The 72089-nt window shown below is 33.0% G+C and overlaps 1 long non-coding RNA gene across 1 annotated transcript; it reads right to left on the bottom strand.

Moving 5' to 3' along the window:
- Positions 1 to 24814: 24814 nt before the first annotated feature.
- LOC141551689 (uncharacterized) lies at positions 24815 to 46848 on the bottom strand. The gene is made up of 2 exons (XR_012484931.1): positions 46652 to 46848; positions 24815 to 25197 (listed from the first exon to the last, which is right to left on the bottom strand). It is a non-coding gene; the product is annotated as an uncharacterized LOC141551689 (long non-coding RNA).
- Positions 46849 to 72089: the final 25241 nt, after the last annotated feature.

Here is a 72089-nt window from a genome sequence, read left to right as displayed (position 1 = left end):
AAACTCTTTCCTTTATACAGAACACTACATTTTATCAAATCATATACTGTACCAAATGGAATAATATGATAGAGGACATTGCTGACTCCTTTTTAATAAAGAGATAAATTTGAAATACTTTCCCCAATACTGTTGATGGATTTGCATTAATTTGTTGATATTGTCTTTTTGTTTTGTTACAGAGGCTTAGGTAAGCTTAAAGATACAATCTTTGCTCAAGAAATCTACCAAAAAATGGAGATTGGATTCTTTATTTATGTACTGTGTATATGGAAATGTTCATTTTATTTGTTAATGATGTTGAAAACAATATTAATAAGCTATATATGCATATGATCTATACATGTATACATTAAAAACAAATGAAAACTGAATATAGGGGAAATTGTCTTTCTTTCAGTGGATGTGTGTTGGCTGATAAGACTCTTGTCTTTGTACTTTGTACTTTGTTACATTTGAAATTATTTTAATGGATTTTCTTCCTCTATCTTCTTTTTGAGTTTTGTTAGTAGTCTATAAAAATGCCATGGGGTTTATTTTTTTTATTCCACATTTTGCTGAAGTTATTCATTGAATCAATGAGCATTTTTATTGATTTTCTAGATTCTTCTATGTACACTATTATATTAGCTGCAAAGAGAAATAATCTTTCCTCATTGCCTGTTTTAATTTATTTTTTTTCTTATTCTTATCTTACTGTTATATGTAACAATTCTAGTACAGCATTGATTTATAATTTTGCTTATATCTATTTTTGATTTATATTTTTGTAATATTTTTATCTTAAACTTAAATACAAAATAAAAAAAAATATTGCCATGTGTAAAGAAAAAGATTAAATATAAAACAAATTTCCATTTTGGGAAAATCTACATAATAAAAACTATTCATCATTTTGAAATTTTTCCAACTTTTCTTTGCTTCCTTTTTGGTTTTCTTTTGTGTTGTGTAGTTTTGAATTTATCTCTCTTCTTTCCTCCCACCCAAAAGCAAGATATACTTAAATAGGCATATGCATTATATGCATTTATGAACACATATACAAATATACAAACTTATTTTTAAAAAAAAGCTTTTTATTTACAGAATAATGGGTAATTTTTTGCAACATTATTCCTTGTACTCATTTCTATCCTGACTTTTCCCTTCCCTTCCTCCACTCCCTTCCCTAGATGGGAGGCTGTCTTATACATGTTAAATATGTTATAGTATATCCTAGATACAATATTATATGTGCAGAAACGTACAGTTTTATCAATTTACCCAACCATTCTCCAATCAATGGGCATCCATTCATTTTCCAGTTTCCAGCCACTACAAAAAGGGCTGCCACAAATATTTTGGCACATACAGGTCCCTTTCCCTTTTTTCGTATCTCTTTGGGATATAAGCCTAGTAGTAACACTGATGGATCAAAGGTTATGCACAGTTTGATAACTTTTTGAACATAGTTCCAAATTATTCTCCAGAATCATTGGATCCATTCAAAACTCCACTAAGAATGCCTCAGTGTCCAAGTTTTCCCAGATCTCCTCCAACATTCATCAGTATTTTTTCCTGTCCTATTAGCCAATTTGACTGGTGTGTAATGATATCTCAGAGTTGTCTTAATTTGCATTTCTGTGATCAATTGTGATTTGGAACATTCTTTCATGTGAGTGGAAATAGTTTTAATTTCATCATCTGAAAATTGTCTGTTCATATCCTTTGACCATTTATCAATTGGAGAATGGCTTGATTTCTTATAAATTAAAGTCAATTCTCTGTATATTTGGAGATGAGGCCTTTATCAGAACCTTTAACTGTAAAAATGTTTTCCCAATTTGTTCTTTCCCTTCTAATCTTGTTTACATTAGTTTTGTTTGTGCAGAAACTTTTTAATTTGGTATAATCAAAATTTTCTATTTTGTGATCAATAATGGTCTCTAGTTCTCCCTTGGACACAAACTTCCTCCTCCACAAATCTGAGAGGTAAACCATCCCATGTTCCTCCAATTTATTTATGGTTTCCTTCTTTATGCCTAAATCTTGGACCCATTTTGATCTAATCTTAGTATGTGGTGTTAAATGTGGGTCCATGCCTAGTTTCTGTCATACTAATTTCCAGTTTTCCCAGCAGTTTTTGTCAAATAATGAATTCTTATCCCAAAATTTGGGATCTTTGTCAAACACTAGATTGCTATTTTTATTCACTATCTTGCCCTGTGAACCTAACCTATGACACTGATCAACTAGTCTATTTCTTAGCCAATACCAAATGGTTTTGGTGACTCTTGCTTTATAATACAGTTCTAGATCAGGTACAGCTAGACCACCTTCACTTAATTTTTTTTTCATTACTTCCCTTGAAATTCTCGACCTTTTGTTGTTCCATATGAATTCTGTTGTTATTTTTTCTAGGTTATTAAAATAGTTTCTTGGAATTCTGATTGGTATAGCACTAAATAAATAGATTAGTTTAGGGAGTATTGTAATCTTAATTATATTCACTCGGCCTATCCAAGAGCACTGAATGTCTTTCCAATTATTTAAATCTGACTAATTTTGTGGCCAGTGTTTTATAATTTTGCTCATATAATTCCTGACACTCCTTTGGTAGATATATAACCAAATATTTTATACTATCTACCGTTATTTTGAAAGGAATTTCTCTTTGTATCTCTTGCTGTTGGATTGTGTTGGTAATGTATAAAAATCCTGAGGATTTATGTGGATTTATTTTGTATCCTGTGACTTTGCTAAAATTCTGAATTATTTCTAATAGCTTTTTAGCAGAGTTTTGGGGTTCTCTAAGTATAACATCATGTCATCTGCTAAAAGTGATAATTTGATTTCCTGATTTACTACTCTAATTCCTTGAATCTCTTTCTTGACTTTTATTGCCCAGGCTAGAGTTTCTAGCACTATATTGAATAGTAATGGTGATAGTGGGCAATCTTGTTTCACTCCTGATCTTACAGGGAAAGGTTCTAGTTTATTGCCATTACACATGACGTTTACTGAAGGTTTTAAATATATGCTCCTTATTATTTTAAGGAATAGTCTATTAATTCCTATACTCTCAAGAGTTTTTAGTAGGAATGGATGTTGGATGTTATCAAATGCTTTTTCTGCATCTATTGAGATGATCATATGGTTTTTATTAATTTGATTATTAATAGGGTCAATTATACTAATAGTTTTCCTAATATTAAACCAGCCCTGCATTCCTGGTATAAATCCCACTTGGTCATAGTGTATTATCCTGGGGATGAATTTCTGAAGTCTATTTGCTAATATCTTATTTAAGATTTTAGCATCAATGTTCATTAAGGAAATTGGTCTATAGTTTTCTTTCTCAGTTTTCGATGTACTAGTTTAGGTATCAGTACCATGTCTGTGTCATAGAAGGAATTTGGTAGGATTCCTTCAATCCCTATTTTTTCAAATAGTTTACATAGCATTGGAGTTAGTTGTTCTTTAAATGTTTGGTAGAATTTACATGTAAATCCATCTAGTCCTGGGGATATTTTCTTAGGAAGTTGGTTACTAGCTTGTTCTATTTCTTTTTCTGAGATGGGACTATTTAGACTACTTACTTCTTCCTCTGTTAATCTGGGCAAGCTATATTTTTGAAGGTATTCTTCCATTTCATTTAAGTTATCGAATTTATTGGCATAAAGTTGAGCAAAGTAGCTCCTAACTATTGTTCTAATTTCCTCTACATTAGTGGTGAGTTCTCCCTTTTCATTTACAAGACTAACAATTTGCTTTTTCTCCTTCCTTTTTTTAATCAGGTTTACTAAGGGTTTGTCTATTTTGTTGGTTTTTTCATAGAACCAACTCTTAGTTTTATTAATTAATTCAATAGTTTTTTTTTACTTTCAATTTTATTAATCTCACCTTTTATTTTTTGAATTTCAAGTTTTGTGTTTGTCTGTTTTTTTTTTTTTTTAATTTGTTTCTTTTCTAGCAATTTTAGTTGTAAGCCCAATTCATTGGCCCCCTCTTTCTCTATTTTATGCAAGTAGGCCTGTAGAGAAATAAAAATTCCCCTTATTACTGATTTGGCTGTATCCCACACATTTTGGTATGATGTCTCATTATTGTCATTTTCTTGGGTGAAGTTATTAATTAATTATGTCTATGATTTGCTGTTTTACCCAATCATTCTTTAGTATAAGATTATTTAGTTTCCAATTATTTTTTGGTCTATTTTCCCCTGGCTTTTTATTAAATGTAATTTTGATTGCATTGTGGTCTGAAAAAGATGCATTTACTATTTCTGCCTTACTGCATTTGAGTTTGAGGTTTTTATGCCCTAGTATATAATCAATTTTTGTATAGGTTCCATGAACTGATAAGAAGAAAGTATACTCCTTTCTGTCTCCATTTAGCTTTCGCCAAAGATCCATCATATCAAACTTTTCTAGTATTCTATTTACCTCTTTGACTTCTATCTTATTTATTTTGTGGTTTGATTTATCTAATTCTGAGAGTGCAAAGTTGAGATCTCCCACTATTATAGTTTTGCTATCTATTTCTTCTTGCAGCTCTCTTAATTTCTCTTTTAAGAATTTAGATGCTGTACCACTTGGTACATATATGTTTAATATTGATACTGCTTCATTATTGATGCTACCCTTTAACAGGATATAATGCCCTTCCTTATCTCTTTTAATTAGATCAATTTTTGTTTTTGCTTGACCTGAGATGAGGATGGCTACCCCTGCTTTTTTGACTTGACCTGAGGCATAGTAGATTCTGCTCCACCCTTTTACTTTTAGTTTGAATGTCTCACCCTGTTTCAGGTGTTTCCTGTAAACAACATATAGTAGGATTCTGACTTTTAATCCAGTCTGCTAACTGCTTCCTCTTTATGAGGCAGTTTGCCCCATTCACATTTATGGTTAGAAGGACTAATTCTATATTGCTTGCCATCCTATTAACCCCTGCTTATGCTTTTCCCCTTTCCTTCCCTCTTACCACCCTACCCAATATTAAACTTGTGAACACCACTTGCTTTTCACAGCCTTCTCTTTTTAGGATCCTTCCCCCACCTTAAAGTTCCTCCCCTTATTTTACCCCTTTTCCTCACAATTTCTGTATTCCCTTCCCCTTAGCTTACTCCTTCCCTCTCACTTTTCAATGAAGTGGAAGAAGTTTCACCATAAATCGAATATGTCTATTGATACACACTATGTTCATCTCCCTCCTTTTTTTCTCTCAGATATAATAGGTTACCTTTGTCTCTTCATGAGATGTAGTACCACCATTTTACACTTTTTTATGATATAATTTCCTTTCCACCTCTAGTTTCTAGGACAAATTATACATATGTTCTTTACATATTTTTATGGCAGAAGTATAGTTCTCAAGATTTCTTTTTACCTTTTTAGAAATCTCTTGAGTTCTGTATTTGAAGATCAAACATTTTATATAGGTCTGGTTTTTTCATCAAAAATAGATGGAATTCATTTATTTCGTTAAATGTCCATCTTCTTCCCTGGAAAATGATGCTCATTCTTGGTAAGTTATTCTTGGCTGCATACCTAGTTCTTTAGCCTTTCGGAATATTATATTCCAGGCCCTTTGTTCTTTTAATGTAGATGCTGCTAGATCCTGAGTTATCCTTATTGTGGCTCCTCCATATATGAATTGATTTTTTCTAGCAGCTTCCAATATTTTTTTCCTTTGTCTGATGGTTCTTGATCTTGGCCACTATATATCTTGGCATTTTGATTTTAGGGTCCCTTTCAGTAGGTAATCGATGAATTTTTTCAATGTCTATTTTACCCTCTGTTTCCAAAACATCTGGGCAGTTCTCTTTGATAATTTCCTCTAAAATAGTGTCCAAGCTCTTTTTTTCCTCACATTTTTCAGGGAGTCTGATTATTCTCAAATTGTCTCTCCTGGATCTGTTTTCCAGATCTGTTGTCTTTCTAATAAGGTACTTAGCATTCTTTTCAATTGTTTCATTTCTCTGGTTTTGCTTGACTACCTCTTAGTTTCTCCTTGAGTCATTCATTTCTACTTGTTCGAGTCTAATTTTCAGTGATGTATTTTCTTCACTCACTTTTTTAATATCTTTTTGTAATTGTCCAATTGTGTTTTTACATGAGTTTTTTCTTCTATGGAATTTTTTTTCCATTTTATTTTTTAGAGAGCTGATTTCTTTATCCAGCTCATTAATCCTGTTTTCGTTGGAATTGTTTACCTTTTCCAGCTCACTAATCCTGTTTTCCTTGGAGTTGTTTGCCTTTTCTAATTCACTAATTTTATTTCTCAATGATTTGATCTCTTTATCCACTCTGGGTAACTTCTCCAGGCTCTCTTGGCAAGCTTCCCTTTCCTTTTCCAATTTCTCTTCTAGCTCTCTTGTGAGAGTCTTTTTGATTTCCTCTATGAGATTCTTTTGTATTGAGGAGCAGCTCATATCCCCCTTAGGGGATTCTTCTGGGGACAGTCTGTTTTTAGTCTCCTCAGTATTTGAAGTCTGCTCTCTCTCCATAAAGAATCTGTCAATGGTTAGAGCCCTTTTGAATTTTTTGTTCATTTTGTCAAGAAAACAAATTGACAAGAGAAACAATAGGTCTGTTTGGGGGGGGATGGGCCTGGATGTTGTTAATGGGCTTCCTCTAGAGACTGGGGGTAGGGCAGCAGAGAGCCACTAACAGGTCTGTGCTCTGAGGCTCTGAGAACATGCTGAGTCAGTCCAGGTGGGGGTTGAGGGTGGCCGGTCCCGAGAGAGGCTAGCTTTCCAGGGTTTTAATCTTCACCTCCCGTGTTTACACCCTCTCTGCTGCTCCTGGCTTGCTGTCAAGACAGAACATCCACACTGGGATAAAAGCCTTTTCACAGAAACGGCAGAGATGGTACCTCTCCCCCCTCCTGTGTGAGATGTGTGAGCTGTCTGTCTCACTCTGGCTGCCTGCCCTCAGTCTGCGCCCAGTCTGTTCGACCCTCCCCCGAGCAAATACAGACCTTCTCTGGCGAATTTCAAGGATGTCTTCTCTTGGTGATTATTTGTGGGTTTCTTTTCTGGTCAAGCATTAACTCTAAGGCTTGTCATGAAGTAAGTCTTGAGAGAAAGCGCTGAGCTCAAGCAGCTGTCTGCCTCCACGCTGCCATCTTCTGATTTTTTTTTTTTTAATTCCCTTGAAATTCTCGACCTTTTGTTCTTCCATATGAATTTTGTTGTTATTTTTTCTAGGTCATTAAAATAGTTATTTGGGAATCTGATTAGCATGACACTAAATAAATAGATTAGTTTAGGGAGTATTATCATCTTTATTATATTCGCTGGGACTATCCAATAGCACTTAATATTTTTCCAATTATTTAAATCTGACTTTATTTGTGTGGAAAGTGTTTTGTCGTTTTGCTCAAATAATTCCTGATTTTCCTTTGGTAGATAGATTCCCAAATATTTTATGCTATCAACAGTTATTTTGAATGGAATTTCTCTTTGTATCTCTTGCTGTTGGATTTTGTTGGTGATGTATAAAAATGCTGAGATGATTTAGGTGGGTTTATTTTGTATTATTGCAACTTTACTGAAGTTGTGAATTATTTCTAATAGCTCTTTTAGTGGAATCTCTGGGCTTCTCTAAGTATATCATCATATCATCTGCAAAGAATGATAATTTGGTTTCCTCATTACCTATTCAAATTCCTTTAATCTTCTTCTAGACTCTTACTGCTGAGGCTCACCTTTCTAATACAATGTTGAAAAGTAATGGTCATAATGGTGACCTTGTTTCACTCCTGATGTTACTGGAAATGGATCCAGTTAACCTCTATTACATATGATGCTTACTGACAGTTTTAAATATATGCTTCTGACTATTTTAAAGAAAAGTGAATTTATTTATCTACTTTCAAGTGTTTTTATTAGGAATGGATGTTGGATTTTATCAAATGAACTTTTTTTTTTTTAATTTGTTGAGATGATCACATGTTTTTTTTGTTAATTTGGTTATTGATATAGTCAATTATGCTTATAGTTTTCCTAGTACTGAACCACACCTGCATTCCTGGTATAAATCTTACTTGCTCATAGTGTATTATCCTGGGGATGAATTTCTGTAATCTTTTTGGTAATATTTTATTAAGATTTTAGAAATGTTCATTAGAGAGATTGGTCTATAATTTTCTTTCTATGTTTTCAACCTACTTGGTTTAGGTATCAATATCATGTCTGTATCATAAAAATAATTTGGTAGGACTCCTTCAATATTTATTTTTTCAAATAGATTGTATAGCATTGGAGTTAATTGTTCTTTAAATGTTTGGTAGAATTCACATATAAATCTATCTGGTACTGGGGATTTTCTCTGAGGAAGCTGATTAATAGCTTGTTCTATTTCTTTTTCTAAGATGGAACTGTTTAACCAATTTACTTCTGTTAATCTTGGAAAGCCATATTTTTGAAGGTATTCTTCCTTTTCATTTAAGTTATTGAATTTATTGGCATAACGTTGGCAAAGTAACTCTTAATTATTGCTCTAATTTCCTCTTCATTAGTGGCAATTTTTCCCTTTTCATTTTTAAGACTAACACTTTGATTTCCCCCTTTCTTTTATGAAAGTTTGTTTTTTGCAGATTTTCTGTTTTCATCCTATCCTTGGCTATAAAAATTTTATTTTTACAAGAAAAAAATTTAAAATAATTGAAATTATCCTTTTTACATTTCAACAATATAATAACTTGTAATAAAGTTCAACTTGTAATAAAGTTTAAGTTCTAATATCACTGAAATCTACTTCAATTACATTTCCCCCTAGTTTCCTTGAGATTTCTGATTTTTTTTCTTCCAGATGAACTTAGTTATTGCTTTTTTTTTTTTTTTAGCTCAGTAGGATGACATTTCAGTAATTTAATTGAGATGATGTTGACTAAATAAGTTAGGTAAAGTTTTTCATTAAAATTACATGAACAATAAATATTACATTAATTATTTAGATCTAAGTGTATTTCTATAAACAGCAATATATGTTTATATTCATATAATTCTTATGTCGGTTTTTACAGGTATACTCTCATTTGTTTTATGTTGTCTAGGTGTTTCAAGTGGTGTAAAATAATGACTAATATTACCGACATATTTTTGATATGCTATTCATTTCCATTTCATGAGTAAATTTGTCCAATTCACATTCTGTTTTTATTTTTTATTTTTATAATAACCCTAAGATACTCAGCTCAGTTAGCATTTTCAAAATACCCAAGCTACCCGTAATGATGACAATCATGAGTACTGCTAATATATTCAGATACAAGAGGAAAATTAATTGACCTTATTGTGTCCATTATAATTGCTCTTTAACAGTACCTGATATTTCTCCTGAATTATATATGTTGATTAGTTGAATATATGTTGACTAATGTCATTAGTTTCTTTTTTGTCTAATTCTAGTTTTCAAGGACTTAGTTTCTTATTTTTTATTTTCTTTCAAGTAGCTTGATTTTCTGTTTATATTTGTCTTGATTTTCTTGAATTGCTTTTATTTATTTTAACTTTCCCTCAAACTTTTTAATTTTTTTTATGTCCTTTTTATGTTCCTCGAATACCTGTTTCTGTGCTTAGGACCATTTGACATTTTTAATTTAAAAAGAGTAGCTTTGTTTGTTGATTTTGTTTTATCTTCCACTGAATATGAATCCTATCCTCATAGTAGTTAGGATTGGGTTCTTTCTCCTTTGATTACTCTTATTTATTCATTTGTTTTTGTTTTATTTTGATTTTTAGCAACTATTAAAGTAATCAAGTTATAATTCTGAGATATGGGGAATGATGCCCCAAGTTTCAGGTGCTTCTTACTATATTTTTTAAGGCTGTACTCACATATAACCTTAGGCTCTTCTCTTCACTACTAAGCCATAGCTACACCCCTTAGCCACACTGTCCCATAAATGATTTTGCTCCTTTCTATATTCCAGATAGAAACTATATGGCTGAAAACTATAGATATTTTCTCTGCTTTGGAAGTGAAACTGATGAGGTGATAGGGAACCTCAAAATGATGAGATAACTTGAACCAAATCATGAGATAAATACTTAATAATGAGGTATATACCTCAATAGGATTAAGTGAGGTCTAGTGGCAGGATTTGGGGTACAGGGAGTCACATGGAGCTCCCCTGCAACCCCCTTAGGATTCGGCGCAAGGATACAAAGTTAAATCAGGTCTAGTGGCGGCGAGAGTCCCCTGTAAATGAATTTACAGGCCCGAAAACCTAGATGGGTAAAAGATGTTTATTGCAGGGTTTGGAAGCAAAGTTAAGGTCTGGTTAGCAAAAGGCATTAGATAGAGGAAGATATACGCCGAAAGCGGCGGGGACAGAGAATCTCTGATGCAAGCATCTTGGCTGGCATCTTTCAAATCTCTGAACCAAAGATGGTTCTAGCTTTGCTCTTTTTATCTGCTTGAAGAAGTAATGGGTGGAGCTCAGGTTAATTCCTAGAAGGCCAGATGTTTGGCAGGCTTTATCCAAGCCAGCTCAGATCCAGTGGGGGGCTGGGTACAAGCCCAGACTAGTTTGACCAGATCTTGTATCAAAGTCCAAGTCCCAAAGGAAGTTGGAGATCAAACAAGGAATACCAAAGGGGCTACCGCCCTCAACATAACCCCCCTTAACTCTTAAATTCTTTTAAGAAAAAAATTTTGAGGCAGGGTCTCTTATTTGAGGAAGATTTTCTCCAAGGATCTTCAGAGTAGCAGGGTCCCCTTGTCTTGTTCCCCCCCTCAAGCAAGTCACCTCCACATGCATGTGGGAATAGGGGCGATGAACTCCTCTTTAACTACTTCGAGCTGACAAGGGTCGAAGAGATTTGGGGTTCATGCCAGGAGGTGAGGCGTGAGGTGTGGGGATGGCAACCGGGCATCTAAGGGGTGTCCCAGTCAGTTGTCCCATCAATTTTTCCCAGTCTGAAGTCCAGATGAGAATACACAACTTGAAGCCTAGAGAAAACAGATCTTAGCAACAGATTAAAAGTGGGGTGTCATCCAGGGTAGAGATGGTGACATTGGAAATGGGGAAATATCTCAGATCCCCTCTGTGGGCTATTGGTAAAATGCTAATGGCCCATCTATTAAAGAGAAGTAGGAGAAAATGCTGAGAAAGTCAAAGCTAATCTCCCACACTGTCTTAGGATAACAGCAATAGTTACACAGTTTTAACCACTCCCAACCCAAATTTTAACACACTAATAAATAACCCAGACAAGGTTTAAAAGTCATTCATCAACCATTCCCAAAGTCCTCCACATCAGCCCAAAATTCCCTAGAAGCAGAGTCTAGTCCATTGTCTCTTCTAAATTGCTGCAGGCTGAGAAATGGTTGGAGGCTCTCCCATGAGATGGGTCTGCTGTGCTAACAATCAAAGCTGATCTAGGTCCCAGAAGCAAGTCAATATCTGAAATTTGACCCAAGATCTAAAACAAAACATAAATCTAACAAACAAAGGTTAGAACAGTCTGTGATAAAGACTGGTCCACAGGACTGCTGCAAAAATGTGAAGAGGCCAAAACAGATTGAAAAAAATGATTAAAAACTTTAAAACAAAACATCAGTGTTTTCTAACAGTAGCAGACAGATGACCAGACTAAATGCTTATTTGCCCAAGCATTCAGGATACAATGATTGCATATAATACAACTGAAAATAGCAAGGTATGACATAATTGCATCACCAATTCTATAGACCATTGCTTTTTATCATAGAAATCAGTTACATGAGGAAAAAATGCAAAAATATAACTATAACATGAGCAGTTAAAACTCAACTTCCAATCAATTGTCCCATTAACTGCCAGAGGGTGGATCTTTTGAAACTCTCTAAAAGCATTAACTAATTAACTTTAAGTTCAAGAAAATTTTCATCTCCAATAATAGATTCCATTCATCAGATTTCTGATAAATTCTAAACTAATATTTATCATAACCTTATATTGATAACAATAAGGAATTTGTCTCAATTTCACAACTTAAACAATTATCATATTCAAATAGATGTTTCATAAATGAGCATTTCGCTTTTAAAATACTCAATACATAGTAAAATATCCCAAATTGCATATTGTCCTTAAGAGAAACACTTTCAAAAAAACCCCAGAAAAAACCTATTACTTTAGAGGCTCTTTAAATAATCTAGAATGAACCAATATAATCTTTAAACTTATATATGTTTTAAACTTATACAAAATGTCCAAATACCACATATAAGAATTCAAGAAGTTCTCAAAATAGCAATTAAACTTTTAGTATGGATCACATTTATGATTATATTTCACAAACAATAAACCCATTTTGTATCAAGAAACAAATATTCAATCAATTAACCTAAACTTGATCTAGTCACTTTAAATTACTCTTTTGTTGCTACAGCAGCAACTTGATGAAAAAAAAAACGGCAAGAAACACCTGGGGGGAGGGGAGGAAAGTATTCCATGTGCTCACCCTTCCCCTATTCAAAAACACTTTTTTGCTTTCATCCTTCCATTAAAAACTTTTCCTCTTGTAACATACCTTCTAATACCTTGCAAATCTTTAATTGCTTAATCCTTTTCCTTCAAAACCTGTAAAATTTACACCGTATAGTGTATAACCCGAATCAAACCCCAAATTTCTTTCTTTCTGAGGGTTTGCCTAACTGCAATTGGCAAATCTCTCTTTTAGCAATAAATGCATCAATATTCAAATAAATTCCAAGATCTTATACTCAGAATAAACAATCTAGTATGCAAAGACAACAGCCAAATTTTATTTCCCATTATCAAAAGGTTTTTCTTCTGCTGCTAGAGTTTTGATCAGATAAGGGCCTTTACTCTAGCAGGCTCTAAAGACTGCTTTAAGGAAAAAAACTTTCCTGTCACTTTAAAATAGCCAAGTTCTATTCATTTACATTAGTACAACAGGTTAAAATTTAAAATCACAAGTAACCAACCAATTCCCAAATTTCTTAATCCTTGTTCTTAAAACTCCCATTTCCTCCCAGATTTAACAGAGAATGTGAGAGGGTGTGGTGATTATTTGGAGATTTTAATCAGAGAGAATTTAACTCCTAGTTTTCCTTTATCAGATTAATTCCTAGAGGTTCCATTGCTAGAATAGCAAAAGCAATGGGATGGGGGTGGGGGTAGAATCTTTGCCTTTGAAGATAAAGACCAATTCCTCCCTCCTCCACCTCTTCCTTCCCATTCACAAATACCTTTCCGAAACCTTCCCATTCCTTATTGCAAACCTGCATTCCTCTTTCTTTTGTCCTTCAAAACCTTTAAGATTCAAACTCCACAAAACTCACACATTTCTAGCAGGGATGGATTAGCAAATAAAAATCAGTCCCAAAGTTTGAGAGAGAAAAGAAATGCTTTTAAAAATGGACTTGCCCGAGAGTTGGGTGTAGAGAATTAGGAATTCAGCTAATCTATTCAAAGTTCAGATGTTGAAACTTGAGGCACTTTTCTCAAACCCACTATGTCTCTGCATCTTAAAAGAGACTCTCTAGGCATGGAGGAGGCAAGCTTATCTAACTTTTAACACAAGCCCGAGAATGTTCCCTTTCTATAGCTCCATCGGATCAGACGTCTCTGTTAGACTCCACAAATATTCCCCTATTACAGGAGAACTATTTGTCCAAAATAGGAATTCATTTGCACTTCAGCGTCCCAAAGTCAAACAATCCTTAGAGCTCCAAGCTCCCACAATTCAAGGCCACTATGTCCCGGGACTTTTGAATTGCACCCCGCCATAGAAAGGCGCTACGTTGGGCTTGCTTCAGTGAAAACCTCGTGAGAGGGCCACTGAATAGAGCAGGGTTGGGAAAGGTGTTCTCTATTGCTCCTCCCTAACTCTAGCATTCATATTCTCTATAGGCCCTGGACTCCTGAGATAGCAGGGACCAGGTATAGAACAGAGAACAAATCTAGAGAGAGCTTGAGAAAAAGACAACAGAAAGACAAACTTCTTTCCTCCAGGTTCAATTTGCCTTGATTTGGAATTTTATTCCCAGCTAACATTTCTCTCTTCCCGTCTGGCCAGGACTGGATTAGATTGTTAGCATGAGAATACAATGCCAATAGCCGAGTTCCAGGAGATAGTTATTTATCTCTCCAGGAGCCGGAGGCAAAGTACCATTTTAAAAGTTAGAGATCTTGAAAAGATTGAGTCCCCCATTCTCCCCACTGTACCCTAAGAAAGGGGACAGGATGGGAGCATTTAAAAGGCAGGTTGCTTAGCCATATGGGAGAGGTCTGAAAAAGGCCTTGAGTTCTGTAATCTCCACTCCATAGGGGAGGGGAGTAAAGGCCAGAGCGAGGGTGGGGGAGAAAGCCATCTTACCCGGTGCAGTACGTCCCGAATCTCTGCTGATTTCACGCTGGAACTTGAGGGAGGGGCAGCTCGTCCTAGCCCTCCAGATCTTGCTGGGAGAGAAAGACCAGAAGGGGAGACCACTTGCCCCGTTCCAGGAGGGAGGCAGCATCCTGGGCAGAGACATATCTCCATGCACACCCCAATTCAGTGACCATTCTCCTCATGGCTAGCCTGACCTTTGCTGTTGGGTTCTAGAGGGGGCTCAAGCACTGATTCTCCCCAGAACAGATCAAGGGAGTGGCGATCTAGGATTCCCCAGAGGGGTGGGGTCCTCAGACCTGCCATGTGGTCGGGGGAGGGAGAAAGAAGAAGATTCCTCTGGAGTCAGAGGCCTGGCCTAAGGGCCAGCTTTCTGGAGAAAGAAAAAAAGGATTAGAAATGCTTTGAGATGCAAAAGAAGGTCTTTAGTCTCTGCAGCCTTCTCCAAACCCAGCATCTGCTAAGGAAGAATTTTAAAGTCAGAGGTGTATCTAAAATGTGGACAGGTAAAAAGCTTTTAGTTTCCCAACTTTTTGCAGCCTCTCCCTTATCTCAAGAGACTAGAGAGTGAGACAAAAGGAGAGCTTTCCTCAATCCCAGCAATTCCTAAAGAATTGTGCCCGAGCATAGAGCTCTAACAACGATCCAGGTCTAAAGGGCTTAGATGTCTACTGCAACATAGGAAAAGAAAAATTCTTTTTACCTTTTCCAGAGTTCCGTTCAGTACCCAAATTATGTCTAGTTTTCGAGGTCCTTCAGTCTGGGAACCAAAATGATGAGGTAATAGGGAACCTCAAAATGATGAGGTAACTTGAACCAAATCATGAGATAAATACCTAATAATGAGGTATATACCTCAATAGGATTAAGTGAGGTCTAGTGGCAGGATTTGGGGTACAGGGAGTCACATGGAGCTCCCCTGCAACCCCCTTAGGATTCGGCGCAAGGATACAAAGTTAAATCAGGTCTAGTGGCGGCGAGAGTCCCCTGTAAATGAATTTACAGGCCCGAAAACCTAGATGGGTAAAAGATGTTTATTGCAGGGTTTGGAAGCAAAGTTAAGGTCTGGTTAGCAAAAGGCATTAGATAGAGGAAGATATACGCCGAAAGCGGCGGGGACAGAGAATTTCTGATGCAAGCATCTTGGCTGGCATCTTTCAAATCTCTGAACCAAAGATGGTTCTAGCTTTGCTCTTTTTATCTGCTTGAAGAAGTAATGGGTGGAGCTCAGGTTAATTCCTAGAAGGCCAGATTTTTGGGGGCTTTATCCAAGCCAGCTCAGATCCAGTGGGGGGCTGGGTACAAGCTCAGACTAGTTTGACCAGATCTTGTATCAAAGTCCAAGTCCCAAAGGAAGTTGGAGATCAAACAAGGAATACCAAAGGGGCTACCGCCCTCAACAAAACCATGGATTCTGCTATCCTACAAATACTCACAACTTGCATCTACTGCTGCTGCACTCACCAGGTAGATACTAGTTCTTTCTCCCCTGCAGCTGCAGCTGCAGCCTAGGACAGATTTGGTCAAAACAGTTGTGCTTCATTAACCTGACTGTGGAAGATACTTCAGTCTTCTCCTTCTACCTTCACGTGGTCAGTAAAGTAACTATTTCTGAGTAAAAGGTTGCTCTTAATTCTTCTTCTTCCAGGGTTTATTGTTTTAAATTCTGCAAAATTGACCTGGGGATATTTCCTCTCACTCAGGCCAAATCCCTGCCTCAGAAGGCCTAGTTTTTCCCCAGGGTTTCCTCACATTGTTTTAGGATGCAAAGTACTTTTCCTCAGATTTATTTCTTTTGATCTGAAGCAATGATCTCTTTTTTATGTAGAGGAAATTTGGAGAGCCAAAAGTTTTCTGAAGTACTTCACCTAATTTCCAGAATCCTCTTCCTCCTTAGTTTAGTTATTATCCTGTTAAGATGGCTTCAAATTTATCACCATTAAATATACTATTTGGTTTTTGTTTTTAACAGACACTACAAATAATTTAAAGGAAAACTCCATTAGTTTCTTTGCTTTTTATTGTTGTGTATGTGTGTATGTGTGTGTTTTAATAGTTTTAATGTTTTAATAGCATAAATGTATGTATGTTGTCTTTAATCGAAGACTTTTTCCTACATCTATTGATATATTCTATGAGTTTTAATGTTTTTTATTATTGATGTGATAAATTATACTCATAGGTTTCCTAATCTTCAATTAACTTTACACTTTTTATAAAAATCTAACTTTGTGATATATTTCATTAAACTTCTTGGTAATATTTTACTTATAATTTTTGCATCAACATACATTTTTAAAAATTGGTCTCTCTCTGTTTTTGCTCTCCCTGGTTTAGGTAGCATAACCATATTTTTGGAACAAAAGTTATTTCATAGAATTCCTGCTTTAGCTATGATTTTAAAGTGTTGTTTTGAATTAGGTTTGTTTTTTTAAATGTTTGGTGTACTTGTAAATACATCTAGTCCTGGTAATATTTTGATGGCTTCTTCAATTTCTTTCTTTTTTTTTTTTTTTTTAATAGGGTAATTTAGGTAGTCTATTAGCTCTTCTGTTTATATGGAAAAATTATGTTTGTTAATATTCACCCATTTCAATTAGACTGGTAATTTTATTGGCATATAATTGAGCACCATAACTTCTAATAATTAATTTAACTTCATTTTAATCATTGCTGCCTCCTCCCTTTTCATTTTTGATTTTAATCATTTATTTTTCTAAATTATTTTCTTAATAAAATTTTCCATGGGTTTATCTATTTTCAAGCTAACACAAACCTAGTTACTAGCTTTCTTTGTTAGTTACTTTCAATTTTATCAATCTCTCTAATTTTAAGGATTTTCATTTTTATGTTTTGTTGGAATTTTTAATTTGTTCTTTTCCACTTTTTTAAAATTGCATGACTAATTAATTAATCTATTTTTTTTTTTGGTCTTTTATTGAGGTACATATTTTAAGATATAAACTTTTCTTCCCAATACTCTATCACCCAGAAGTGTTTTGGACAATGGAAGTGCAAATTGGTTGTCTCTCTTGGTTTCTATTCCCTTTTGACAGAAAGTGTTCCTCTGGATCCTTGAATAAGACTCAACAGTGTGTATAAGCAATAGAGCTGCCAAATAGTGTCTTCTCCTCTAGCTCTAATACAAGTATTCCATGGAATCCATATCTGATCATTTGCTTTGTTTTACTATTTCTGATTTGTGACTACACAAAGCTGCTTCTCCAGCCAGCCAGCACCAACTACTCCCAATACTAATGTTTCTTCCAACTGGATGGTGGGCCAGTCTTCATCAATAGTGACAGATTTAACTTTCAGAACTCTCAAGGTATTTTGCTCTTGAAGAATATCTCTAACGTTTTGTTCACTCTGTCACTGTAGAATTCAAAGCTGTTTGAAGGGGAATTTAGAGGAGCTGAGCCAAAAAAACGTTCTCTGCACAGCCTTCTTGCCTTTGTACATAGCCCCCAAACGCTTAGAATTTGTCATGTTTCTAATTAATATAATGGTTATATCACCAATTTAGTGATTGAACATAGCTCAGATCTGAATTCTGGGGCCAATTTTGAAAATGTAATGGCCAATACAAAAAAAAAAAAAAAGATATTTCATTTGTCCTTTAGGCCATATATAATTTCAGAAAGTAGTTAACCAAGAATTTTAGCTATGGTGAAGCCATCCTCTGACCCAGTCTTTTATAAGATCATAGGCACTACTGTCTCATAGATCAAGATATTTATCTTATGTTTTAAGAGGCTCATTACAGAAATCTATTTTTCCAACACATAAAATCATCAATAAAAAACCAATAATTTTATGAAAGTTTAATAGTTAATATTTTTTCCCTTTGAAACCGTTTATGTTCACACATACAAATCCCTTGGACATAATACATTGCCATACCAATAGTCATAATTGTGTTCAAAAAGCAAATTCATTAAAAATGTGAACAGTACTAAATGACCAACAATTTAATCCTCAACAACAAATTAATGTTTAACGGGCAAAAAATTATATATGCACACATATATGTTCACAGATGTGTGTATGCCTGTGTGTATGTCTATGTAAATTGTGAAATGTTCTGCTATGCAACAAATAATTCATTTTACTTGTCCTATTACTGGAATCTCAAGAGAAAAAGGAATCTATTCTTATAACAGAACTGAGTGAAATCACCTCAACCTCTGCCTTACGCAAACCTTTAAATGAGCTTAGTTTAGCAAATAGTTGCAGATAGAATAACTACCTGAAATGTTGAGTTTTCAAAGAGAAGGTCAATTTGATATATGGAATACATTATTGTTCAAGGACAGAATTGGTTTAATTCCAAAATAATTTAAAAGTACTTAAAAGCTATGAGTATTTTCACCCATTGTTTAAACACATGACTTAAAAAACAAAACAAAACAAAACAAAAAAAAAAAAAAAAAAAAAAAAACACTCTTTTCAAAACCTTTGCAATAACTCATGCTTCAGTATGCAAAGAATTGTAGTCCTTGAATACAATTCTACAATTTTACTCTGGACCCATGTATGGCAGAAAATTTCACCTTCTCTAATTGGATATAACCAAGCTTTTTATATACACATATCTCAAAATAAAAGAGAGTAGTAAGATTAGCAATTGCTACTTGCTCTACACCATAAGTGTACAATATGGTTAATGGAAATAGTCAATTTGAAACTACAAAAAGGGCTGTTTGGCCCACCAAAGAAAAAAGTTTAGGGAGAGACTTTTTCAACTGATTGAAATCATCATATAATTACTTATAATTTGCAATTCCTATTTCCTTATGGGGGAACAAAATAGCATTTTCTTTCCTGATTTATGTTTATATTCAGAATGCTTTTTTACTTACCTCATCTCACATATTACTGGAAAAGACACCTTAGATGAGGGCTGAGGGAATTATAAAAGCAAATGGTATTGTGTAAATGAGGAAACTACATTGACTCTGTCTTATGACTTAAGTGTAGAGTTTGGTAAATTCCCTTTCTATTCAATTATGGATATAGTCCAATTTCTGTCTTGGAAGAAATACTCAATTATGGGAATAGTCAGACAAGTTTACTGAATTGTTTCAACTTAGCCCTATGTAGTTATATAGTTATATATAGACACCTTTCCCTGCAGCTTACAGAACTTTAACCAAGGAGCCAGGTTTTAATTACTAGAAACCTAAGCAGAACTATGATTAATGCAAAGAGTTTTCTCATGATTATATATGGCCAGAACTTGCAACAAGGTGCTAAGTAAGTGGAATTAGGAGACAGTGGTTAAATCTAGTTTAGCATTGATTTAATCCTACAACAAATACTGGTTTCATAGTAATGTAATGATTGACATATACTTAGTGTGGAACATATGAGGAGGAGCTGTCAGAAAGGACAAATGCACTAGAAGCTCTTGGAGGCTGAGACAGATTCATTCCATCTTCCCCCTTTGTTGTGGCTGGAGGCTGAAGCACAAACCTTTGGATTTGGGAAGAACAAGGGAATACCAGAGAAGTGGTGGCAGACTGTCCTCCTTTGCTTCTCCACTGAAACCAAGATCCAGAAGGCCTCCAGAAAAACTAGCAGAGCCCCCAAGTGAAGGAGACAAGACTTTGAAGGAGACAATAAAGGATTTGGACTTTAATCCCTGGCTGCATTTGTGACTACTGAAGTGAAACAAAGGCTGCCTCCAGAAGCCCATCAAGAAACCTGCTCCCAGAGAACATTACATTTTAGAGAAGAATATTACAATTATATATCTCATATAAATCACATGTTTTATCTGAAACTAGCCGAGTATGGATCAATCAGGTATTGTTTCATTGTTTCTTTGATTAAATACAGACACTTGGAAGGAGTGGGGCATTTCTTTTCTGATTTCAGCCTATTGCAACAATGCGGTTTTCCCTTTCCAATTTGTAAAAGTCCTACATTTCTCTTCAAATTAGAAATCAGAATACTCAATTTTTTGTCCTGATTAATTTTTAAAAATTAATTTTATAGTATTAATTATTTTAATGCATAAAATTGTATATTCTTTTTTATCTAGTGTTTTTTCCTGTCCTGAGGATATCCTGGTTGCAATTTGTTAGGCAATTGGGATGCATTGCTTGATAAAATGAAAATTCCTGAAGCTGGAACCTTTATTTCCTTGGTTACTTCATCGTTCGACCACCAAATAGCCAGTTAACAATTTTTATCCAGATGCAGAGGTGGAAGTAGAATTGGAATAATGTTGAATCTCATTTCCCTTTTTAGAAAATAGGTTACTCCAGAACAACTGAAGCAAAGTAAAAAATGAAGACCATTAGTCCCTCAGGGTACAGCTTAATATTGCCTGATCAGCTTCTATGATAAACAGACTTTCACAGATAATTTTTAATAGAACAACTCATCCACATAATCATCCATGTTCTAAGAATTATAAAAGGTAGTTGATCTTTTTGTGCCTTTTGTTTATTGAAAAACCTTTCCCACACATACATAAATTCATATTACAATTTAGGATAGATGTGACTGAAAGGGGTATAGCTTCTTGGGAAAATATGGCAGTGATCTTGAAGTCCCCTGACCTTAGAATGCTATTGTTCTAACAGTCTGTCTATCGATGATCCTAAAGTCTCCTGACTTTAAGAATATTATAGTATAGTATAAAGGGCAGGAATTCAATATGATTGATTTAATCTTACCACAACTGATGGTTCCCTAGTGATATAATGATTGGTGTATACTCAATATACTGTAATGATGTAGTTGTAATAGAATATATAAACTGGGGACAAACTCAGCCAGAGACAAACTTCAAGATAGAGACCATCACGGTGACTCTCCTGCCTCCCGCATTTCCCCCACTGAAGCCAAGACCCATTCAGGAGCGTCTCCAGAAAGCTAGCCTAGGCCCCAGCCAAAGGAAACAGACTTTGAAGGAGATAAATAAGGACTATTCTCTTGGTGATTATTCTGCTGAAAACAAGGCTGGTCTTGAGATCCCCAGAAAGCTAATCAGGACATTATAGAATAGCTCTTTCCTGAATGCCAGGTATCAATCTGTTGGTCAGTGATAAAAGGATTTCTGAGACTAATGATGAGGTGCATACCAGACCATTCCTCAGCTCTACCTTTGGGCCATAAAATTAGCATGTCAGCAACATGAAAAACAAGATCTCTCTGTCTTTTCCTATAAATTTGTCTTTTTGCTCCTGGTTCTTTGCTAAAATCCTTTTGAAACTTAGCCCACTTCAATTATCATTACCATTAAAATAAACTTCGACCCTTGACTTGGAGATGGATTCAATCCTGCAAATTATTTTGAGATATCTTGCAGCACCATTCTGAACCTTAAACTTTTGGGTTTTCCTTTTGAACCTCAACATAATGATAAAGGCAAACACATTCAATGATCCAATGAGAATCAGTATTAATCTAGAGGGTTAACTCACAGAGAGGAAGATGTGCTCATGTAGAGGGTTTTCCAGTGTTATATATGATATACATTACAAAGTCAAAATAGATTATGTAGCCCATATTGAGGGAATGCCTTAAGTTCACATCCCAATCATTTTACCAACAGCCATGACATGCAGAAGAAAAATTAGCCTTTCATTCCTGAAAATTCTTTCTATAGAAATATCTTCTCTTTTTTCATTCCCTGCTTCCCTTGTAAATTGATGAGTGCATTAGTATGCTGATACCAATGCAGATAGGATTAAAAGGGAAGCAACAAACAGGCAAAATATTTACATTCAAAGATTCTGATAAGGGCTTCATTTCTAAAATATATAGAAAAATGATTCAAATTTGTAGGAATTCAAGCTATTATTTCTCCCATTGGTAGTCAAAGATATGAACAATTTTCAGATGAAGAAATTAAAACCATTTCCAATCATATGGAAAGGTACTCTAAATCACTATTAATCAGATAAATGAAAATTAAAACAACTATGAGATACTACTACATACCTCTCAAAATTGGCTAATATGATAGGAAAAGATAATGACAATTTGTGGAGGGAATGTGGGAAAACTGGGACACTAATACATTGTTGGTGGAGCTGTGAACTGATTCAACCATTCTGGTGAGCAATTTGGAACTATGCCCAAGGGGCTATCAAACTGTGCATACCCATTGATGTGGCAATGTTTATACTGGTCTTATATCCAAAGAGGGAAAGGATCCAGATGTGCAAAAATGTTTGTGGCAGCCCTTTTTGTAGTGACAAGGAACTGGAAACTGAGTGAATGCCCATCAGTTTGAGAATGGCTGAATAACAGAAAGGCTTGGAGAGACTTGCATGAACTGATGCTGAGTGAAATGAGCAGAACCAGAAGATCACTATACACTTCAACAACAATACTGTATGAGGACATATTCTGATGGAAGTGGATATCTTCAACATAAGGAAGATCCAACTCACTTCCAGCTGATCAATGATGGACCGAAACAACTACACGCAGAGAAGGAACACTGGCAAGTGAATGTAAATTGTTAGTACTACTGTCTATCTACCCATGTTACTTATACCTTCGGAATCCAATACTTAACGTGCAACAAGAAAATTGGATTTACACAGATATATTGTATCTAGGTTATACTGTAACACATGTAAAATGTATGAGATTGCTTGTCATCTAGGGGAAGGAGTAGAGGGAAGGAGGGGAAAATCTGGAAAAATGAATACAAGGGATAATGTTATAAAATTACTCGTGCATATATACTGTCAAAATGTATAATTATAAAATTAATTAAAAAAGAGAATGACTGAATAAATTATGCTTTATAAATGTTATGTAATATTATTGTTCTATAAGAAACTATCAGCATGATGATTTTAGAGAGGTCTGGAGAGACTTGCATGAACTAATGCTAAGTAAAGTGAGCAGGACCAGGAGAACATTACATATGGCAACAAGATTATGTGCTGATCAATTCTGATGGATGTAACTCTTTCCAACAATGAGATGATTGAGGACAGTTCCAATGATCCTGTGATGAAGAGAGATATCTATATCCAGAGAGAGGAATGTAAAAACTGAGTGTGGACCACAACATAACATTTTCACTCTTTTTGTGGTTGTTTGCTTGCATATTTTCTTTCTCATTCTTTTTCTTTTTCATATGATTTTTCTTGTGCAGCAAGATAATGGCATAAATATGTGAATGTATATTAGATTCAACATATATTTTAGCATGTTTAACATACATTGGATTATTTGCCATCTAGGGGATGGAGTGGGGAGAAGTGTAATGGCAGAGAAATTTAGGCAAGATAGAGATGAGAGAGATTTTAATATTTTATTTGAGTTTCTGAGAAGGAAAGATTTTCTGGGGGGGCAGATGAAAAGTCATTCTTCCCCCCAGGGAAGAATTAGACTTTTGCCTCAAATAATTCAGAATCAAATGTGAGTTTCCAATAATTTTTATGTGGTTCCACTGATCAGAGGAGACACAGGCAAGGGGTGGAGTCTGAACTTGTGAGCACTGGAATTTCCAGGAATGAACCATTAATTTTATTTTTGACAGATTGGGAATAGGACCATAAATTCTGATAAACTGGGAGTGAAGGGGATAGTCACTAGAGGCAGAAAGTCTGGAACTTAGAGATAGAGAATCCCAATTAGGTATTTGAAATAAAACATCTGGAGTTTTATGATTCTTTTGGAATGCCCAGAGTGGCCAGATCTCCACTGCCGTAATTATATTAGTCCTAATGAACAGGAAAGGGGGATTGCAACCAAGAGAATTGAGGGAGAACAATTCAAGGAACAGAGGAAGAACAATTTAGGGAAACTGAGGCAGAACAAAGAAAAGGAATCTGTGGCACAACAGAAAAAAGGAGAAATTTTGAAACACATGGTTTTGCAAGGGTCAGTGTTGGAAAATTATCCTTGTATATGTTTTGAAAACAAAAAGTTTTAATAAAAAAAGAAAAAACATATAAAATCTCTAGTTTGGAATTTACAAACTTTCAGGCTTCCCCTGCTATTCTTGCTTTATTTCTTATTGTTGCCTGCTATACTATTCACATAGCAGTCAAACTAACCTATTAAGTCAATCCCAATATACACCATTCTATCTCCTGTTTCTTTTCCTTTGGATACTTTCTTCATGTCTGGAACATAATTCTCTTCATACCTTGGTTAAGTCGAATTACAGATTTATCTTTATCTTTAAATCACTTCATATTATTTCCCATCACTTTTGATTCATTAACATGTCCAAAGAAACTTGATTTATTCACCTTAATGACATAAACAGATAGTCTAGCATGTCACATCCCTGGAATGTGGCAGGCTACAACTTTTCTTCAGGCTTCTAATGTCCTCATTATTTGGGCATAATTTTTTAATATTATCAGACTCCAATTTAGGGAATTTTCCTCAATAAGTGTTAAACACCTGAATATCAATGTTACAAATTGATTTCTCCTCCACTTTAATTAATACATTAACAGTAATTATTTTTGACAAAATAATATTTCCTGAAAATATATTGTGATTAAGAAAATGTTTATTTAACCAGGCCATTAGTACTCCCTATAACACCCCAGTCCTTCTGAAGAGTTAGTTCAAATATAAAGTGGTTTTCATTAAATATTTCCCTTAAGATTTCTTTTTAGTTTCACATAATCACTTCATAAGTCTTTTCTCTCTATAAGATATGGCTTTTCAGTTGCCTTATACATTCACTGTGGTTTGAGTCAAGTAGATTAGCCTTTGGGGTTGCAATAGCTTCTCACCTGGCTTGTCTATAGAAGTCACAGTAATGTCCTCCATATATTGCCATTAGTGATGTTCAAGGGCCTCCTCTGACTTTTTAAACCTCTCACATTTCTCTAAGACTATGCAGATCTATCTTGAAAATCAGTGACCTAAAAGTAAGGAAAAATCAACTCAATATGGAAAAGAGATTCTATGTATTCATTATTTTTTTTCTCCTCCAGTACCCAACACACACACACACACACACACACACACACACACACACACACACACACACACACTTTTTCTTCTTCATTCGAAAAGTTACAAGGAGAAGGAAATGAGGGTTTCTTTCCCCCCTTCCATTGGGGTTTTTTACACACAAACAATTCTAGCACAATAGCTAAATGAATGAATGGATGAAAAAGGATTTATAGATACTAATTAGTAAATGTCTGTGCTAAACTCTGGGAAAACAAATAGAAGGATAAAATAGTCCTTACTCTTAAATGAGTTTAATGGGATTTGGGGAAGACAAGATATATATATACATACATATATATATATATATATAGTTTCATTAGCAAGTCAGAGGGAAAGGCTCCATGGTCCATAGAATAGAGCAACAAACCAAAAAAATAATGTAACTTCTTTTTTGCTATATTCACTGATAAAATCATATCAGCTTTCAATGTGAAATTATGTGACAGTATCAAAGTATTCAGGACTTTTCATTGTAACACGTATAGAGCAGGTATTAGGTCCTATTTTCTTGAGGGTTGCTTCTTGTGCTGTATGACTGCCTTCTTCATTACATAGGAAAATGTCATAGATTAACTGTGCATACTTTGAATCAGGGTGATACCACTGCATTTGTTATAACACATACTTCTTGAATATGAACATCACAATTCCTGCTTCATGCATCTAGGAGAGGTAGATCATGCTCTAAAGAGTAGAATCTTGTTGTGCTGGGACTAGATATCTGGAGGATCTTATTATCAGCTCAAGTCCTTGGTCTTATAAGAGGAGTAAAGAAGCGGGACTCACATGGATGGTCAAATGTGGAGTCCATTTCTTCCAAATTCTCTCAGCCTTTTGTACCCTAATACCCTTAAGTAACCATAGCATGCTGTGCATGTGCTAATTATATACTGTGCATGTGGGACCATATAAACAACTTGCTATTGTATGTAGATGTCTCTGCTACTTGATATCACTCTGCTTCAACTACAACATAGGTTGTCACTGCCCCCCTGACTTTTCAGAAAGGCTGAGAGCCCTTAGGAGAGATGTGGAGCTGAGCCAGACATTGTCAGCAGGTTCCCTCTGGGCTGAAGGGTCTTACCTCACCCAGAGTTCCCCCACTATCTGTGGTTTGCTACAAAACCTAATTGGTCTGGAACTTTGTTCCACTTGGGTACATGCAATATTCCCTGTATTAAATGAAAATTCTTTGAGGCTAGGGATGGCTTTATTTTTTATTTCATTGTGACTCAGTGTTTTGCACAAAGTTGGCATTTAATAAACATTTGTTTGATTGAATTAAAACAGAAAAACAATAATGTCAACAATTAAATGGACCTATTTTGCACTAGAATATCATTTCTTTTTTTAAAAAAGTTTTACTGTCATTGTTGTTTAACATATTGGGAAGCAAATATTATAAGTCGTAATAAAATGTTTTGGCGCTGTGTGGAGTTCACTCTGGCTTTTTAAAAGCTATTCTGTGACAAAGTAGACTCTGAAAAATACTATAAAAGTGGAATGGCTTCAAGTGTAAGCCTATTAGTGGACTATATTTCTCTTATTTGATGAGTATCTCAGATAAGAGCAAAGTTTTTATCTTTAGTAAGTTGGCCAATGGTGTTCTTGTTATGATAGAAATTCATAAAGACTTTCTCCATAAGTGAGGAAACATTGCCAACTGTATCAATGAGGTCATCCACACAAAACTGCATCAAGTATCTTTTGACACATCAAAGAATTAGGTGCATTGTTCTTTTCCCTCCATTCCAGTGACCTTAATTAAGACCAACCTCTCTTCATATCTTAGAAAGGACAGACCTTTCAACCTGTGTGTAATATGATTTAAAGAGGGCAATAAAATAAATGTGGCAACTGTTAAAAATGGTTTGTTTAAAAAGGAGCTTATCTTATCAAAATCATTGGTCCAGGGATGACTTTTCTGAAAGGTTTCAGGTCACATGTGTGTGTATGAATGCACAAAATTTGGCCTCAGATCAAAGAAAATTTTGGTTTTCAGTGTGGCTGAAAGAATAAAGCCATTTAGAGTTTCTGACCCCTAATTCAATATTTTAAACATCATCTTTCAGGGGACAAAAAAGATAAAAAAATCACTAGTGAACATCTCCGAAGTTTGGTGATGTCTCTAGAGAATGAAGCTAGATATTAATATATTTATTCTTTTAAATTAAAGGTATTTAGTATAATATTCTATATATCAAATGCATAAGTACCCATGGACAATGCACTTACATATTTATGCTACTAGATACACAACATGCACATAAAAACATACTTATGAGTACACATCAGTACTTATACATAATGTACATACAACTTGTTTGAGTATACATATTATATATATGTATGTGTATAAAGATATTTATTGATTGATAGTAAATAAAAATAATGCATTTGAATATATAATATTCATATATACTCATTTAATATTATATATATATATATATACATATATTTTTATGTCTCTATGTATGCATGCTTATGTGCAGCTTCATATGCAAACAAATATGCTTCTGTATACACAATTATTCTTTGAGCCCCAGGAAAAGAAGTACACTTTAAAGAGAATTTATTAAATACTTATTCTTTTTTGTGTTTCAACTTTAATAATATTAAAATATGTATGCATGTAGCTATCCTGAAGAATTAAGAATATATTATCTTGCTTCATCTGTATTTAAAGATAAAGTGACAGAAAAAATCCTCCAAGAATAATCATTTATTATGTCTATTTTATTCATGCAATAAATATTTATTTAGCACAATATTTGCAAACTACTGGAGAAACTAGGGAATATAAAACCTACAAGAAATGATACTACATTATATGTCAAAATATATATACATAAATCTCCAGGAGTAGAGCCAAAATGGTAGAGGGAAGCCAGGAAGCTGCTTGAGCTCTCCCAATTTCCCTTGAAAAACACATGAAACCAAGCCTCTAAACAGAATGTGATGGAATGAAATCACTCTTTAGCTCAAAGAGATTGCAAATTTTTCAACAAAGGCAAGTCTCACTGGGTCTTAATCACAGCAAATTGGTAAAGAAGAAGTGAGTCCTGGTTCAGTAAAGAAACAAATCAATCGGGAAGCTTTTAGTCCCAACTCAGAAGGCAAACTCTAGGAAACCAGGCTGTTTCCTGAAAAGCTAACCCTAACCCTGAAAAGCTACACCCTGCAAACACAAGGGGCCTCTGTGCTCAAAGCCAAGGTTCAGGGCTGCACAGTAAGCTTGGGACAACATGTCCTTTACCCAAAAGCAGAGCTCCACCATAAAAGTTAAAAAAAAAAAAAAAAAAAGAGGAAATACCAAAAGAAAAAGAAAGAAAATAAACAAGAAATAGAAAATAACCTTGCCCATAGAAAGCTACTTTGGTAACAGAGTAGACAAAAGCAAATTCAGACCAAGGAAAAAATACACAGAAGAAATCTCAAAGAGTGATATAAATTGATTCCAAGCCCAATGAGGCTTCTTGAAAGTACTCATAAGACTTCAAAAGGCATATAAGAGAGGTATAAGAAAAAATGAGAAAGGAAATAAGAGGTATGCATGAGAGAGTCAACAACTCTTGGAAAAAGAAAGGAAAAAAATATCTGAAGCAAATGACTCCTTAAAAAGTACAATTAACCAAATGGAAAAAAGATGTACAAAAGATAACTGAAGAAAATCTTACAATAAAACCTACAACATGATAAATGGAAGCTAAAGACTCTGTGAGACAGCAAGAATCAGTCTAGCAAACTAAAAAAAAAAAAAGAAAAATGGAAAAATTATGAAATAATCTCACTGTCAAAGAGCCAACCTGGAAAATAGAACCAGAAGAACCATTTAAAAATTAATGGTCTACTTGAAGACCATGCCACCCCCCCCCAAAAAAAAAAAAAAAAAAAAAAAAAAAGAGCCTAGATAGCATTCTACAAGAGATTGTTAAGGAAATCTGCCCTAATGTTCTAGAAACAGAGGCGGAAATAGTCATTGAAAGAATTCAGCGATCACCTTTTGAAAGAGGTCCCACAAGGAAAACCCCAAAGAATATTGTAGAAAAAATCCAGAACTACAAATTCAAGGAAAAAAACGCATCATGCTGACAAACAAAAACAATTCAAACATCAAGGAGCAACAAACAGTTAGGATTAACAAGGATCTGGCATTTCTATGATAAAGGTTCAGATATTCTAGAAGGAAAAAAGATCTAGGATTACAACAATGAATTCACTATCCAGCTAGACTCAGCATCATCTTTTAGGAGAGGTGATGAAGCTTCAATAAAGTAAGAGATTTTAATATATTTCCATTGAGGAAAAAAACAAACAAAAATTTTACAAACACAGGACTCAAGATAAGCAGAGAAATGTAAATGGGAGAAAATGTATATTATTTCAAGGTTAAAATTTTTACATCCCTAGATGGGAAAATTATATCTGTTAACTCTTGAGTACTGTATCTCTCACTGGGCAGACAGAGGGTGTCTGTGGAATGAAGAGTGTCATTCTCAATGGATTCTGATATGTTGACATCATAGAAAATGACATTAAGGAGTGGAAAAAAGTCTGTACTTGAAAAAGAGGAAAGGGGGGACTAAAGATAATTAGTTCACATGTAGAGGAACAAAAGATCTATTACAATGGCTGGAAAAAGAGAGGGGCATGAGAATTCTCTGAAGCTTAATCAAGCAGTTTTGATTCTAAGAGGGAATAATTTAATTATTTAGGATTGTATAGAAATTTATTTAACCTTATAAAGAAATAGGAGGAGAAAAATGAAAGAAAAGAGAGGAGTAGGATAGAAGGAAGTGCAAAAACACTAAGGGGAAAGTAGAGAAGTCAGGAGGAGGCAATAGATGGAGTGGGTTAAAATATACTAAGAGAAGGTGATAGGAGATAAGGTAGTGGGTAGGCTGGGTACAAAAATACAGGACTAAAGTGAGGGTGGAAAGAGAGAACAAAAGTACATACAGGAGAGAAAACAGATTGGAGGAAAATACAGAGCTGGTAATCATAACTGAATTTGAGTGTGAATTTTATTCCCATAAAATGGAAGCAAATAGCAGAGTGGATTAAAAACCAGATTCCTCCTATATGTTGTTTACAATAAACACATTTGACATATACAGACACTTGTAAAGATAAAAGACTGGAACAGAATTTATTATGCTTCACCTGAAGTTAAAAAAAAAAAAAGTAGCAATTTTGATCTCAGATAAAGCAAAAGAAATCTATTCTCTCTCTCTCTCTCTCTCTCTCTCTCTCTCTCTCTCTCTCTCTCTCTCTCTCTCTCTCTCCCTCTCTCTCTCTGTATATACATATATATATATATGTATGTATATATGTATATATATATATGTATGTATATATGTATGTATGTATGTATATGTAAAGAAAGAGTCCTGCCAAATTCCTTCTATGATCCAAATATGGTACAGACACCTAAATCAGGAAAGGCCAAAACTGAGAAAGAAAATTATGAAAATTACACACCAATCACTCTAATGAATACTAATGCAAAAATTTTCAATAAAATATTAGCAAAGAGATTTCAGCAACTTGTCAGCAGAATAATACACTATGACCAAATAGGATTTATATGAGTAATGCAGGGCTGGTTCAATGTCAGGGAAACTCTTACCATAATTGACTATCAATACCAAAACCAAAAGAAATTATATGATAATCTCAATATATGGAGAAAACATATTCATATTAAATTATTAATTATTATTTATTATTAAAATTATTCCTATTAAAAATTCTAGAGAGTAGAGGGATAAAGGAAACTTTCCTTACAATAATAATCAGTATCTATCTAAAACCTACAGCAAGTATTATTTGTAATGGAGAGAAGCTGGACACATTCCCAGTAAGATCAGGGGTAAAACAAGGATGCCTGCTGTCACCATTATTCCACATTGTACTCTAAATGTTGGCTTTAGCAGTAAGAAAATAGAAAGAAATTAAAGGTATTAGAATAGGTAATAAGGAAATAAAACTATCACTCTTTGCAGATGATATTATGATATACTTAGAAAATCCTAGAAAATCATTCCAAAACCTACTGGAAAACAATCTATTCACAACTTTAGTAAAGTTGTGGGACATAAAATAAATCCACACAAATCATCAGCTTGTCTATATATTACTAACAAAACCCATCAGCAAAAGATAGAAAGAGAAATTCCATTTAAAATTACTGTAGGCAAAATAAAATAGTTGGAGGTTTATCTGCCCAGACAAATCAAATAACTATATGAACACAATTTCAAAACACTTTTCACACAAATAGTCAGAACTAAACAATTGGAAAAAATAGCATTTGCTCATGGATTAGTTTAGCTAATATAATAAAAACTAAATTGATCTATTTTTCAGTGTCACACAAATCAAAATGTCAAAAAGTTTATGGAATTAGAAAAAATAATAACAAAACTCATTTGGGAGAACAAGAGGTCAAAAATATCAAGGGAATTTATGAAAAAAAAAAATCCAAAGATGGTGGCTTTGCACTGCCAAATGTAGACTTATATTATAAAGCAGTAGTCATCAAAACTATTTGGTTCTGGCTAAGAAAAAGGGTGGTATAAGTTCAACAATGATACTGTATGAGGATGTATTCTGATGGAAGTGGATATCTTCAACATAGAGAAGAGCTAATCCAATTCCAATTGATCAATGATGGACAGCTACATCCAGAAAAGGAACACTGGGAAATGAGTATAAACTGTGAGCACTGTTTTTTGTTTTACCTTGTGAATATAATCTTTCCTTTGCAACAACAACAACAACAAAATTCGGTTCTGCACATATATATTGTACTTAAGATATACTATAAGATATTTAATATGTATGGGAATGCCTGCCATCCAGGGGAGGGGGTGGAAGGAAGGAGGGGAAAAACTCAGAACAGAAGGGAGTACAAGGGATAATGTTGCTAAAATAAAAAAAAATTACCTATGCATATGTACTGCCAAAGAAAATGTTATAATTATAAAAATTAATAAAAAATTCAAAAAAAAGTAAATAGGTTAAACTTGGTTAAAAAAAAAAAGAAAAGAAAAAGGGTGGTATACAAGTGGTATTAATGAGGTATACATGACACAATAATCAAGACTTATAACAATCTAGCATTTGAACAATTCCCAAACAATAACTTCTGGAATAAGATGTCACTATTTGACAAAAATTGCTAGGAAAACTCAAAAATAATGTCAGAAGCTCAGTGTAGACCTATACTACACATCCCATACCTAAATAAGGTTAAATGGCTTCATGATTTGGATATAAAGAATGATACCATAAACAAATTAGAATATCAAGAGATAATTTACCTATTATATTTTTGGGAAAGGGAGGAATTTATAACCAAAGAAGAACTAGATAACATTATAAAAGGCAAAATCCACCACTTTGATCACATTAAAGTGGAAATTTTTTTCAGAAACAAAACCAGCAGAAAAAAGGGAATTACAAATCTGGCAAAAAATATAGCCAGTATTTCCAATAAATGTTTTATTTTTAAGATATATAAAGAATTATATCAAATCTAAAAGAATACAAGTTATTCCATATTTGATAAATGGTCAAAGGATATGAAAAGAAAATTTTCAGATGATGAAATTAAAGTCATTTATAATATGAAAAAATGCATTAAATCACTATTGATTAGAGAAGTGAGGTATCACTTCATACCTCTCAGATTTGCTAAGACTACAGGAAAAGGTAATGACAAATGTTCCAGGGAATGTGACAGTACTGGACACTGATCCATTTTTGGTGAAATTGTGAAATAATTCAATCATTCTAAAGACAAATTTGCAACTATGCCCAAAGGGCTATCAAATTGTGCATATGCTTTGACCCTGCAGTTCCATTACTGGGTCTGTAAAGCAACTAAATCATAAGAGGGGAAAGGATCCCTATGTTCACAAATGTTTTTAGCAGCTGTTTTTATGGTAGCAAAGAATTGGGAAATGAGTAGAGTCCCATTAGCTGGAGAATGTCTGAATAAATTATGGTACATGAAGGCAATGGAATATTATTGTTCTATGACAATTAGTGAACAAGCTGATTTTAGAAAGACATGGGCAGATTTCTGTAAACTGATGCTGAATGAAACCAGCAGAACCAGGAATACATTGAGCAAAATAACAAGAATGAGTGATGAGCAACAAAGCCTTTGTTTTTCTCTGTGGTTCAGTGATCTTAGTAATCCCAATAGACCTTGAACAGAAAATGCCATCTGCATGGAGAACATGTACTAAGGAAACTTAATATAAATAAGCACATGCTATGTTCATGTCTCTTTTGTCTTTTTTTTTTAATTTCTCCCATAGTTTTTTCCCTTTTACTCTGATTTTTCTCTCAACAAGATTCATAAAGTAATGTGCATTAAAAATAAATAAATTTACTAGTGAAAAAAAAAACCAAAATAAAGCATATACAAGAAAGGTATGATGAATGAGATTGTAGGTCACTACCAATAAATGGAATTAGGGAAGCTTTCATGAATAATGTAACATTAATATACATTAAAGGATATATATGAATTAAATCTCCAATAAAAAAAGAAGGGGCATTGCAGAAATATGGAAGTTTTAACCTATAACCATGATCAAAACTTTCAGTCTCTGAGCCACTAAAGACCAAATCAGTATATCTCTACTTTGAATATAAAGAATTACTTTGTGTGCATTTTTAATCTTTTAGGTTCAATGTGGGAAGAATAGCACACAAGGGAGAACACATTTATGAATGGTTTAGGATTTCCAAATTTCCTATTCTTTTCCAATTTTAAAGTGTGTGTGTGTGTGTGTGTGTGAGAGAGAGAGAGAGAGAGAGAGAGAGAGAGAGAGAGAGAGAGAGAGAGAGAGAGAGAGAGAGAGAGAGAGAGAGAGAGAGAGAGGAGAGAGAGAGAGAAAGGAGAGAGAAATAAGAGTGAGGGGATAGAGAAAAAGAGAGAGCAGGAGAGGACAGACAGATGTGCATCAGACAGAGACAGACACAGAGAGAGAAAAAAGTTTTTTATATGAAGAGTTCCTTATATCAACATAGAAAAGGTTGCTCCCTGAAATCTCTACCATTGCAGATCATGTGTCTGTTTATTTTTCCATACCACTTTAGCTATATACAAACGTAGTCACATAGTCACATTCTTGATGTTGCTGTTCCAACATGTACTTCCTTTTCATCCTCAGAGACTCAAAAATTACTTTATCTGATGTCTTTTTTTAATCATTCCTTCTTTCCTTTACCTATTTTTCTCTTCATCAAAACCTCTATTACTTTCACTTCTAAGTCTCTTCCCAAGCTGTACAGGTTCCTCTATCTTCTATTTCTTATTGCAACCTCTCAATGAATCAGGTAAATTTTATATTAATGTTTACACTTACATCTCTGACTCTTTTACCTTGATCACACTTTCATAAAATTCAATTTAGATTATTTCCACATTTCCCCCTACTTTAGTTTTATTCTAATAATATTAAATGCAACAAGAAGAAAACAGTAAATTATGCAAGTTGCGTCCACTTCAAATGTATGTTGCATATTCTCAAATTGGCAATTTAAAAAAAAAATCATCCTAATCAATTCACTGTCACCACAAGAGCTCTTCCATAACTTTTTCATTTTTTCTCAAGATCCCTACTGTACCACTCACCCCACTCTCTATCAGCCCAGGATATTTCCTCAAATTTTATAGAAAGAAAATAAGCAATTCTCCAAGATTTTTTTCCCTTTCCTTTTAGTGTCTAAATATTGAAATATCTTAATTAACTATCTATTCTACTCTACCTTACATAAAGACATAGAATTTCTGTAAAAATGTTCTGCTTTTCATCCCATCTCTCAAATTGTTGCTATCCACCTCAATCCTGGCTCGTTCAGTGATACTTAAAAACATACCTATATATTCTCCCCAAAAAGTTTAAAACATGCATACACACATGCAAGCACAAACACACACACACACACACACACACACACACACACACACACACACACACACACACACACACACTTTATTTAGCCACCCTAGCTTTCCATCATCTTTCCTCTTCTCAGTTAAAATCCCTAAGAATTTGTTTCTACTTTCTCTTCTCTTTTGCTTCTAAATCTTATGCAATCTGGTTTCAGACTTCAGCTTTTGATTGAAACCTCTCTCTCTCTAGATTACTAATTCATCACTAAATTGGCAAACCTACTGAGTTTTTCTTGGTCTTTGATTTATTTACAGCATTTGATATTAATAACCTTCTCTCTTTTGTGTTCTCTCTCCTTGCTAGATTTTTATGAGACTGTTCTCTCCTGTTTCCTACTCCTTCTCAGATGGATATTTGTTAGTCCTTTTATACCTATTTTCCATGTCTCTTGCTCACCAAACTTAGGTGTCCTCTAAAGTTCTTACCTATGCCATCTTTTCTCCCTCCTTATCAAGGTTTTAAAACCTGACTTCTGATTTCTGACTTTTTTCATTTACCCTGTCCACTTTGTTGATAACTTTATTTCAGTATAATTAATTTCTTTTGATATCTTTGATTTGTCTTGCACATTTAAAAAAAATTAACCTGAGAAAAACTCCACCATTCTGCCAAAAAGCTCTCTGAAATATAATATAAAAGGTTAAAAACTTCTGCTCTCCTTAGTATTGTTAAAACCAATGACAAATGGATCCCTGCTAAGCAACATATTGACTTAGAAGACCATAAATAACAACATCTATGTTGTACTTTTTGCTTATTTTGTTAAATATTTTCCATCTCTGCAGTGTTTTGTGTGAATCCAGGGCTATATATTTTTCAACTCTGTTCTATATTATTACTTGATAATATCAAATTTAATGTTTGGTTATTATCTCTAGACTGATGATTCCTAGATACATTTATCTATACTAGATCCTCTTCATATTTCCCATACCACATTACAAATTGACTTTTAGCCATCTCAAATTGTATATCCTTTAGGCACTTATACTCAGCATGGGCATGTCTTGATCAACTTATATTTTCCCTAAACCCTTGGATCTTGCAAAACTTCCTTTTGCTGATGAAGGCCTTAACATTCTTCCAATAAGCCAGGCTTATAACAAATGTTAATCTTCACTTTCACTTACCCCACATATAGAATCTGTCATCAAACCTTGTTGCTTCTATCCCCCCCCCCAAATCTTGTAAACTTCTTTTTACTTATACAACCAAAAGCTTAATGTATACTTTTATTGTTTCTCAGACTTAATGAAAAAGGCTTAAGTTTGATCTATTTTCAAGTCTCTGTCTTGTCCAATCTATATGAAATTGCCAATGACCTTCCTTAAATGAAGAATTGATCATGTCATTCCCTTTCCTCATTTGATAACTCTAGTGGTTTCCCATTACCTCCACGATCAAATTTAAAATGGCATTTAAAGCCCTCTCCAACCTGGCTCCTTCCATCCTTTTCAGTATTTGTACACTTCACTCTCTCTCATATGTTCTGGACACTGCCTTACTTGTTATTCAAAAAGGATATTTCATCTCCTAACTCATTTCATTTTCACTGGTTGTCCAATCTGTCTGAAATATTGTCCCAGTTAGCCTCCTGATTTTTTTCCTTTTTACTTTTTTCTAGACTTACCTTAAATTCTACATTTTGCTATAAGCCTTTCTTGATAGTTCTTTCTCTATCTCTCTCCTGCATACATTTCTAGGGCTTTCACTCTGACACAATTCTGAGACTTACTCATATTGATGCTGTATATCAGTTGCCAACCCTCTGATACAAGTTTTCAATCTATCACTTGTCTTAGAGTTAAATCCTTACATGTTGATTTCTTATTTAATTGATTTTATATCATATTAAATCAGAAGTCATAGTTAATTTAAGTAAATATCATATAACTTCTTGATTTGCTTACCTTATCAGTCTACTCTAAAAAGAAATTAAATGAATTCTAGTTAGAGAGTGAAAAGTTATGTTTATTGAATTAGCTTTGTTTTCCTTTTTCTTTTAATTCATTGCCTTTATTTTCTGTATGAATAATTATTTTTTGAATTAGAATTTAAATTTATAGAATCATTGATCTAGGACTAGAAGGAGGCTTAGAAACAATAGGACCACACACACATATATACACATCTATATGTATATACATATGTGTGTGTGTGTGTGTATGTTGAGAAGAACTCAAGAAGACATTTCATGCACCTCCATTATTTTAAAAGCAAAAACTCTGAGGACAAAGAAGGCAATGAAAGTGGACAAAGTTCACATATAGAAACATCAACATGGGACTTATACTTTAAGGATGAAAGTTCTTTCCACAAAACTACTCAATGGGAAATCTCTCCTATTTCATTTTATCATTTGATGTTTTTTGATGTTATCCACAGTAATATTCCAATCTAATTACATCCTACCTGAGAAATTTTCTTTGAAAGCCCCTCCAACCCCATTTTCTGTGTTCCATCTGTTTTGGTTTCTTCTATTTTATTTTGTACAAGAAAATTTTATTTCAAAAATAATTGAAATTATCCATTTTATACTTGTAATACAGTTTAAGATCAGATATTCCTGAATCTGCTTCCTTTAAATTTTCTTTCCATGTTTTTAAAAAAGTCCTTGATCTTTTGCTTTTCTATATGAACTTTGTCAATTTTTTTTCTGATTCAGTGAGATAATTTTCCCCCAGGCAATTGGGGTTAAGTGACTTGCCTAAGATCACACAGATAGAAAATGTTAAGTTTCTGAGGCCAGATGTGAACTCAGTGCCTCCTTACTTCAAGGTGGTGCTTTATCCATTGTGCCAAAACTGCCCCCAGTAAGATACTTTTTTTAAAATAAATTGGGATGGCATTGAATAAATGGATAAATTTGATAAAACTATCAAAAGAGTTAGGGAAAGACTCTTGAAGGATTAGGGAAGTTGAAAAGAGGAAGGCAGTGTAGTTTGCAGAAGTAAAGCAAAGGAGTAGGAATAGTAAGGAGGATTGTGAGGAAAAATGGAAAAGTAGTATAGAATGTGATTTGGATGAAAGTACCCAAAAAATGGATATTGATAGCCAATTGATCTTTTAGAATTCAACAGCATGTTACTTTCAGGAAACACTATAAAAGTGAGAGATACATGAAAAGATAAATAAAGGTCAGGGTTAGAATATATTGTAAAAAAATGTAGGGTTAGTGATCATGATTTTATATTAATTATATATATATATATATATATATATATATATATATATATATATATATATATATATATATATAAAATATAAAATTTTAATCTAAAATATATTTACTCAAAAGAGAAAATCTGAGAAACGACACTGTGTCAGTAATACTATCAAATGCCAAAACATCAAATCAGATTATTTAAGATAATTTGATGGTATAAAATACTATCTGAGAGAATACCTTAAAATATGGACAGGACCTATATGAATGTAAATAGAAAACATTTAAAGGAAGCAGATTCAGTCATATCTGACCTTAAACTGCATTACAAGTATAAAATGTATAATTTCAATTGTTTTGAAATAAAATTTGTAAAGTAAAGGACCTTAAGTTGCAACCAAAGGTAACTTACCCCCCCCCCAAAATTATTATCTTGTATAATTCTTATTGTAGCTCCATTATATTGAATTTTGTTATTGTTGTTTCTTCCAATGTTTTCTCCTTAATTTGGGAGCATTGAAAGCTGGATATGATATTCCTTAGTTTTCTTCCTGAGATCTAGTTGAAGTGGTGATTAGTGGATTTTTTTCTACTTCACTGTTTTCTTCTTTTCTATTTTTCCTCACAATCCTCCTTACCCTTTTCTTATCCCTCCTTACTCATTTGTTTTACTTCTATAAACTACACTGTTTTCCTCTTCTCAACTTCCTCAGTCCTTCAAGAATTCTTCCCTTATCCTTTCTCCCAACCTTTCCTGCTTATTTCCTTTATACTTCTCTCTCTCTCTCTCTCTCTCTCTCTCTCTCTCTCTCTCTCTCTCTCTCTCTCTCTCTCTCTCTCTCTCTCTGTCTCCCTCTCTGTCTCTCTCTCTCTGTCTCTCTCTCTCTCTCTCTCTTTCTCTCTTTTTTCTCTCTTTCACCATATAAATACAATTTATATATGGAGAGAGAAATTATCAATCTATCTATTGACATATTGTTCCTTCTTTCATCCATTCCTGCTGAGATTAACGTGCAAGCACTATCCAACCTCCCCCCTACAAGCTTCATCTCTATCATTTTTCCCTTTTATGTATCATTTAATGAAAAAGTTACTTTCCTACTCAGGAAAGTTTTTGTTTTTGTTTTTTAGAATAACCTTAGCATACTCAATTTAGCTAAAATCTTTCTTTCAAAATCCCCACATAGTAATAACAGTGATTAATACTGAGAATATTTTAAAAATATGAAATAAACTTGACTTTACTGATTATAATTATAAGTGGTTTTTAATATTTACCTTGTTACTAGATTTTTATCACAAAAATTGAAGTTTTTGAGATCTTTAAATACTTTTTTTCATTCAAGATAATAATTAACTTTTTTGGGTAAGTTACCTTTTGTTGCAACTTAAGGTCTTTTACTTTACAAAACATATTTCAATATAGTGACTGCTGGATGTTGTATAATTCTTATTGTAGCTCCATTATATTGAATTTTGATATTGTTGTTTCTTCCAATGTTTTCTCCTTAACCTGGGAGCATTGAAAGCTGAATATTATATCCCTTAGTTTTCTTCCTGAGATCTAGTTGAAATGGTGATTAGTGGATTTTTTTTTCTATTTCTGCTTTGCCTTCCTCTTCTAGAACATTAGTACAATTTTCCTTGATACTTTTGCTATTATTGTATCAAGATTTATTTTAATTGTAATTTTCAAGTAGTTTGACTATCCTTGATTTGTTCTCCATATCTGTTGTTTTTCTGATGAGGTTTCACTTTCTCTTGTATTTTCTTATTTATTCTTTTGATTTTGTTTTATAATTTCTTGGTGTCTTAAAATGTCATTAGGTTCCATTTACCCAATTTTGTTTATCAAGGAATTGTGTTCTTCCTTAAGTTTTTGATTCTCTTATTCAATATGGTTGATTATCTATCCCTCAAATGATCTTGCTCCCTGTTGTGGGTCTCTCAGGGAACTACAGACTAGAGCTCTCCTCTCTTTGCTCTCCAGAAAGGGCCCATAGCTAGCAACTGCAGTTGCTCCACATCTTCAATTGTGTGCTAGTTGCTTTTCTAAAGCAGCCGACTGGGAATCTGGTCATCACAGCTGTGCTAGGATTCCTTGATAGTAAAAGGCTGTTACATGTTTTTACTCAGCTGTCAAACCTTCCACAGTCTATGAGATGACAGTTTTTAAGGTTCAGATTTTGCAATCATTTGCTCTTATCTCAGTATTTTTACACATAACTAGTTGACTACTGAACATAAATAGAAGGGGTTTTCTTTGGGAAAAGAAAGGGTGAGGTATGAGGAGAACATGAGAGAAAAATTATATAGTGCATATATGTGTATTAAATAAAAAATGGGATGTGGTAGAAGGTTGAAAAAATAAGAAAGCATATTTTTGCTAACAAAAAAAAATCAATGATTGTGAGAGAGAATTTAAAAAGCTATTATTAAAAGATGTTTATCTATTGGTTTCAATATATTTGGAGTTTTTGTCCTCACCAGTTACCATAGCTTTCTTTGTACTTCCTCTATCTGCTGCTGCTGCATTATTCTGACTGGTGGTCAGAAGGGGGAAAAAAAAGTGAGTTATACTGTGAGATGGATAAATTCAAACTTTCAGCATAAAAAATGTATTGACCATCATATTATCCCCATATTTCTTTTCATTTCTTCCTTTGGCTTTTCTGGTTATTCTCTTCAATTTCCTTTATATACTTATCAATTTGCCTTTCATCTCATAAACAAAACCATTAGCAAAAGAAATCTTAAAAGTAAATACTATGCTGAGAAAGATGAGTATTAAAATTTGTTAGAAAAAAAGCAATATGGTTACATGTTACATGATCTAATAAAACCTTTTTCGAAAGAGATTACTCACTGATCCTGCAACAATGATAATGTGATAACATCCTACTAATGTCAGGAATACATGGTGAAAAGTCTGGTGAGTTCCTGGAATTAGTAAAAGTCAATTCAATATTAGCTGAGTCCACTCTATAATTAAGTTATCCCATTATCAATGAGTCTCTTGTATACTGTAATATTTTTATTCTAATTTATCTTAACAATCAAAGAAAGTATTTAATTGCTTTAATGATATTAGCCAACCCAGCCTTTATTACAGCATAGGGTGTAATTACCCTATTTTAACTTAATTTATAGATCTCATTAACACTCTTACCATTCCATTGTGATTAAAAATTTCCCAAGAATTGAAATCTCTCTGAATAGTAAAAGAATTGTTGTGATTTATTGTTCATCCTTGCTGCAATGAGCAAAGAGTTGATTTATAATTCTTAGTCCCAATTTAGGTGAACAGGATTATGATGGGGAGGGAAGGAAGTCAGTTCTTGAAAAGGCAAGTTTATCCCTTTTAGTTACATAGCAACAGTTTTTTATGGACCCTATCACTTGCTGCAAAGGAATATAACAGGATCTCAAGAGGACAAATCTTAAAACAATAACCATCTTGATAACTTCACTTCTGCCAGAATAAAATTAATTATATTCTTATATTTTTCAACATGCAACCTTCATTTTTCCTCTCACAATTTCCACGCCTTCATTTTCCAAGAAATACCCCTTTTTCATCTGCTAGTTAGTCAATTGAGCTATTGTCAGTTATATAGATTAACACCTGAGTCATTATCTTCTTCTTCTTCTTCTTCTTCTTCTTCTTCTTCTTCTTCTTCTTCTTCTTCTTCTTCTTCTTCTTCTTCTTCTTCTTCTTCTTCTTCTTCTTCTTCTTCTTCTTCTTCTTCTTCTTCTTCTTCTTCTTCTTCCTCCTCCTCCTCCTCCTCTTTTTCTTCTTCCTTTTCTTCTTCTGCTTCTTCCTCCTCCTCCTCCTCTTCTTCCTCCTCCTCCTCCTGATCTTCTTCTTCTTCTTCTTCTTCTTCTTCTTCTTCTTCTTCTTCTTCTTCTTCTTCTTCTTCTTCTTCTTCTTCTTCTTCTTCTTCTTCTTCTTCTTCATCCTTTGATTCTAATACATCTTTTTCTACTTCTCCTACTACTTCTTCTTCCTCTTCTACTTTTTGTATTCTTCTTTTTCTACTTCGTATACTTCTTCTTCTTCCTCTTCTTCTACTACTACTTCTTCTACTTTTTTATTCTTCTTCTTGTTCTACTTCTTCTTCTACTACTACTACTTCAATTACTACTACTATTTCTACTTCTCCCACTTCTACTTCTTCGACTCCTACTTCTTCTATTACTTCTTCTATACTTCTACTTTTTCTTCTACTACTATTACTTCTTCTATACTTCTCTTCTTTTTCTTCTGTACTTTTCTTCTTCTATAATTCTCTTCTCTTTTTTCTTCTTCTTTGTCTCCCTTTGTTTCTGTGTCTTTCTGCCCCTGCCTCTGTCTCTCTGTATATGTATATTTCTCTTTGTTTACTAAACTATTTATAATTACCTCCATGCTTTTCCACTGAACATACTATTTGAATTTTATGCCAAAAAGAGAATTAATTAGAACAATTTAGATTCTACATCTTCCTCTTTAATGAAAGTTTGTTTTCTGAAGCAATATTAAGAAATATAACTTAGAAAACCCCATAGATTCTAATAAAAAGTTATTAAAATTATTCACAACTTTAGCAAAGTTGCTGGATATAAAATAAATCCACATAAATCCTCAGCATTTTTATACATCACCAACAAAATGCAACATCAAGAGATACAAAGAGAAATTCCATTCAAAACAAATGTTGAGAGTATAAAATATTTGGAAATCCATCTACCAAAGAAAACTCTGGAATTATGTGAACAAAATTACGAAACACTTGCCACAAAAATTAAGTTAGATTTAAATAATTGGAAGGACATTCACTGCTCGTGGATAGGCTGAGCAAATATAATAAAGATGACAATACTCCCCAAACTAATCTATTTATTTAGTGATATACCAATCAGACTCCCAAGAAACTATTTTAATGGCCTAGAAAAAATAATAACAAAATTCATAGGGAAGAATAAAAGGTCAAGAATTTCAAAGGAATCAATGAAAAAAAAAAAGGCATATGAAGGTAGTCTAGGTACCTGATCTAAAGCTATATTATAAAGCTGCAGTCACCAAAACCATTTGGTATTGGCTAAGAAATAGACCTTCTTTAAACTCCTACAATCCTGGTTTACATCTGAAAACACATTGGAACTGTTTGATATGCAAATCATTATATAGTCTTACAAATCAACCTAAATTGGTCAGTGACATGAAACTTTAAAAGCCCCCTGTAGTTTTTTAGATCCTTCAAGTTCAGCGTGTACAAATAATTGTCATTGTTGTTACCTTATTTTCACACTACAAAAAAGCAGTCGTGACTTATATTGATTAAATTGACTTTCTGTTAATGATATGTGTTCTAATCCCCAAAGAGTAATGCACCCACTGTGCCTGGTTATTTTTTTCTTCCTGACACTTCAAGAAAGCTATGCACCTTATTTGAGAAGCTCTTTACAAATCATCATAAAAGAAAAATGATCTCAGAAGCACATAAAGTCTTTTCTACATGCACTTTCCCCACAAAGCTCAAACACATCTTTCATTTTGATCACAGAAATGCAAATTTTCTGACAGACAAAATACAGCATGACTAAATCCAAATCTAGTACAGTACATTTACTCAAGTGAAAAGGATAATACAATGAAACATAATGGAATTTACTCAAAAGATTTTTCAAAGAGCATGTGCTTTACATTGGTTTATTTTGCAACATTATTTTAAAACAATTAAGCCAGTTAAAATAGAAAATATTGTTCATACATGATAAGAAATCTAAGTGTTCTAGTATTCTATAAAAAAGAAAATATTTTCCCTACAAAGGCTTTTATAGGAATGCAAAAATTGCATAGTAAACAACAATATAGACTCATATTTTGTTATGCTAAATTTCTTAAGAAATAAAGGAGCTAAGATTTATATTTAATTCTTTCTTTGATGTTCCTTATAATACTGTTATCCAAAACAAATACTTCCTGGTTGAAGAAAGAATAGGAAAAAATATATTCTGTAAGATACTTCTTATGGGCCCTGGGTTCCAAGTTCACCACCTCCAAGCACTAAGGAATACAAAAAAGAGTGCTTTATAAAGCAACAAAAAAGGACCCATTGAAAATAGTTTGTAAAATGTGAAAGCTAGCCAATTACTTGTAATAGAAGTGATACAAAAGAATTTCACAACATTTAAAACTGGTCATGGAGGGAAAAGTTGACTATTTCTTGGATAGGTGAAAAAAAAAAAAAAACAGATAATAGGAGCTAGGAGATAATGAGAGATAGAACAAATGACCAAATTTTTCTCAGGATTATAGAGAGAAATTATTTGCCAAATGAGAAGTGAAGAAAAAGCTGTAAAGGAGCCCTCAGAATAGAAGAATATATTTGAAAAATATATACAGGGAGTAAAAAGGGAAGTTTTATCAAAGAAAATAAAATATTGTCATAGAACAAATATAATTTCTATTGATTAAATTACTTGAATTAACAGAACACCAATGAAATAGATCTTTATCAACTGAAGACATTCTTCTGAGAGTAAATCAATTAATTGGCTGACTGATTAGTTGATTAACTAAAGCCCTTTTGGTGTGATTTAACCCATTACAAATACATTTAATTTTAACTCATCTTTTCTTTTCTTTTTTACATAAGGATGATATGACAAAGTTTTTTAATGCATTTCTGAATTATACTGATACCACTTCAGTGGTATAATCCTTATCTAGGAACACTGACCAGAAACTCCTTTTCATTAAGCATATTTTTTTCTTAATTAAAGCTTTTTTTTTTCAAAATATTTTCATAAATAACCTTTAACATTAAGCTATGGAAAACCTTGTGTTCTAAAATTGTTCCCTCCCTTGCAACCACTCCCTCCTCTAGATTGCAAATAATCCAATATATGTTACACATGTGCAATTTTTCAAACACATATTTCCACAATTATTCTGCACAGGAAAAAAATCAAATCAAAAAGGATAAAGATGAGAAAGAAAACAAAAAGCAAGCAAACAACAACAAAACCAGTGAAAATACTATATTGTGGTCCACAGTCAGTCCCCACAGTTTTCTCTCTGGGTACAGATGGCTCTCTTTATCACATGACCATTGATACTGGCCTGAATCACCTTGCTATTGAAAAGAGCCATGTCCATCAGTTCATGTAAGTCTCTCCAGAACTCTCTGAACTCATCCTGCTGATCATATTTTGTAGAACAATAATATTTCATAAAATTTATATATCATAACTTATTCAACTATTCTCCAACTGATGGGCATATGCACTCAAGTTTTCAGTTTCTTATCATGACAAAAAGGGCTGCCACAAACATTTTTTGCACATGTGGGTCTCTTTCCTTCCTTTAAAATCTCTTTGGGATACAGACCTAGTAGATACACTGCTGGATCAAAGGGTATGCACAATTTGATAGTCCTTTGGGCATAGTTCCAAATTATACTCCAGAATGGTTGAATCAGTTCACAACTTCATCAACAATGTATTGATGTCACAGTTTTCCCACATCCCCTCCAACATTAATTATTACATTTTCCTGTCATTTTAATCAATCTGAGAGGTGTATAGTGGTACATCAGATTTTCCTTAATTTACATTTCTCTGATTAATAGTGATTTAAAGCACCTTTTCATGTGACTACAAATGGTTTCAATTTTTCATCTTAAAATTGTCTGTTGATATCCTTTCAACATTTATCAGTTAATTGAAGAATGACTTATAAATCTGAGTCAATTCTCTCTATATTTTAGAAATGAGGCCTTTATCAGAACCCTTTAATGTAAAACTTTTCCCCAGTGTATTGCTTCCTTCTAATCTTTTTTGCATTGGTTTTATTTGTACAAAAACTTTTTTAACTTAATATAATAAAACTTATCCATTCCAATTATTCAATTAATCAATTAGCTTAAATAATACTATTTGGGGTAGGAGATGCCTTTTAAAAAAAACTAAATATCTTCCTCTAAATAAGAACTCTAGTCTTCCCTATTTTCATAGTAACTTTTAATAACTGGATTCTTTCTCTTTGGCTATTCATTTTTTTAAAGAGCTTGTTAGTGTAATCACATTTAGTCCTGGGATATGGGGGATGGTACCTCTGGTCTCTGCTCTTCCTTCAGGTCTCCCCTATAATCTGGTACCCCAAAAAGGACTCCATCCTCCATTGAGTACCCACAGCCAGTGACATCTCTGCCTCACTGCTTCTCTACTTACTGGGCTCATGCTTTTTCATTCTTGTACCATCTCAGCATCATAGCTAGATCTTGCCTTCTTTATCAGCAGTTCCCCTCAAACTTCCTTTACTCAGATGCCTGATGCCCCCAAATATCAGGGAGATGAAAGTTACTGTGGCTGGGACCCAGACTATCTCCCAATCCAGCTAGTCTCAGGATTCACCACTTGCTGTTTCAGTGTAACTGGCCTGGAAGTGCTTATATGTCACAGGGGCCAAACTTCCATTCTAGAATCTTTCTTTGGATCTTCTCCAATTGTTGCGCTGTTCTGCCCCAATTCTTACTTCTTTTTCACTGCTCTTTGTTTCACCCCAACATGTAACTTATATTTGTGGGAATATTCTGTGGAGCTTGGAATTTTCTAATTTACTTTATCATCTTCCCAGAATTCTCCATGTATAGTTCTTGAAGAAACTTTCAGGTTTCTATTGATCACCAGTTTAACTTAAATATACTCACAATCCATATCTTATAACTTTGCTGTGCATTTTTCTTAAAATTGATGTCAAGCTCTGTGGTCTAGAACCTGAAAAATCCATCTTTAAACTCTTCTTTAAGATTAACAAAATAAGGTCATCATTGATCTTTCTCAATAGTTTATCAAAGATAATTGCTTGTATCTCAATAATCCCATAAATAATTAATTTATTTTTATTCTGAACATTTTATGTCTTTTTGAAGATCACTTAACTTTTCCTTTAAGCACATAGATATTATATCATTAAATATACATATTTTAAAGTTCTTTGTAATAGTAATTATTCAATATAATTTTCTTAGATTAATTTAACTCTTTGATATTATTTCATTTTCCAGGACACTTTTAAGCATATTGTATGCTTGACACTAGTTCTAATATTGTCATCCAAAATAATTATTGTAAATTATTTTTATATATTTAGTTGACCATAACATAAATTCAAATCCTCAGTATGATTACCTTTTCTTTGATATCTTTAGTGTGCTTTTTTTGCAGCTAGTTCTCTTATTTTCTTCCCAAGTGAGCTCAAGCACCACTTTTTGCTTGAGGTCTTTTTCAATCTATATTTTAAATTGTTTACCTTAGTACTCTAATATCTTTGCCAAGAAAATCCAAATGGTGTTATGAAGAATTGGATAAAACTATAAATGAGTATACAAATTGGTCAAATTGATATAATGATCAGTATCATGGAATTTGGGAAGGGCAAAAATGGGGGGGAAGGTATTTGAGTTGATTTTGCCCAGCTAATTGACAGGCAGATTAGAGATATCCTCCACAAGAATAGGTAAGTTCTGATGAAAGATATATTTGTGGAGGATAATGAATTCGGTGTTGGACATGTTGACATTGAAATTGTTTTTTTTTTCTTTTGTCCTGAATACATGACATGCAGAAAACATTTTAAAATTGTTATAAATTAAGTCACTTGGTTATCTTTACAGATATTGAAATTCATCATAAATGGCAATAATCAGTATCAATATATCTTGAGGTATTAATTCAGAATTATATGTTGATGGTGGAATAATATCCTGAACAAGAAACAGTCATTTAAATGTTCTAGATAGTTTCTCTCAAAAAATTCACATTAAGGTATCATTAATAGTCTATACCATTCTTAAACCATGGCAAAATATTTCCTTGAGGGTAATGAAGCATGATACCAATTATTCAAATATTGTTCTTGGCCACAAAATTTTAAAATTTTCTTTAGCTATGTGCAACTGTAGGGAATAATAGTGTTAGACATTTTTTTCTGCACATAAGCCATGCAGAATATTGATTGCTATAGAAATCGGAGACAAAATTATAAGTCCTTTAAATAATTTTGAAAAAAAAACTCTTGAAATTAAAAATAAATTCTCCCCCTAAAATATAAAATGTGTAGCATTCAGACTCGTAATATCATTTTTATAGGGAATTCATGCTACGGACTATTTATTCACTAAAGTATATCAACATCTTTCGTCCAAATGATAATCTTAGTCTTTATAGAAATGACTGCAGGTTACTGAGGTGTTAGATGGAAGGCCTATTATTATCATAATTATTCTTTGTGGCAGAGATAGGAATTAAACCCAGATTTTTCATAACTTCAAGCCCAGCACTATTTTGTATGACATATATCTTAATATTATAAAATCAATAGTTGTTCTTGATGAAGTATTTTGGTGCTATTTCCTATGGAAAATTATAAATGCCTTTGGACTGTGCTGAACAGCCTGGAACATGAAATATTACAATACAGACTTCCATTATTAGAAATTATCCCATTCTTCAGTGCTGTCATGGGAACATTTTTCCTTAATGTTCTCCATAGTCTAAGGCCAAGTAAATGCAAAAATTGCCATCTGTAATAGTTGTATGATTTCTCCATATGGGTCAACTTTTGAAAGCCTATGGCTGTGAACTTATCAAATATGTTTGGTAGCTTCTCCACTGGCAATTTTGAGAACACCTAATTGGGAATAAAAGGAAAATCTGGGAACATTCTTAACTAAATACAATGGATGGATTGTAATATAATACCAAAGCTATCAGATGGCTTAATGACAGCATAAAATTTGCTTATCTATGTTGCATTCATATTTTTAATATTGTAAATTTCTTGAAGCAAGGACTCTTTTGTCTTTGTATTTGAATATATAATTAACACATTGAACACCACCCCCATTGCTGTGGCCCTTCCCTAATTTTTTTTTCAGCATAGACTAGTTACATTAGAATAGGGAACATTCAATGAAAAATCTTCCTGACCAATGCATATCTATGACATCTAGAGCTCATCCCAAGTGAGCTCAAGCACCACTTTTTGCTTGAGGTCTTTTTCAATCTGTATTTTAAATTGTTTAACTTAGTACTCCAATATCTTTGCCAAGAAAACCCAAATGGTGTTATGAAGAGTTGGATAAAACTACAAATAAGTATACAATTTTTGACTTTAGAGAATTGCCTAGGAAACTAAAATTTTAAGTTGCTTGCTCAGGGTTACAGAGATAGTAGATTTTAGGTAACCCTTGAAACCAGGTTTTCTTCATCCACAAGAACAGAAAATTTGAGCTGGAAATAACTACAAGAATGATTTAGTTTCAATCACACGCAGAGAGAATCATCAGTATAATATTCCTAACTATTGGGCATCCAATATTCCCAATTGGGAACTTCCATGTCTTAAGGAAACCTATTCCACTTTTGGAAAAGGCCAATTGTTCCATATATACAACATTTATTTATTCATTATTTATTTATTAAGATGTTCCTGGATGCTAAGCCTAAATTTAGCTCTTTGGGACTTGTACCCACTACTTGTTTATACCTTCTAGGTCCAAATAAAACAAGTATTATCTCTGTTTGATGAGTTCAGTATTTGAAGATAGTTTTCATGTTTATCTGGTCTTCTCTTATCCATGTTAGACATGCCCAGTTCCATTAACTGATTCTTATATAATATGGACTAAAGGATCCTGATTATCCTGATTAAATCCTCTTAAAATGTGCTACCTGGAATTGAATACATTATTTGAGACGAGGCCTGACAATATCAGAGTATTGTCAGATAAGGGACTTATAACTACTATATTATGATAATATTAGATCACCTGAAGACAATTTATTTTTTATATCTTATCATGTTATTTTTGACAGATAGTAAAACATCCAGATATTTTCAGAACTATTGTCAACTTTACATATAAAAATATATAGCATAGTGCTTAATCCTACATATATATGTTTTTGTCTTTGCAGTCTTGCTTGTTTCTTTTTGTTTACAAACATTCATTTTTATAAGATTTGGGGTTCCAAGTTTTTCTCCTTTCTTCCTTCCTCTCTCATTTCAAGAGAACAAGTAATTTTATATAGGCTATACATGTACAGTCATGTTAAACATATTTCCACATTAGTCATGTTGTTAAAGAAAAATCAGAACAAAAGGGTAAAAAACTAAGAAAAAAAAGAAAAATGATGAAAAGTGAAAAACATATGCCAAAAGCTATTTTTCCCTTGATGCAGATAACATTTTTGTCATGAATTTTTGAGAATTGTCTTAGTTCTTTGTATTGCTGAAAAGATCAAAGCCTATCATAGCTTATCATTACAAAACATGGGTGTTACTATGTACAATATTCTCCTGCTTCTGCTTACCTCACTCAGCATCAGTTGATAGGTATTCATGTTTTTCTTAAATCTTGTTGCTCATTTTTATAGTATAATAGTATTGTATTGCCATTCATGTTCCACAATTTGTTCAATCATTCACCAGTTGTTTGCCACTACAAAAATATTTTTGTGCATATATATTAATTTTCATTTTTTATGATCTATCTGTGATATAGATTTAAATAGTGGCTTTGCTGATTCAAAGGATAAGTACAGTTATATTGTTCTTTAGGCATAATTCCAAATTGCTCTCCAAAATGGTTAGTTCAATTCACAACTCCACCAACAATTTATTTGCCATTTGATTTCCCTATCTTCTCCAATACTCTCATTTTCCTTTTTTGGCATAATAATCAATCTGATAGGTGTGAGGTGGTATCATAGAGTTTTACCAATAAATAACTAACCAATAGTGATTTAGAGCTTTTTGTTCATGAGACTATAGATAAATATAATTTATTTATCTAAAAACTACCTGTTCATATCCTTTGACCATTTATCAATTGGGCAATGACTTATATTCTTAGAAATTTGAATCTATTTTCTATATATTTGAGAAATGAGGCCTTTATAGCAGCATTGTCAACAAAAACTGATAATAGTTGTTACCACAATTATCCATTTTGCATTTCATAGCATTCTCTATCTCTTTTTCAATCATAAATTAATCCCTTTCTCCATAGATTTGAAAGATAAACTGTTCCTTTCTCCATATATTTGCTTATGGTATTACCCTTTATGGTATTACCTTTATGTGTAACTCATGTAACCATTTAACCTGAGGTTGTCATAAGGTAAGATGTTGTTCTATGTTTAATTTCTGCTTTATTATAAAAATTATTTATTATAATTAATAATTTATTATTGTAGCTATTTATTACTATGTCTTCTGTACTTAACCTATATCACCTATCCATCCTTCTATTTCTTTATCAGTAGCAAATTATTTTTTTCATAACTCTATAAAATAAGTTTTTGGTAATGTGTTGGTGTGGCCTTGGAGAAGTAAATTAATTTAGTTAAAATTGTCATTTTTATAATATTAACTTGGCCCACCCACGAGCAATTGCTATATTTTTCTAATTGTTTATATCTGAGTTTATTTTTGTGAAAAGTGTTTTGTAATTGTGTTCCTATATATCCTGATTTTGTCTTGGTAGTTTGACTCCCAAATCATTAATATTATCTATAATTGTTTTAAATGGAATTTATCTTTCTATCTATTACTGCTGGATTTTGTTGGTAATATGTAGGGATGCTGGTGATTTATGCATGTTTATTTTTTATCTAGCAATTTTATTAAAGTTTTTAATTATTTCAAATTATTTTTAGGTGATTCCCTAGCATTCTCTAAGTAAACTGTCATATTATCTGCAAAAAGTGATAATTTTGTTTCCTCATTGCCTATTCTTCAATTTCTTTTTCTTTTGATATGGCAAAATATTTCTAGTACAATTATTATTGCTAATATTTCTAGTAAAATATTGAATAATAGTGGGGTTAGTAGATATTCTTGTTTCACTCCTGATGTTATTGGGAATGCTACTATTACCACAACATCCAATGCTTGCTAATGTTTTAGATTTATATTACTTAACATATTAAAGAAAAATATATTTATCCCTATGTGTACTAGTTTCTTAAGAGGAAGGGGTGCAGTATTTTGACAAAGAAAAGTTTCTTTTCAAAGGAGATAAAAATCAGTCTTTAAGTGTGAATGATATGAATGATTTTTTTAAAATGCCTGCGTCATTAAGATTATTAAGCATTCAAGACTAATGGAGGAGGGTTCAGAAAGGAATCTTGGTTAATTTTACCTCCATTTTAGGCCACCAATGGGAAAGTCTCTGAAACATCTACATCAGGAGCAGTATCACTTGATTTTATAGTTCTGCTTCCCCTGCCACCTATCAAGTGTAGATCTGTCTCAACTTCCTCTACAAGCTTAAAGTCTCCAAAACTGATTTCTACCTATTATGTGATATCATTGGTGAACTTACAGAAATGATGATCTATCACAGATTCTTTGGTGAATGTTTTCACTCTTGAACTTATGAAGCACAAAATCTTTCTTTCACTGCCTCCTGGTGCCCTGGTTCAGATTGTGGATATTAATTTCTACTTTTGTCCAGTTCTTATTATGAATGTTTTCTACACATCCAAGGTCATTTCTTTTGGCTCCCCTCCTTTACCTTTTCAATTTTGTCTTTATTTTTTGTATCAATTCTGGATACCCTTCTCCTTTAGGTGTCCCTTGAGTAATAATGGTTTGCTCCAAATTAATCAATTCTTCTTTGTCAGTTCCCCAATCATGTAAGCTGCTTTCTCTGCATTTGTCTCCATACTTCAAACCAGATTAACCACTCCTACTATGATTATCAAATTCTCTTTTTCCATGATGGTGAAAACCATCCCCTTTATCCATTCCAAGACTAGCAACATGGCATTAAATCATTGGACAACAAAAGTTTTATTAATAGAAAATTCTCTTTTACTCTTTCCTTCAGTCAATTTTTAAAATTGTTGTTCATGAAATGATCTCTTTTCAGGTCTCCTGTCAATTGATTTTCCTTCACCTTGAAGTTTCTGGTCAGGCCCTCTAAAACATGTCTTATGTCTTTTTGATTCAGTGTTTTGGAAGACAGTAGTGTTTATCCTTCTTACTGGCAGTTCTGGATACAAAGTCATTTTGACAATTATAAATATAAAAATTAATATCAAAATATATGAAGGAAGACACCGTGCATTCAGAAAAAGAACTGATAAATAAAAATATATAGAGAACAATTTTACATATATATGTCCATTTTCTAGCTAATGGCAGTTATAGGGGGAAGAAAGAAGAAATGAAATTTACATATTATTTTTTATCTAGCAATTTTATTAAAGTTTTTAATTATTTCAAATTATGAAGAAAAAAGAATAGCAAGCTATACATGAAGTTTCATGTGCAATAATCCTTTTGTTGCTATTATTTTGTACTATGTTATGGAAATGCTGTTTTACTTCAAAAATTAAAAATAATATCAATATTATCAAACATGGAGTATAGGAAATTTATTTAAATTAAGATTACTGGCTTTGTTTTTAAACAGGGGTCTACATAAGAATCATTAAAAATAAATGCAAAATAATAAGGCTGTGCCAATTTTTGTTTTTCCAGATAGTGTAAATTTTTCTGGTTACTTTGTGCAAAGCTCCACTGTTCAAATGGCATTATTTTTGCTTAGTAAGGAATTGCAGTGCCAGTGCCATCTGGTATTTTATAGTTAAGCACACCTCTAACACTTTAATAGGTTAAAAAAAAAAACTATACTAAATGTTTCTATGTTCACTATTGTTTCCATGACATTTCAGATTTTATTTTATCTCTGGACAAATGGAAAGTACTTGATTTTAAAGAGAAGAAATTTCTATCATTTCATCTCTGAGTTAATGAGGCAATCTTGGGACTTCAGTTATGACAATAATATAAGAGACAAACACACATATGTATATATATATATACATATACATATATATATATACATATATAAGAAAAGTCTGATAATGAAAATTTAATTCTGAGTCTGACAAGAAGAAGGATGCTCTCCATAGAAAATACCTTCCTATTCTTTCTTATTTGTGGAAAGTTGGGTTGAAAGCAGGTAGTTTCTATGAGGGCACAGATAATTTTATTTAATATGCTGATAAATTAAAAAGACTCACAAGTCATTAAAACATATAATGCCAGCCAGAATTGTTTATGTTTAGAATCCAGGGTAATTGAATACAAGTTGATAATATGAGTGAGCAATAGTTTTCTTTCTTAGAGTAAATTCCTGGCATAATTGAAGAGCAACAAAATGAAATATAGAAATGATTGATTCAATATTCAAAAAGAAGTACAAGGTGATATATCATCATCTTAGTTATTTATCTTACATACAGAGTACATAACCCAAAATATCAGACTGTATGAATCAAAAGCAAGAGTAAGAAATTGTTGAAAAAATCAATAATCTCAAACAGGCAGATAATACCACTCTAATGACAGAAAATGAAGAGGAATAAAGAAGATCTTTGATAAGGGTGAAAGAGGAGAGTATAAAAGTTCTCATGAAGTTCAATATTAGAAAAAACAAGTCAGATCTTTGTTACTCTACCATACATTCCTGTAAAAAGAGAAAGAAATGAAAACAGCATCAGATTTTATATTTCTGGGCTCAAAGATCACTGCAGATGGTGACAGCAGCTATAAAATTAAAAGATGCTTGCACTTTGGAAGGAAAGCTATGCAAATGTGGACAACATACCAAAAAACAAAGATATCATTTGCCAACAATAATGTGTATATTTAAATTTATGGGGTTTTTGTGCTGCTCTTTTTTCCCCCTCAGCAGCTTTGTATTGTTGAGAGTTGTACTATAAGAAAAACTGAGTGTCACAGAATAGAAGCTATTGAATTGAGCTTCTAGAAAAGACTCTTGAGAGTCTCTTGGGAATCAAAGAAGTCAATATTTAAAGAAATTAATTCAGCTTATTGAATAAAAGATCAAATGCTTATTCTGAAGATGAAACTTAAATACTCTGGCCATTTAATGAGATTAGATCTTTGAAAAAGGCACTAATACAAAGAATTATTGATGACAAAAGGAAAAGGAGATAGCAGACAATGAGACAGATAGATAATATAATAAAAAAATGAACATGAATTCTAAAATTTTGAGAGATAGTGGAGAACAGAAGAGTCTTCAATGATATGGTCCATGGAATGATAAAAAGTCCGATACAATTGAATGATTTAATACAAACAAAAGATTGAAGTTAAAGCTATATTTTTGAATTAATCACACTACACATTGAATATAGCTTATTTGTGGTGGAGTTAGTTCTGGAAGCAGCAAAGTAGTATCTTAAGTACATCATATTATGAAAGTTCCAATTGTTCTTTTGTAATTTTTTCCACTCTCTACCTCTTCTTCTCTGTGGGCCTAACATATTCTATATGCATTATTCTAATTAATTTTATATACATTTATGTATGTCTGTGTATATATATAAAACATGAGTGTATATATATATATATGTGTGTGTGTGTGTGTGTGTGTGTGTGTGTGTGTGTGTATGTATATGAACAAATTCTCTGCGTTGTCTAGTTATTTTTAAAATAATGAACATTGGCCCATAAGATGAATATACAAGAACATGATGAAATCCAATGATATAATAATATCCATTTTTCTCTTTTCATTTTTTTTTCAACTGACATCTAAGTTCCTAGAAGCTAGGCCTTCTCTATAAATAATCTGCATTAGATTTTTTTTTTCCTTTGGGCTGGCTTTGTATGCATATTTTCATGTTTATTTTTTTTTTAAATCAAATTCCCAGCTTCTTTTTTTAAGATCATGGTAAATATATCTAGCAAAAATGGCAAAAGTAATAGTTAAGACTTGGGCATGACGTGGGTGTATGTGTAAAACTAGGGAACTGAAATTATTTTTAGAGAGTTTATTGCTCTTCTTTTTTGTGCTTTTAATTGTCAAACTAGTCCATGTCAGGCATCAAAGTTGCTTCTCAAGATGATAATGTGGCTACATTAGCAGTCGTTTGCATTCTGCATGGTTAGTGGCATTAAACATACTTATGTTAAAAGGAAATATGGTTTTATTACTTGAAGGTTTTTGAGAATAAATTATACTAAGAATATCAATATGAAGTTAGAGAATAATATTTAGGAATATCCTGATGGACATCAAATGACATTCAAAATAAGAAAACAACTGAGTTTTCTATTTCATTAATACTCCTTATTTACTACATAATCGATTTTATTGAGTATCAGACTATGATTCCAAATAAGAATTTAAAAAGAATAATTTAAGAATGCCCTTGTCAGACACATAGTGAGATAACTTTTCTCTATTCTTTATAAGATTTTTTGCTTAGAAGCCAAATTGGGTGTGACCTGATGCAGAATGAAGGAAATAGATAAGAACAACCTTCACAATGACTATAAATAATAATATGAAAGGAAAAAGCAAATTGATTACTTGAGAATCAATTCAGTGAGTAGTCAACTTCAGAGAACTGATGGTAAAGCACTCATTTTCCTCCCAATAGAAAGTCTATATGTGAGAGACTATAAGTGGGAAATGAGGTATATAGTCTTAGAAATTACTGACATGTTGGTGAGCCAAATGCATAATAAAGAATTACAATTGAGCTTATAAGAGATGATGAATTTATTAATAGCAAGAGTATAAATTGAGAAACGAGTAGCCAGGAAAGAACTTTTGCGAAAATAGATAGTAAGATCATATGATGTGGATTATAAACTAGAAAAGGTGACTGAAAAGCAACTAAACAGGTCAAGAGGGAATAGTATCAAAGATAATCTGAAAAGAGAAACTCTGATTTCTCAGATCTGAAAATTTGAGATGCTTCTATCAAGTGATGATATTGGATTACAAAGATTACAAAGAGCTAAAACAAAAATAAGAGAGAAAGTAAAAATAATACATATTCATATTTTTTTTTCTAGTTTTTTAGCTGAGAAATGAGAAAGAGTATAGGAACAGAAGATTGACATAGTGGTGGGGTCCAGTAAAGTTTTTACTTTCTCTGTTTTAGAATGGAGGATATGGCATGTTTGCTGAGAGGCAAATTCTTTGTTAGAGATGGAATTACTTAATAAGAGAAAAGTTAAAGAGTAAAAAATAAATGGAAGATTACAGATGTGATCTTTTGGAGAACATGAAAAGGGATGGAATCAACATGTAGAAGTGTGAGTCTTGCCAAGTAGAAGAGCTAAATTCGTCTCAGAGGCTAATGGAAAGGAAAAGAGAACTGGGTGATGTAAGCATTTATAATGACTAAATTTTCCTATCTAAGGAATCTAGGAAAGGAAATGATCACTGATATAGTCTCTATGTTCTGTATCAACAGTATAATTTTAATAGTATCTGATCATGTGAGGTGTAAGGATAAGACTTCATATCATGAACAGAAATAGGTATGTATTCTTGGGAAATCTTGCTTCTCTTTTTATGAGTGGGATCTGTATTGCATATCAAGCTTGATCATATTCCTAGGAAATATTTAACTGGTTATGTTCCTGGTAGAGAGTAATACACAGTAGCTGCCCCTAGCTATATCCATCCTGGGTCATAAAAGACTCATCCTAAGGACTTACTGATGATATTAAATATCAGTTCTCTACTTTTGGGTCACTGATTTTGGGAGATTGAAAATGGATCATGCAATTACTGTGAGAGGTCTGAGAATATATATTGTATAAACAGATCAAAGTTGAGATATTTATTTTTTCACTGAGACTTCCAATCTCTGATAGAGTCAAAATAGCACTAGCCATCTCATTCAATTACACAGAATGTTGAAATTTTTTAATATAAACATAGAACTTTTTCACATTAGTAGTGTTTAATGCATAACACAATAATGTGTTATTATGATAACAAAATCATGATCATTTACATTGAAATGCTAATGAAATCACAGTACAATAATTAATGGATATGAATAGCACAATTATCAGGTGAGAAGTTGAGAAAACTATTTTTGTTGTGACAAAGGACATTTATAGTCTAAGTATTGTGGTACCCCTGATATATGGAATGTGCTTGAATGCTATTATCATTGTGACTGCATGAAAAGTAAGGTAACTCTGTCCTTAGGACAGTATCCATACAAAAAGGCACCACAAGTTCCATAAATGGGAAAAAAGCAACTTTCATGTTATGTTGTGTACTCTAATAGGGCCTATCTAGAAAATAACTCATTTCAAAAAAGTAACTCTAGTAATGGAATTTTTCGACTGGCTAGTGAGTGAGGTTTTTTGTTTTCTTTGTTTTTTATTTGATTTTTTCCATGGGGGGTGACTTTAATAAATTAATTTGAATTCATCTTTCAAATGAAACTATGTAGGCTACTTATTACTCCTGAAAGATTTAATAATAGCTATCATATTTACAAAATTATTTAGAGGGACAATACAGCACAGCAACATTTTTGATTTGGGATCCTAGTTTCAAAATTCTTCTCTTAAATGATCAATTTTATAGTCATGATCAAGTTCCTCAATATCATTGTTCACTTTTATGCAATGTAGATGTTGATGAGGAGGATAATAAAGATGAGGATGTGAAAGAGAATGACAAAAAATATTTATGAGGCTCAAATATGATAGTGGATATTAAGCACTTTATAAAATGTCATGTGAATATTGTTATAATAATCATAATTATTATTGTGCTTTAAGTTTTTCAAAGTATTTATGTAAATTTGAGGCCCCTATTTGTATAGTCATTAAAGCAGTTTAACACTCACTCTTAATTAAGATGAAGTCCTAGGTTCCATTTTGATGATTTCTTTTCCCTTGTATGATCTATTGTTTCATTGTGATGACATTTAAAATGTTACAAAAATCAAGGTTTATTTTCCATAATTTTCTGAATAAAAAACACTTTGTAAAAATGCAAGCATTATAATGAGAAGTTTTGAATAGTGAAAGAAAAGCCACAAGGGTAGTAGTTCCAATTGACCAGGCAATAATGACATAAGGGAAAAAATATAGAGGGAAATTTAGAAAAAATGATACTGTCACGTGGCCAACAGCTAGCAAATAGCTTTATCCAGTCAAAAAGTAATTCTGTACAATAATCTCTTATGTCAATAAATGAGATGATTCAACTGTTCATGATTGTCTTCATGAATGTGCTAGAAAATGCTTAACAAATAACTTTATAAGGGGAGATAATATGAATGACCCACTTTTAAACTTAATCCTTATTATTAACATTTCCCCATCATTTTCTTAAGTCTAGATAATCAACAAAACAAAATTGCAATGAGTTGGAGTGGAATGAGGTAGTGGAATATTTGCTGATTTTTGAGGTATAAATGCTCATGGTAAAAATTTAACAATTGATTTTTGTAAATTTGTGCAAACTCCAATAGACCCGTGATATATGCAGTTCTTAGAACTAAAATTCTTCTTTGTTCCTGTTCATAACTTGTAAGCATCTGCTTTTCTGTCCATTCCACTGAGAATAAATATTCCTACAGTTCCCTTATTTTAATGGGGCTTCTGTCTCCCATTCTCTTTCTCTCCTTTTATTTGAGAAAAATCTACACTTTATATGATCTGCCTTGCCAATAAAGGAAATACATTATTTCTTTCAATGGCTCAAAAAACTTAAGAGGAAAACATTACATTTATTATAAAATCTATGGATAACGTCTAATAAGTAGACACCTATTAACCTTCCAAGAACTGTGTTAAAATTTCCAGATGAAAAGAAAAGCAAGGAATAATCCTTACTTTCACAGAGCTTATACTTTTATTAGGGAATGACAAAACATAGGTAATCATGTATATGGAAACATAATATCCAATTATAAGATAAAGTGGAGGCAAACACTAGAGGGAAAGCATTAACATTAATGAAAATATGAAAAAGATTTTTTTTTTTGTTTTTGTTGAAGATAAGATTTTATCCTTTTATCCAGAAATCGAAGGAAGCTGGGATAACCAAGAATTATTGGGAATAGGAGAGAGTACTCCAGGTGTGGAGGAAATCCAGAAAAATTTCCAGATTCAGAAAATGGAGTTTCTTCTGCAAGAAAGCTAATGTTAGTGAATTGCAGGAAGAGAAGAGGTTTTGAAGGATGTTAAAACTCAAACATTTTGGGTGAGGGAACTAAGCATGCATTAAAATAATTGAGGATATAGCTAGCAAATTTCAAAGGTAAAAGTTGACTGTGGTCTTTCTGACTTCAAATCTAGCATGATACCTACCATACCATACCATTGTCCCTCTTTTGCAGTGAAAAATAAACAATTTTTTTTCCTAATAGTGCTCATAATGAGCTTGCTTAAGCGGTACCTAGATGAAATTAGGGTTAATTGAGGTCTAGTGGCAGGTTCAGGGTACAGGGAATCAAATAGAGCTCCCCTGCAACCCCTTTGGATTTGGCATAAGGATACAGAGTAAAATGAGGTCTAGTAGTGGTGCAAGAGTACCCTGTAAAGGAATTTACAGACTCAAAAACCTAAATTAATAAAAGAAGTTTATTTTGGGGTTTGGAAGTAAGGTTAAGAGCAGAAAGACAACAAGGCCAGGCTGGCTCAAGGCAGATAGGAACCCAACTGCCATGTTTGGGGCTCCTGCAAAGAGTGAACTCCAGTTTCCCTCTTTTATAATGGGGAGCTTTTGGTGAAAGGGCCCGTGGGTAGAGTTCTGGATTGAACTTTAGCCAGGATTAGAATTTGAATAGAATTCAATGGGTTTTTAGATAAGGAGGAAGCTGTTTGTGGGGGTTGGGGAAACCTGAGTAACTTAGAATGGGGGCTGGGACAGCCCAAGTTAGCTCAGATCCCATGGGGGCTGGGAAAGCCCAGATATCTCCCATTGGGATTCATGAGGGCTACAAATCAGAAAGGAATCTTTAACCCATATCACTAAGGTTAAAAAGAAACTTGAGTTTTCTGGTCATTGTGGTTTGATTTTCTGTGTAATGAGCATTAAAGAAAAAAAAAAAAACCTTTCTTGAGGAAAATCAAATTGTTAGTCTTAAAAAATGAAAAGGGAGAACTTTCCAACAATGGAGAGGAAATTAGAGCAATACTAAGGCATTACTCTCCCCAACTTTATGGCAATAAATTTGATAACCCAAGTGAAATGGATGACTGTTTCCAAAAATATAGGCTTCTCAGATTAACAGAAGAGGAAGTAAATTGCTTAAATAGTCCCATTTCAGAAAAAAAAAAAAAAAAAAAAAAACAAGCTATTAATGAACTCCTTAAGAAAAAATCCCGAGGACCAGATGGATTTACATGTGAATTATACAAAACATTTAAAGAACAATTAGTCCCAATACTATATAAACTATTTGAAAAAATAGGGAAGAAGAAGTCCTCCTAAATTCCTTTTATGACACAGACATGGTACTGATACCAAAACCAAGTAGGTTGAAAACAGAGGGGGAAAAAAAGTATAGACCAATCTCCCAAATAAATATTGATGCTAAAATTTTAAATAAGATATTAGCAAAAAGACTACAGAAAATCATCCCCAGGATAATACACCATGATCACGTAGAATTTATACCAGGAATGCAAGGTTGGTTCAATATTAGAAAAATTATTAGTATAATTGACCATATTAATAATGAAATTAACAAAAACCATACGATCATCTTAACAGATGCAGAAAAAAGCATTTGATAAACTCCAACATCCATTTCTATTAAAAACACTTGAGACTATAGAAATAAATGAACTTTTCCCTTAAAATAATCAATAACATCTATTTAAAACATCATATGTAATGGGGATACTCAGTCATTCCCAGTAAGATCAGGAGTGAAACAAGGTTGCCTATTATCACCATTACTATTTAATATTGTATTAGAAATGCTAGCTTTTGCAATAAGAATTGAGAAAGAGATTAAAGGAATCAGAGTAGGCAATGAGGAAACCAAATTACACTCAGAGATTCTACTAAAAAACTATTAGAAATAATCCACACCTTTACCAAAGTTGCAGGATATAAAATAAACCCACATAAATCATCAGAATTCTTATATGTTACTAACAAAATCTAAAGTTAGAGTTGCAGAGAGAAATTTCATTTAAAGTAACTACCCATAGTATAAAATATTTAGGAATCTATCCGCCAAGGGAAATTCAGGAACTATATGAGAAAAACTACAAAACATTTTCCACATAAATAAAGTTAGATTCCCCCAACCAAAAATGAAACTTGAAATACAAAAATTAAAAGGAGAAATCAATAATATTGAAAGTAAAAAAAACTATTGAATTAATAAATAAAACCAAGAGTTGGTTTTATGAAAAAGCCAATAAAATAGATAAACCTTTGGTAAATTTGATCAGAAAAAAGAAAGAGGAAAATCAAATTGTTAGTCTTACAAATGAAAAGGGGGATCTTTCCACCAATGAAGAGGAAATTAGAGAAATAATAAGGAGTTACTTTGCCCAACTTTATGCCAATAAATTTGATAACTTAAGTGAAATGGATGACTTCCTCCAAAAATATAGGCTCCCTAGATTAACAGAGGAGGAGATAAATTGCTTAAATAGTCCCATTTCAGAAAAAGAAATAGAACAAGCTATTAATCAACTCCCCAGGAAAAAATCCCCAGGACCAGATGGATTCACATGTGAATTCTACCAAACATTTAAAGAACAATTAGCCCCAATGTTATATAAATTATTTGAAAAAATAGGGGATGAAGGAGTCCTACCAAACTCCTTTTATGACACAGACATGGTACTGATACCTAAACCAGGTAGAGCAAAAACTGAGAAAGAAAATTATAGACCAATTTCCTTAATGAATATTGATGCTAAAATCTTAAATAAGATATCAGCAAAAAGACTTCAGAAAATCATTCCCGGGATAATACATTATGATCAAGTAGGATGTATTCCAGGAATGCAGGGCTGGTTTAATATTAGGAAAACTATTAATATAATTGACCATATTAATAATCAAATTAATAAGAACCATATGATCATCTCAATAGATGCAGAAAAAGCATTTGACAAAATCCAACATCCATTCCTACTAAAAACTCTTGAGAGTATAGGAATAAATGGACTATTCCTTAGAATAATCAGGAGCATATATTTAAGACCATAAGTAAGCATAATATGCAATAGAAATAAACTGCAACCTTTCCCAGTAAGATCAGGAGTGAAACAAGGTTGCCCACTATCACCATTACTATTCAATATAGTACTAGAAACGCTAGCCTCGGCAATAAGAGCCGAGAAAGAGATTCAAGGAATTAGAGTAGGAAATGAGGAAATCAAACTATCACTTTTTGCAGATGACATGATGGTATACTTAGAGAACCCCAAAGACTCTGCTAAAAAGCTACTAGAAATAATTCAAAATTTCAGCAAAGTGGCAGGATACAAAATAAATCTACATAAATCCTCAGCATTTTTATATATCACTAACAAAATGCAACAGCAAGAGATACAAAGAGAAATTCCATTCCAAATAAATGTTGAGAGTATAAAGTATTTGGGAATCCATCTACCAAAGAATAGGCAGGAATTATATGAGAAAAATTACAAAACACTTGCCACAAAAATAAAGTCAGATTTAAATAATTGGAAAGACATTCAGTGCTCTTGAATAGGCCGAGCGAATATAATAAAGATGACAATACTCCCCAAACTAATCTATTTATTTAGTGCTATACCAATCAGACTCCCAAGAAACTATTTCAATGACCTAGAAAAAATAACAACTAAATTCATATGGAAGAATAAAAGGTCGAGAATTGCAAGGGAACTAATGAAAAAAAAAACTCAGAGGAAGGTGGTCTAAGTGTACCTGATCTAAAGCTATATTATATAGCAGCAGTCACCAAAACCATTTGGTATTGGCTAAGAAATAGACCGGTAGATCAGTGGAACAGATTAGATACAAAGGACAAAAAAGGGTACATCTATAGCAATCTAATCTTTGACAAACCCAAAGATACCAACATTAGGGATAAAAATTCATTATTTGGAAAAAACTGTTGGGAAAACTGGAAATTAATATGGCAGAAATTAGATATGGATCCACACTTAACACCATGTACCAAGATAAGATCAAAATGGGTCCATGATTTAGGCATAAAGAGGGAGATCATAAATAGATTAGAGGAACAGAGGATAATCTACCTCTCAGACTTGTGGAGGAGGAAGGAATTTATGACCAGAGGAGAACTAGAGATCATTATTGATCACAAAGTAGAACATTTTGATTACATCAAACTAAAAAGTTTCTGTACAAACAATACTAATGCAAACAAGATTAGAAGGGAAGTAACAAATTGGGAAAATATTTTTAAAAGCAAAGGTTCTGACAAAGGTCTCATTTCCAAAATATATAGAGAACTGACCCTAATTTATAAGAAACCGAACCATTCTCCAATTGATAAATGGTCAAAGGATATGAACAGACAATTCTCAGATAAAGAAATTGAAACTATATCCACTCATATGAAAGAGTGTTCCAAATCACTACTGATTAAAGAAATACAAATTAAGACAACTCTGAGATACCACTACACACCTGTCAGATTGGCTAAGATGACAGGAACAAATAATGATGAATGTTGGAGGGGATGTGGGAAAACTGGGACACTAATACCTTGCTGGTGGAGTTGTGAAAGAATCCAGCCATTCTGGAGAGCAATTTGGAACTATGTCCAAAAAGTTGTCAAACTGTGCATACCCTTTGACCCAGCAGTACTACTACTGGGCTTATATCCCAAAGAAATACTAAAGAGCAGAAAGAGACCTGTATGTGCCAAAATGTTTGTGGCAGCTCTTTTTGTTGTAGCTAGAAACTGGAAGATGAATGGATGTACATCAGTTGGAGAATGGTTGGGTAAATTATGGTATATGAAGGTTATGGAATATTATTGCTCGGTAAGAAATGACCAGCAGGAGGAATACAGAGAGGCTTGGAGAGACTTACATCAACTGATGCTGAGTGAAACGAGCAGAACCAGAAGATCACTGTACACTTCAACAACAATACTGTATGAGGATATATTCTGATGGAAGTGGAAACCTTCAACATAAAGAAGAGCCAACTCACTCCCAATTGATCAATGATGGACAGAGGTAGCTACACCCAGAGAAGAAACACTGGGAAGTGAATGTAAATTGTTAGCACTAATATCTGTCTGCCCAGGTTACATGTACCTTCGGAATCTAATGCTTATTGTGCAACAAAAAAATGGTATTTACACACATGTATTGTATCTTGGTTATATTGTAACACATGTAAAATGTATGGGATTGCCTGTCATCAGGGGGAGGGAGTGGAGGGAGGGGGGCTAATTTGGAAAAATGAATAAAAAAAAAAGAAAAAAAAATAAAGTTAGATTAAACCAATTGGAAAAATATTAAAAGCTCTTGAATAGTGTGAACAAATATAATAAAGATGAGAATACTACCTAATCTATTTATTTAGTGCTATACCAATCAGACTCCCAAAAAACTATTTTAATGACCTAGAAAAAAATAACAACAAAATTCATATGTAAAAACACTAGGTCAAGAATTTCAAGGGAACTAATGAAAAAAAAATCAAATGAAAGTGACCTAACTGCACCAGATCTAAAATTATATTATAAAGTAGCACTTACCAAAACCATTTGGTATTGGCTTAAAAATAGACTAGTTGTTCAGTAGAATAGGTTAGGTTCAAAGGACAAAACAGTCAATAACTTTAATAATCTAGTGTTTGACAAACCTAAAGACCCCAGTTTTTGGGATAAGAACTCACTCTTTGACAAAAACTGCTGGGAAAATTGGAAATTAGTGTGGCAGAAACTAGGCATTGACCCACACACCACTATACACCAAGATAAGATCAAAATGGGTTCATGACCTGGGCATAAAAAATGAGATTATAAATAAATTAGAAGAACATAGGATAATTTAACTCTCAGACCTGTGGAGGAGGAAAGAATGTATGATTAAAGAAGAACTAGAGTTTTTTATTGATCACAAAATAGAAAATTTTGATTATATCAAATTGAAAAGTTTTTGTACAAACAAAACTAATGGAGACAAGATTAGAAGGGAAGTGATAAACTGGGAAAACATTTTTACAATCAAAGGTTCTGATAAAGGCCTCATTTCCAAAATATATACAGCATTGACTCTAATTTATAAGAAATCAAGCCATTCTCCAATTGATAAATGAACAAAAGATATGAACAGACAATTCTCAGATGAAGAAATTGAAACTATTTCTAGCCATATGAATAGATGCTCCAAGTCATTATTAATTGGAGAAATGAAAATTAAGACAACTCTGAAATACCACTACACACCTGTCAGATTGGCTAGAATGACAGGGAAAGACAATGTGCAATATTGGAGAGGATGTGGGAAAACTGAGACACTGATAAATTGTTGGTGGAATTGTGAATACATCCAGCCATTCTGGAAAGCGATTTTGGAACTATGTTCAAAAAGTTATCAAATTGTGCATACCCTTTGATCCAGCAATGTTACTATTGGGCTTATATCCCAAAGGAATTTTAAAGAAGGGAAAGTGACCTGTATGTGCAAAAATGTTTGTGGCAGCCCTCTTTGTAGTGTCCAAAAACTGGAAACTGAGTGGATGCCCATCAATTGGAGAATGGCTTAATAAATTTTGGTATATGCATATTATGGAATATTGTTGTTCTGAAAGAAATGACCAGCAGGATGATTTCAGAAAGGCTTGGAGTGACTTACATGTACTGATGCTGAGTGAAATGAGCAGGATCACATAATGATTATGTACTTCAACAACAATACTATATGATGATCAATTCTGATGAACGTGGCCCTCTTCAACAATGAGATGAACCAAATTATTTCCAATAGAGCAGTAATGGATTGAATCAGCTACACCCAATGAAAGAACTCTGGGAGATGACTATGAACCACTACATAGAATTTCCAATCCCTCTATTTTTGTCTGCCTGAATTTTTTATTTCCTTCACAAGCTAATTGTACACTATTTCAAAGCCTGATTCTTTTTTTGTACAGCAAAACAACTGTATGGACATATATAAATATATTGTATATATAACTTATACTTTAACATATTTAATATGTATTGGTCAACCTGCCATCTGGGGGAGGGAATGAAGGGAAGGAGGGGAAAAGTTGGAACAAAAGTTTTTACAACTGTCAATGCTGAAAAATTACCCATGCATATATCTTGTAAATTAAAAGCTATAATAAATAAATAAATAACTTTCTTGCCCCTTAATGACTAAATTGGGCATGCCATTTTACGCATGATTTCTTTTCCAATTGCTCAACTCCATGGTTATTTCTAAAAATCATATAGCTAACGTGTATATATGCTGTGAGCTGGGGGACATTTCTAGACACATTTGAAAAGAATTAATTATTCTCTTCTTGTATTAGTAAGTACACACACTCTAGGGAAAACTTTTCCATTCCTGATGTTCTTCTTTTCCTTATCAAGGAGAATTCAGTTTACATAAATCAGTTGTATGTGCTTTTATACCACCTTTTAGTCAGTGACCAGTGACTTTAAGCAAATATAAATCAGCTGGATTTTTATTGGACATTCAATTCAGAGTCAAGAACTAAATACAAGTCCTATGGATGACCTTCACAAAAATCCATGTCTTCAGTAGCTCATGCTAAAACAAAAGAACAAAAAAAAAATTCATTTCTCTATTTCTCTCCAGAATTTTATGCTTATAAGTTATAAAGTGTTAATCTCATTCATTTTAAACAAATAATTTGTGCCTCATTAGTTACGGAATTATAGAATTTCATAGTAAGAAAGGACCCCTAGAATCCATCCAGTTTTTGAACAAGAATACCTATTATTCCAGATAAAGATTCATCTAAGTAGAGTTTAGGTGAAGAAAAATTAGTACAGCTAGATGGCACATGGGGCCTGCACCCAGAAAGCTCAGAGTTCAAACAATCCTCAAACAATTACTAATTGTATGAGTCTATGCAGGTCACTGAGACCCTTTTACCCTCAGTTTCCTCATGTGTGAAATAAAAATAAAAATTGTACCTACATAATATAGTTGCTGTGAGTTTCAAATGAGATAAACTTTATAAAAATTTTAGCACAGTGCCTGGCACACAGTAATGTATATATTAAGGATAGTTAATATCATGAGCGGAAGCAATCCAGCTTACTACTGCAGGACTCCTATTAGTAGAAGACTATTCCTCATCAAGACTAAGTTTGCTTCTTTGCAATTTTCACACATTGTTACTGATTTAGCTGACTTTCAGGAGAAATACAAAAAGTCTGTCATCCTCTTCCCATGGAAAGGTATCACATTTCACATTATATTTTTCAAATGCCTTCAACTATACTTCAGATGGTATGATATCAAAGCCCTTCACTATCTTGCATGTTTTCCAGTTAATCAGTACTCAGAGAAAGTAGTGCTGAGAACTAAACATTCTGTTCCAATACAGTTTGATAAGGACATAACATACATTCCCACTTTCCTAGTCTTGAAAAAAATATATTTCTTGTTAGCTTTGAGGGCTTGCCACATCATACTGCTGACTTGTATTAAAAACCAATTCAATGAAGAACCCACAAATCTTTCAACATAATTATTGTCTAATCATGCTTATCCTATCTTACATGTGTAAAAGTAATTTCGCAGAATCAAATAGAGAAATTAAATTTTTCTCTTCTCAAATGTCATCTTTTTATATTTTATCTAATTTTGTAGATTTTAGAAAACTTTAAAAAGCACTTTGGGCAGTGTTTGTCATATCATAAGTGCTTAATAAATACTTATTGATTGACCAACTCATTCAGTGTTTTAGCACATGTCCTCTTAACTTTGTGGAAGCATGTCAATAATATTTTTATTCATGTTACTGATGAAAAATAATTTCAAGGAGTTAGGTAAAAGTCCCTGAAACTTGACTCTGTAGAGCACCATATCTTGACCTTAAAATACTAACTGCTGTTAAGATCTATATCAACATCAATAACAAAAAAAACTAATCTATTGTATAATCTATGTTTTTCCATCTGTTTTTCCCACAAAAAAGGAAAGAATTGGTAAAAAAAAAATTCTAAGATTAAAAAACCAGCATGAACAATTATAAATAAATATGAAAGGGGAAGAACCAAGATGGTGGAGAGGACACACACTTCTTTCTGAGCTTTCCTACTACCCTCACATTAATTACAAAAGACAGCATCTGAAATAGTGTTAGGCTGACAGAACTCATGAATATTGGGAGTGCAACAAATTTTCAGCAGAAGATAATTTCAAAGATTGCCAGAAAATGTCTGTTTGTATCAGTAACAGGCACGGGAGGAGGCCAGGCACAGATATGGCCAGTGCATGCTGAGCAGACTGGGATGTGGGAGCAGTCTCCACAAGGTAGAGAATCTAAAGTTACCACAGTCTTGGCTACTCTGCCCTGGTTGAAAGATCATCAGAGAAATTATTAAACATCCAACCCAACCACAAAAGATAAAGAATGTACCCCAAAGTGCTGGAATCTCATGGGAGCTGGCCACACTCATCCAGCACCTGTACTCAGCATGATCCCTGTGAAGCCACTGTCATTTCCTGATCTATAGAGGAAGCATTGCCCAAAAAGCAGATCCCATTTTTTTTTTAAATTAGTAAAAAGGCAAAGTGAGCTCTAATTATGTTTCTGTAGTGAAAGAGAACAGATTTCAAGCCCTGAGGAGACTAAAAGCATATTGTCTCCAGATGAAGCCCCAAAGTGATATAACCAGGCCCCCACCACACAAGGCTCTCCTAGAAGAAATTTAAAAGGACCTTAAAAGAGAGCAGGAAGAAATATGTAGTAAGGAAAGGAAAATTGTTCAAGAGGGTCTAGAAAAAGCATATAATTAATTAAAAGAAAGATTTGATAAAGTGAAAAAAGAAAACAATTCCTTGAGTGAAATGGAAAAGGTAAAGAACTTCCAAGAAAACAGAATTTGTGAAATGGAAAAAGAAAATAACTTTAAAAAAATTTGTAAATTGGAAAAAAATTTCCATAAAACAAAACAACACATTTAAAATTTCAATTGGACAATTATAAATAGAAGTAAAAAAAAGTAAATGAAGAAAATAACTCATTAAAAATCAGAACTGAACAAATAGAAATGAATGACTCGATGAGACATCAAAAATCAGTCAGTCAAAACCCCCAAAAAATGAAAAAAAAAAAAAAGAAAACATGTTAAATAGGTACTTGGGAATATAAGAGACCTGGAAAATAGATCTAGGAGAGATAATCTAACAGATTATTGGACTCCCTGAAAATCATGACACTATTTTTTTAGGAAATCATCAAAGATGATCCAGATGTCATAGAATCAGAAGGTAAAATAGCCATTGAAAGAATTCTTCAAACGCCTCCTGAAGCAGACCCCCAAATTAAAACTCCGAGGAATGTTGTATAATATAAATAGTGGCAGACAGCAAATTCCATAAAGTAGTGGCAGATAGCAAACTGCATTAAAAGCCAGAATCCTACAATATGTTGTTTACAGGAAACATTTAAAGCAGGGTGATACATACAGAGTAATGGTAAAAGGCTGCAGCAGACTCTATTATGCTTCAGGTGAAGTAAAAGAAAGTGGGGATAGCCATCCTGATCTCAGATCAATCAAAAGTAAAAATTGATCTAATTAAAAGAGATAAGGAAAGAAACTATATCTTGGTGAAGAGTACCATAGATAATGAGGCAATATCAATACTAAACATATACACACCAAGTGATGTAGCATCTAAATTCCTAAAGAAGAAGTAAAAAGAGCTGCAAGAAGAAATAGACAGCAAAACAATAATAGTGAGAGATCTCAACCTTGCACTCTCAGAAATAGATAAATCAAACCACAAAATAGATAAGAATTTAAAGAGGTAAATAGAATACTAGAAAAGTTAGGTATGATAGATCTTTAGAGAAAACTGAATGGAGACAGAAAGGAGTACACTTTCTTCTTGGCAGTTCATGGAACCTATACAAAAATTGACCACATATTAGGACATAAGAACCTTAAAATCAAATGCAGAAAGGCAGAAATATTAAATCCATTCCTTTTGGATCACGGTGCAATAAAAACTACATTCAATTAAAAGCCAGAGGAAAATAGACCAAAAATTCATTGGAAAATAAATAATCTTATCCTAAACAATGAATGGGTGAAACAACAAATCATAGTAGCAATTAATAATTTCATCCAAGAGAATTACAATAATGTGATAGCATACCAAAATTTGTGGGATGCAGTCAAAGTGGTAATAAGAGGAAATTTTATATCTCTAGAACCTTGCTTACACAAAAAAGAGAAAGAGAAGATCAATGAATTGGGTTTGCAACTAAAAAAGCTGGGAAAAGACCAAATTAAAATCCTCCTATCAATACTAAACTTGAAAATCTACAACTAAAAGGAGAGATTAATAAAATTGAAAGTAAAAAAAAAACTGTTGAATTAATAAATACAACTGAAAGTTGGTTTTATGAAAAAACTAACAAAATAGATAAATCTTGGGTAAATTTGATTGAAAAAAAGGAAAGAGAAAAATCAATTTTTTAATCTTAAAAAATGAAAAGGAAATTAGAGTAATAATTAGGAGTTACTTTGCCTAGCTCTAAGCCAATAAATTTGATAACCCAAGTGAAATGGAAGAATATCTACAAAAATATAGTTTTCCCAGATTAACAGAGGAAGAAGTAAATTGCTT

This window comes from Sminthopsis crassicaudata, chromosome 1 (assembly GCF_048593235.1).
Source record: "Sminthopsis crassicaudata isolate SCR6 chromosome 1, ASM4859323v1, whole genome shotgun sequence".
Taxonomy (NCBI): Eukaryota; Metazoa; Chordata; class Mammalia; order Dasyuromorphia; family Dasyuridae; genus Sminthopsis; species Sminthopsis crassicaudata.
Note: the sequence above shows the minus strand (reverse complement) of the source record. Positions and strands in the feature narration are given on the sequence as shown.